The following is a 64,953-nucleotide window of genomic DNA, read 5'->3' as shown; positions in this document are numbered from 1 at the left end:
GATTAGATAACACAAATTTGTGGTGAACTCATTAAACAGTTGTATAACTTCTTTAATCAGAGATGGCAGATGGCAGGAGCACTCCAGTGCTGGAATTTGGAAAGTGATATATAGCAAGAGACAGAAGATAAGGGATTAAAGGGTCCAGACACTGCGCTAGATTCTGGGGATACAGAAATGGAAACAAAGAATTTTCTGCTCTCAAGGAGCTTACATATTAGTGGAGGGAAACAACATACACAGATAAAATGCTTCTAAAAACAAAGGTCTTTTATAGGTGAGCTGAGCCTTGAAGGACGCTATAGGTTCCAAGTTGCAAGTGAGGGTGAGCATCACATGCGTTAATTAGAAAACCTTCCCTGAGACCCACATAGAAGATGAAATCTCATGTACAGGGAGCATCAAGTTGGACAATGTGGGAGGCAGAGACATTTGCTATCTGAAAAGATTGAACCAAACTGTAAGTGGCTTCCCCCTCCCCCCCCCCCGAGGCAATTGAGGTTAAGTGACTTGCCCAGGGTCACACAGCTAGGAAGTGTTATGTGTCTGATATCACATTTGAACTCAGGGCTGTCTTCAGGGCTGGTGCTGTAACCACTGCGCCATCTAGCTGCCCCTGTAAATGGCTTTAAATGAACAAGGAGTTTGCATTTTATCCCAGAAGCAATAGGCACTTCTGGAGCAAGGAGATGATTGGGTGAGACTCATGCTTTAGGAGTATTATCTGGCAGCTTTGTAAACTATGACTTGGAGATCAGGCGTGCTCTTTGTGTGTGCCTCTCTCCCTCCCTCTCTTCTTCTTTCTTCCTCTCCTCTTTGTCCCTTGTCTTTCTTCTTGCTCTATTCTTTGTATCTAATTGTGTCTGTGTGTATCTGATCCTCTCTCCCCACAGCACTTTTCCCTTGAAGTTAGATGATAAAAATAAAGACAATGCTGTGACTGGAGTCAGGAAGCCTTGAATTCAGTGGTCTTAGATACATACTACATGTGTAACCCTGGGCAAGTTATAGCCTCTGCCTTAGTTTCTTGAACTGTAAAATGGGGATAATAATATAGAGGGTTTGGGGAGGATCAAATGAGATATTTATAAAAAGTGCTTAGTATAGTGCCTGGTACATGGTAAGTGCCAATTCTCCTTGTGCCTTGAACTCTCTCCCAAACTGATACTTGATCCACTGGATGAAGTTTCTTTTTTTGAGAGGCAATTGGGGTTAATGACTTGCCCAGGGTCACACAGCTAGTAAGTAGCAAGTATCTGAAGCTACGTTTGAGCTCAGGCCCTCCTGACTCCAGGGCCTGCCCTCTTTCCGTTGCACCACCCATTTGCCTCAACGTGCAAATAGTTTCATCCCACAATTTAGGGCTATGGTTCTCTCCTTCCCCTAATCCCTTCCTGGAGAGAGGGATCTCACACCAAGCTGCTCCTAGCCATAGCAGACGTGCTGATGAGCCCCAAGTCTTTAAGGGCCCTGGGGGCGTGGCCAATTATCATCCAACCAATGGTATTGTCCCTTCCAATTCAGTCAAGGAGAAACTTGCTCTATGGCCACAGCTTTACAGTGAGAGTGACAGCTCCATGATGGGGCTGAATTAATGACTCAGAAACCAACTCCTCCCTGTACCTATAAGGGGAGGATTACGTACTGAGGGAGGCACATACTGGGAAATTGTGATGGAAAAGAAAAAGGGGCATAAGTAAAAGTGAGCAGCTGGGAGGGGGAAAATACGAGGCAGGCCCGAAGGCCCACAGACAAAAGCGGACCCACTTCATTAGCTGAGGGCCAGCCTGCCTAAGGGAGGGATACTCTGCCCCTCCAAAGCTTTTCTGGCAACACCTGTGAGATATTGGCCGCTGCCTTCCACGGCTCTTTGAGGGATGTGTGGGTGAGGGCGGGAGCCAAACGGGTACGCTCCTGAGGGATAGGGCGGGTGGGTATGGGTGTGGGTGTGGAACCTGCAATGCCACTGCCCAGATCCAACGACCAGGGCTGACCCAAACCTGTAGAATGTCCCAGGACTCAAAGTGGCAACAATCTTTCAAAGTGTCCGTGCTCCTAAGGCTCCAGGAGTCCAGCAGCCTTTTCAACCAATCCATTTAGACCCAGCTCTTATGTTTGAGCTCATGTTACTCACATACAACCCTGCCAACTAATGCACTTCCTTCCACTAAGGGCTACTGCTTTTTCCTGGCAGATAGTTTCTCCTCTCCTCTTTCTCATAGGTTTTACTGGACTGGTCCAATCAAAAAAACTTGGGAGTCATAAAATATTAAAGTTAGGAGGGACCTTAGGGATCATCTAAACAAATCTTTTCATTTTACAAAGAAAGAAACTAAGGTCCAAAAAGGGCCCTTTCAGCAAGAACTGAAATTTTTTGAGGATGGGAAGGGGCTCCATGGAGGTGTGAATCAAACTAAGGACACAGGATAAGGGAAGGAGGGTCAGTGGGTAGGGACATGTTATGTTGCCAGAGTAATGGAGGGCAGAGAAGCAAAAGATACAGGGCAGAAAATAGGTGCCTATGGGCAGGATTTGTGGGGAAAGAGGTTTTCAAGAAGGGACTTCAGGATCCTAATAAATGAGCACAAACTTTTGTCAACATGTTATCTCACAGATGGAGGAATTATAACACAATTTCATAAATAGACAAAACAATATATTCTCCATAGCTAATAGAGCCATTTCATGTAGTATAAAGGGCACTGAACTTGAGTCAGAAAGACCTGGGTTCAAATTCCATCTCAAACACTAAATGTGTGACCTTGACCAAATCACTTTATTTACACCTCAGTTTCCTCATTTGATAAGATGTAAAAACAAAGCAGCAGCTTCTAAAGTCTCCTCCAGTTCAAAATCTATAATCCAATGCTTCCCAGGTCCCCCCAATGAGAAGAGCCTTTGACTAATGAGTATTCTATTAAGCCATGCTCACAATAACTTGGATTTCTAGTATTCATGCTTCCTTACACTACACACACACACACACACACACACACTTTGTCTTCCCTGTCTTTCAGTTTCTTACAAGTGATGGATCCACGCTGTAGGAGCAGAAGTTTTCCTCCCTGTCCACAGCTGGTTGGAATGTGGGGAGTGGGAGGGTTGCTGTGTGGTACTGAAGTCTATGGCATGTGGGCAGGAGTGAGACATGAGACAGCTGAGGTGGAAACCAGGGATGCCAAAAGGTTGGAGAAGGGGGAGGCAAATGAGGCAGTCAGCAGGGGCCTGAATGTGGGCTGAGAGTAGGATTTTTCCCCCATGGAGGCAGCATAGGAAGCTCACCCCCTCCTCACTCCCTCATACAGGTGCAAAGGGCACTGAAGTTAAGAGTTGGGTTGGGGCTGGTGTTACTTGGGAAAAGTGTCAGGAAATCAGGGAGTGCTGCTAGGTTTTGATTTGCTATAGGAGAAGCCTATATTCATTTTGAAGGGCAGCCATGCTGCCTTGGGTGAGGGGGCCATGTCAGAATCTTGAGAGAAGTTTAGGTTGCCATATCAGAAGGTCCTACCAAAACAAAAGGAGTCAGGCAGCTTGACAAAGTGGAAAGGACATTGATGGTCATGTTAGAAGACCTGGGTTCAAATCACACTGCCAATTACTCATGTTGGGGAAGTCTTAACTTCCCTAGGACTCATGAGGTTGGAGATGAGCTTCCAGCACTAGAGCTATCATCTTATGAAAGCTATTATTTCTTGTGGCCTTTTCTTTAATGGTAAGAGCCCATATACCCCAAAGAGATACTAAAGAAGGGAAAGGGACCTGTATGTGCCAAAATGTTTGTGGCAGCTCTGTTTGTAGTGGCTAGAAGCTGGAAAATGAATGGATGCCCATCAATTGGAGAATGGTTGAATAAATTGTGGCATATGAACGTTATGGAATATTATTGTTCTGTAAGGAATGACCAGCAGGATGAATACAGAGAGGACTGGTGAGACTTACATGAACTGATGCTAAGTGAAATGAGCAGAACCAGGAGATCATTATATACCTCAACAATGATACTGTTTGAGAATGTATTCTGATGGAAGTGGATCTCTTCGATAAAGAGAGCTAATTCAGTTTCAGTTGATCAAGGATGGACAGAAGCAGCTACACCCAAAGAAAGAACACTGGGAAATGAATATAAACTGCTTGCATTTTTGTTTTTCTTCCTGGATTATTTATACCTTCTGAATCCAATTCTCCCTGTGCAACAAGAAAACTGTTCAGTTCTGCACACATATATTGTATTTAGGATATAGTGTAACCTATTCAACATGTAAAGGACTGCTTGCCATCTGGGGGAGGGGATGGAGGGAGGGAGGGGAAAAATCAGAACAGAAGTGAGTGCAAGGGATAATGCTGTAAAAAATTATCCTGGCATGAGTTCTGTCAATAAAATGTTATTAAAAAATAATAATAATAAATAAATAATGGTAAGAGCCCAAAATCAGAGCCACAGAGAACCAGCCTCAGTTGAAATATAGACAGAATGGCCTAATACTTCCAGAGATCAAAGATGGAGTTGGAGTATAGACAGCCTAACACCATCCTGAACTGCTGTCTCTGCTCAGGTAACCAATGCATCTGGCTCTGGCTTTAGAGTCACATGGGGGGAGAAAGGGGGAGAAACCCAATACTGTCCCAACACCCTCCCTATTCTAATTGCTTGACTTGGTTCCTGGAAGATACTGGGGTTTCCCATTTTGAGCTGAAGGGAGACAGCTCTTTCCAAGAGACGCAAAAGCTGCAGAGAAGCAAGTTCTTGTGCTGGCTGGGGTGAGAAATTTCAAGCAAAAAAAGAGAAGGGGAAAAGAAAGGAGTGGGGCAGGTCCTGTAGTAGGGGAGGGATGTAGGGTGGGTAAAGTTAGTGAAAAGAGAAGTTGAGAGAAGAAGGGGGCAGGAGCCAGAAGGGAGAAGGCTCAAGTCTCTCCAACTGGTCTGGATCTTATCTCATTTTTCCTTATCCCTTTCATGTCAGCTGAAATCTAGCATCATGGAGCTCTGCCTGACTACCCTGCCAATCTATCAATCCTACACATAGGTGTGGGGGTAGGGCAGAAAACGTCCCAAATAAGGGAACAGAAACATAGGGAAGGACAGAGATTTAGGACTCCCCAGACTCCCAGTCACCTAACAAATGGATCTCAGACAAAGATCCCAGAGGGACCCCTTGGATAGAATGTAGAGACCCCACCCTGCCCAGACCAATCCAGATCCTACAAAGCAAAGGCTAGGATTCCTTCTTAGATACCCCTGAGCAGAATCAGTGGGAATATTTTTTAATTTTATTTTTTATTGGGGTGGGGGAATTGCCTTTTTCAGGTCCTACGTAGACCAAGAACTATGTCAATCTGTGGTCATGATCGTGCCAACCATTCCTCTTTCCCTCCTCCTACTGATGATGATGGACATGGGGAGTCCTATGCCCAGTGCCCGGGCACTTCCCCGGGGTTGCTATGTAGCAGAGGAAGCTGGTGAACGTACATTCCGGTGCAGCCAGGCTGGTCTAGTTGCTGTGCCTCTAGGCATCCCAAATGATACCCGCAAACTCTACCTAGATGCCAATCGGCTGGCATCTGTGCCTGCTGGTGCCTTCCAGCATCTTCCTGCCCTGGCTGAGCTAGACCTGTCCCACAATGTCCTTGTCCGTCTCTCAGATGCTGCCTTCCAGGGTCTGGGAAATACCCTGAGATACCTGGATCTCTCTGCCAATCAACTGACATCTGTGCCTGCTGAGGCCTTTAGAGAATTACAGACCCAAGTGAATCTGTCTGCCAATCCATGGCGCTGTGACTGTGCCCTTCAGGAGGTGCTGAGATGGGTGAGGCTGGCGCCAGAAACTGGGGCGGGCATTGTCTGTGGGCCAAGTGCCCGGCCAGAGCTGGTGGGACGGGAGTTTCTGTCACTGATAGAAGAAGCAGAAATGTGTGGGACTGGGAGAGGTGGGGCCCGGCGAGGCACAGATGCAGCCCTGCTTGTCACCATGGGAGGCTGGCTGGCACTAGTGGTGGCTTATCTTGTTCACTACGTGCGAAGGAATCAGGAAGAGGCCTGCCGTCCACCAAAGCTGCCTCCCACTGTGCCGGCCCGCTCGGAGGATTCATCCATTCTCAGCACTGTTATCTGATGCTTCGATCATTCCCTTCCCTTTCACTCCTCCCTCCCACCTTCTGCTTCTCCATCCTTCCTACATTAGACCCCTTGTGTCCCTAATGTTGCTGTTCCATCTACTTCTGTCTACTTCTGTCTTTCCCCTCCTGGCTGACTCTACCTCCCTTAAGTATTTACCCTCTTCCCTCCCTACTTCCTTTCTCCTCTCACAGTCTCTCCTTTCCTTAGTCTCTCCTACTCCAGTCTCCCATCCTCAGGTTTTCCCTTTCCCCAGCCAACTCTAGTTCCAGCCCTATCCCCCATGCAGAACCCACCTTCCTGTCTTAGTTCTTAATCACAGGGCTGCCCTTGTGAAACAAGAGAGCTCATCATGCATTAGACTGGGAGAGGGAAATGGAGGTAGGGAAAGATATGGGTATGTGATCTGATAAGCCTCCCTTCCCCCTACCCCTGGTGTATTAGAAAACATTCAATAAAGGTACAATTTGTGGCTTCTCAAATACCTTTCCCATAGTTCCCTTTTGTGGTAGACAGAGCAAGGAGGATTGGCTTACAGTTCCCCTGGTAACTTACCTCCACCCCTAGGGCCTCCATTCTGTACTTGGTCTCATCTCCTCCTCTCCTCCCACCTTCTACCTCCTGATACCAGAGTCTATTTGAGCAGGGAAACAAGAAACTTGAACTAAGTTGTGAATTAATGATGATATACTGGGGAGTCTTGGGGGATGGGAAATGAGAAGGTATGCCCAGATACTGAGCAATAAAATGAGATTGGCAATTTAACTATGTTTCCTCTGTCTACCCCCTCATATCATCTCAGCAACCTGGATCTATCCAGTCTCTCCAGTCTTGGAGACAAGCGAGAAAGCAACAGGGGAAGGACCAACATTCCTTATCTTCTCCCCAGGGGAACTGAAGAAGGAGCAAGGATTGAACTCTGAACTAATTCTGCTTAGAGTTTAACAGAAGTTCCAGAAGACTCTGGGTAGAACTGGCTTCTAGTGAGATGAAATGACCCTTACAGCTCCTTGGCGGCATCTCAAAATGCCTTTTCTTTCCCCCTGCATCCATAAACTGTCTCTGAAAGAAGGGCTGTTTCTGGAGGCTTCTGGGTGCTAGTGATGGAAACCAGAGATAAGGACCATCTTCTCAGTGTCCCCACCCTATGTAGGATACAGGTTTATGGGTAGAGTCAAGGAGTAGGAGGTCATGAAAGATGAAAATCTGGTTCCTCCCTTATCACTTAATTTCCATCCACTCTCACCCACCTCTGACCCCTTTCTTCTTGACCTCTTTTCTGATATCTATACCCACACTCTTTTTTGTTTTTGGACTGTCCCACCCTCCCTCCTTCCAAAAAAAAAATCATATCCAATCTTTTGAGTGAATGGGCTCTGTATCACTCCTGATTTCTTCTAGACTGACCTAAGAAGGGATTGAAATCTTCTGTCTCCTCCCCTATGAAATAATAGAAATCTAATGGCCCATTCCCCACATGGACTAATTCAACCACTCAAAAATACCAGGGACCTTGTATTCTCTTGGTTCACAAATAGATTGCATTTATGACCAGCCATTTTGTTGGTCTTTCTCAGGGGGAAAGGACATGGTCTTTTCATGGGCACTCTTTGAGTGAGATGCTGTCTTCCTCTGCCCTGCACGCCCCCCACCATGTAAACACTGTCACATTCACCTCCTCCTTCCAGTGCTCTTCCCTTCCCCCTCCATAGGGGCAAGCTGGGACAAGCTGTGCTACTTTCTGGGAAGTGGACTGTGTGGGGACATAAGGGTGGGGACAGGTGGGTGCGGCTATTTCTCCACTAATAGGGACATCAGAAGGCCCATTTGATGTTCCCCTCATACCTGAGAGAAATCCAAAATCAGTCTCTTAGAGGTGAGCCTGGAACCTTCAGAAAAAAGGATCCCCTTCAGCCTGAAGTCTTACTCTGAAGACATCTGGGCATTTCTAATCTCCTAAAGGTGAGCTGAGAAAGACAAGGGATCCAATAAATGAGAGTTCTTTGGGCTTGAGGGTGCCAATCTCTGACTTAGACTTGGAGGGGGGGTCAGTAAAAGAGATAGGCTTTGGGGAAATATATGGGAAAATATATCTTTTTGCTTTTTTCTCCTTAGGTGCCCAGATTAAGACCTGTGGGGTACAGGGACTGGGAAGGAGGGAGTCAGAAACAACCAATTCACTTAAGTCAGAGAAGCCAGACAAAACTCTATGCCATTCAAAGGCAGGAGTAAGTGGGAACTCTCCCATCCCAAAGTGGGGCAGTGAGGATCAAATGTGGGAGAATTTGCTCTTCTCTGAGAAGGAGGGGCCAAGAGTGGGCTGAGGTCGTGGATGGTGTCCAGCAGAAAAGAGAAGCACAAAGTGCTCTTCCATCCACGATGTGCCTGCCCAGTTTTAGGGAAAGTCTCCCACAAAGACTAGGGGAAAGAATACAAGGTTAAGGAGAGTGGGGGTAGCCAGGTAAAGGCAGAGATAACCTGTTCTTGCTCTGTTCCATCCTCCAACATTCCCTGCCAGGACTTAGGAATTATGGCTCCTGTATTTCGAAACACCACCCAGGCTTTGGTACGGCAATTGGATCCAACTGGGGACCTGATTGCCACGAGCAGCATCATTGATGTCTCACATTTCCAGCCCTTCTGCTTGGTGCGGAGGAAGAGGAAGGGTACACTCTTTTGGGGAGCCCAATATGTCAAGACAGATCTCTCTCTCAGAGATATGCTGGAGCCAGGAATTAAGCTGCCAGGTATAGTCATCCATAATAGCAATTCCCCTACACATACACACACACACACACACACATACACACACACACACACACACACACACACACACACACACACACACCTCTTCCATGATCAGAAATATAGCATCTATACAGAAGATGCTGGAGACACATGAACTACATATACTGCCTTTAAGCCATTGCATTCATGTAAAGAGATAGGAGAAGGAGAAAAACCCAACAATTAGTTTATTCAATTGTCCATCTCTTCTTGTCCTTAAATGACAACTTCTGGGGCAAAGTTCTGGTATCAGGCTCACTGCAGCTCCTTTGGGGCTGACACATATCCCTAAAAGAGGCAGATTGGCCAGTAATGCTAAAAGCTATAGGCTTTCATTGTAGGCGTATTTTAAATCACAAATATGCAGTGTTGCTTGGTGGATAGAGTCAAGAAAGGCCTGGGTTCAAATCCCTTCTCTGACACATACTGATTGTATGACTTGGGACAAGGCACAATCTCTGTATGCTCCAGACTATAGTTCTGAGCTACAGAGAAGGTGCTAATCTATCCTGCCTCAAGATGTTTTCTCAAAAGGAACCTTCCTTATGCTGGTGAAATCACAAGTCTGGCTCCAGACATTTTAACTCAGACAAGGAAAATCATAATTCCAAGCCAAGGTCATAGGGCAATCACTAGAGGGACCTCCTCCATCCTCCCGCTCTGTGCCTATGAGACCCTGGCAGGAGGAAGCACACAGCCAAGTCAGGCCAAGTTCTCCTCCCTGCTGCTTTCAATGTGGGGACACGTGGGCTCCATCCTTCACACATCAGGGTAACTCAGCAGCCCAGGGAAGGCCAAAGGTTATTCTTTTTGTTTTGGGTTTGGTGTTTTAGAGGGGAGGGTCTCATTCGGCACATCTGATTGGCTGCCTATTTCTGAAATTATAGGGAGGCCCCAGGGTTGGTCGTAGCTGCCAGTCAGTTACAGGACGGGCTGGGATGTTTCTGGCAAGGCTACACTCCACATATGGGAAGGGAATGGGTAAAGAGGGGTGAGAAGGGCAGGCAGGGAGAGCAGAGAGAGGCTCCGTGGGGCATCCTGGGGCACTCAGGTCTTCTGGACCTCAAAGGTGGGAAGCTCTCAGACGATAACAGTCGCTAAGAAGAGAGTATGGAGAAAAAAGCAATAAGGAGAGGATCCAAGGCACTGACTTGGAATATTATCATAGCTAGGAGTGAGCATGAGTTAAGTACACACTATGTCTAATTAGTAGCAAGCAGCTGCAGAAAAAGGAACAACTGGAGTAGGATGGGATGCAATCACAGGGGGCAGCCTCATTCCCTGACTGCCACCACCCTTAGTTAAAGGGAGAGGTACTTTTTTGTTACATAGAAATTTTTTCTTGATGTCAGGGTCCTTGATCTCTAACTGTCTGCTTCTTGGGGACCACTGGTATAGCTATATCCTTAGGAAAGAAAGGGAAGAAAAAAAGGAAGAAGGAAAGAAAGGAGAGAAAAGGGAAGATAGAAATGAGAGGAAGAAGGGAAAAGGGAGGGAAGGAAAGGAAGAGCAACCAAGATGGAGGTCATCAGGTCCATGTACTCATGCATTCTGTTCTGGCCTTCATTCAAAGCCTATTTTTTCTTCTTTTAAATAATAACCCACAACAAATTAGGAGAGGGCCTGTTATTGGCAGGTTCACTTAGATAAGGTTAGACATTAGATTGGAACTGTGACTTCACTGGTATAAGGAATTCCCCTATGAGTAAAATCTTTCTAACCAATGTTGGTTGGCATTTCTCTTCCACTGATCATCTTAGAGAATTGCTTAGAACTCTAAGAGGCTAAATGACTTGCCCAGAATCACATAGTCATGATATGTGAGAGATAGGACTTGATCCCAGGTAGCAATAAGGAAAAGAGATGGCTGACAGCCTGAGTTAGAAAAGAAAAAGGAAATTCATACATAGGAGGAAAGGAAATTCATACATACATCAGAAAGCTATCTGGGATCATTTAGTATATGTTTATATACCTAACATCACTCAAAATACAGTACTATGTTGGTTAAATTGTATTTAGTATACTATATTTAATAGCGTGGGAAGTGTGGGGCAGATAATTTTAAAGATGGCACAGTGGGTAGAGTGCAGGACCCAGAGTCAGAAAGACTCCTCTTCATGAGTTCAAATTCAGCCTCAGACACTAACTAGCTGTGTGCCCTGGGCAAGTCACTGAAGCCTGTTTGCCTCCATTTCATCATCTATAAAATGAGCTAGAGAAGAAAATGGCAAATCACACCAATATCTTGCCAAGAAAAACTGAAATGGAGTCACTGTCAAACATAACTGAAAACAATTGAACAACAACCCTAAAGAGTGTTTAAGTAAAATATAAATTTCTATTTTTAAAGGTATAAAACATTATCTTTTCAGAAAACACACCTCTCCAAAAAGACCTCTTCTCAGTTCAATAAATACTTATTAAGCATTTTCTATCTGTAAAGATGGAAGGCAAAGTCTAAAAAAAAAAAAAAAAAAAAAAAAAAAAGCCCTTGCCCTCAAGGATCTTACATTTAATAATAATAAATAAATAAACAGTTGCTAAGGGCTGGACGTATAAAAAGAGGCAAAAGATACCTACAACACATTAGCTAGTCACTTCACAGTGTATTAAGGGCTGGGAATACAAAAAGAGGCAAAAGACAGTTCCTGCCCTAAAGGAGCTTACAGTCTGACAAGGTAGTCAACATGTAAACAAATATATACAAAGCAAGCCTTATATAGGATTAATTTGAAATAATTAACAGGAGGAAAATAATGGAATTAAGTGGAGTTAAAGTAGACTTCCTATAAAAGTCTATTTGGGGCTTAAAGGAAACCAAAGAAGTCAGTAGGAGGAGTAGAGGTTGAGTTTTCTGGGGATGGGAAACAACCAGAGAAATGTCCAGAGCCCTGACGAGGGGAAGGCAGGGATGGCATACATGTAAATACATAATATGATATATGGTAGAGTGAGATTGGAACAAATGAAAAGTTTAAAGTTCAATAGGAAAACTTGAAGACAAGAGAACACTTTTTGCTTTCAATTAAGAGAGTGATCCTTAAAAGTTTCATGGAGAAAATAGCACCTAAGCTAAGGCAAGAAGGAGAAAAAAGCCATTTCAACAAGTAGAGATAAGGATGAAGTGTTTTCCAGGAATAGAGTCTAACCTAAGTTAATGCATGCCAGTAGGAGATGGTAGGGTGTTATCAAGGATCAGCTAGAAGTACAGTTTAAAAAATGAGTATTTGAAGGGGAATCTATGGAATGAGGTTAGGACCCACACTGTGAATGGCATTAAAAGTCAACCATAGGATCCTGGACCTAGGATGGGAAAGGATCTTAGTGGTCATTTGATCCAACTATCCAAGTTTACAGATGGGGAAAATGAGGCTCAGTGAAGTGAAATAACTTGTCTAAGGTCACATAACATCTCTGAATTAAGATCCTCTGACTTCAGACCACTGTTCAATCCACTGTACCATGTTATGACAATATATACACATATATACATAATACATAAATATATATGTATATATACATATATGATTGGCTCCCTCTTGCTTATAGGTATATATATATATATATATACACATATATATATACACATACATATGTATACATGCATATATACATACATATATATACACATATCTAGATGCCTCTCTATAAAGAAGAGGGAACCAGTTAAAGTTTTTCTAGATAAATAACATGATCAGAACTGTTCAAGATAAACTGGAGAGGGAAGAAACTAGATGCAGGGATACTAGTAAGGAAGTTGTTATAATAGTCTAAGTGGCTTGAGATGAGGCAATTAGGTAGTACAGTGGATGGAGTTCAGGGTCTGGCAGGAAGATTCATTTCCTGAGTTCAAAACCAGCCTCAGACTCTTACTAGCTGTATGACCCCAGGTAAGTCACTTAATTCTGTATGCCTCAGTTTCTTCATTTGTAAAATGAATTGGAAAAGGAAATGGCAAATCACTGTTATCTTTGTCAAAAAACAAAACAAAACCCTAAATGGAGTCACAAAGAATTGGATACAACTGATAAATGACTTAACCAAACAAAAGGAGACCTCCCAGAGAGGAGTGAGAGAAGGAAGGAAGAAAAGAGAACAAGGAAGAAAAGGGAGGGAAAGAGAAGGGAGAACAAGGAAAGAGAGAGGAAGTAGGAAGGAGAACAAAGAAAGAGAAAGGGAGGAAGGAAAAAAGGAAGAAAACAGGAATAAAAAGAAAAAAGAAAAAGAGGAGGGGATAGATGGAGGGAGAGGAAAAAAGAAATTAGAGGGAAAGTGAAGGGGAACAGAAAGTATATGTAGCCTTTGAGAAACAAATTGACATGAATGATGACAGAGAAGAGTTTTAAGTCTAAATATGGGCAAAAATGGTGATGTCATCAACCCAAAGAGGGAAAAGGGGAGAAAGAATAGGTTTAATAAAAGAAATCATGATCTCCCTAAGGTTTCCAGTTAGCCAGTGTATATTCATTTCTCAGCCAGTGTATATATATTTCTTAGCCAGAGTATATTCATTTCATTGTATAGAATAGGCAAATTATAGCTACAAACTCATGCCACTCAACAGTTGGATATAGGACTAAATCACAAAATGGTAGCTCTCAGATGGTTCCTGTCATTATTCGCCTTTTAGTTCAGAAATTCTTCCTTTAGATCTGGTATTCTTTTTTTTTAGTATTTTATTTTATTTTATAATAACTTTATATTGACAGAATCCATGCCAGGGTAATTTTTTTTTTTACAACATTATCCCTTGCACTCGCTTCTGTTCTGATTTTTCCCCTCCCTCCCTCCACCCCCTCCCCTAGATGGCAAGCAGTCCTATATATGTTAAATATGTTGCAGTATATCCTAGATACAATATATGTGTGCAGAACCGAGCAGTTCTCTTGTTGCACAGGGAGAATTGGATTCAGAAAGTAAAAATAACCTGGGAAGAAAAACAAAAATGCAAATAGTTCACATTCGTTTCCCAGTGTTCTTTCTTTGGGTGTAGCTGCTTCTGTCCATCATTTATCAATTGAAATTGAGTCTTTGTCAAAGAAATCCACTTCCATCAGAATACATCCTCATACAATATCGTTGTCGAAGTGTAAAGTGATCTCCTGGTTCTGCTCATTTCACTTAGCATCAGTTCATGTAAGTCTCTCCAAGCCTCTCTGTATTCATCCTGCTGGTCATTTCTTACAGAACAATAATATTCCATAACATTCATATACCACAATTTACCTAGCCATTCTCCAATTGATGGGCATCCATTCAATTTCTAGTTTCTAGCCACTACAAACAGGGCTGCCACAAACATTTTAGCACATACAGGTCCCTTTCCCTTCTTTAGTATTTCTTTGGGATATAAGCCCAATAGAAACACTGCTGGATCAAAGGGTATGCACAATTTGGTAACTTTTTGGGCATAATTCCAGATTGCTCTCCAGAATGGTTGGATTCGTTCACAGTTCCACCAACAACGCATCAGTGTCCCAGTTTTCCCGCATCCCCTCCAACATTCATTATTTTTTCCTGTCATCTTAGCCAATCTGACAGGTGTGTAGTGGTATCTCAGAGTTGTCTTAATTTGCATTTCTCTGTAGATCTGGTATTCTTAACCAAGGATCTCTGACCTTATTTTTAAAAATTTTTTTCTTAAATATATTCTATTCAATATAACTTGTTTTCCTTTGGAGTACAATGTGTTTTATTTTATGCTTTTAAAAACATTCTACTGAGGACAGATCCATAAACCTTTATCACAATGCCCAAAGTCCACAATACAAAAAAGGTTAGTTAAAAACTCCCACTCTAGATCATGATCCTTTGCGATTTTCATGCTTCTGATTGACTAGCCTGCTTCCATCCTTCAGTGAAAGGCTGAAGTAAACCCATTATAGTTTCTGGAGGTTCAGGAGCCATTCTCACTTAGCTCTCATGTCTAATTCCTATCAATCTAGTAGTTAATTAATATCCTTGCACTGGTCTTAGGAATCCTGCTTTCTTGTCATCCCTTCTGTGCCCTAAAGACAGGCTGTTCAAATTCCCTATCCTCAAGTTTGACCCACCCTAGATTTTTTTCTTCTCTTCTGACCTCTTTGCCCTTGGAGGAAGAAAGGGGCATTTGTTACTGGGAAGAAATCCAGGTACTTTTGGGAGATGAATTTGGAGCAAGGTAATAAAATGAGCTATGGGGTCTCTATCTGGCAGCACCAAGAAAAGACACAAAGATCACAATTCAGGGGAACAGTGAAGGAAATATGCAGGCTGGAGTGAAGACAGAAGCCATTGGAATACCCGTAAATATTACTGTCTCTGCTGGTGGTTCCCATAAAAATTCCTTGGAGGTTCAGAAGCTCAGCATTATGAAAGAGCTGGAATCCTTAAAGAAATGGTAAGACCCAGGTTGGGAAGGGATGGATAAAGGGTAAATTATAAGAGGCTGGCGCAACTCCAATGGGCTTCAGGACTGCCTTCTTTCTACAAATATAACCTTGCAAAGACAAAGAGATACCCTGATACAAACAAAGCCACAAATACATAGGTTTTTCTTAAATTCAAAAAGTCACAAACTTTCATGGACACACAAAGACACCTAAATACAGACACTCAGAGAGACCCCACACACAGGCATCTGTGAATAATTAAGAATTAGCATTTATGTAGTACAATAAAGATTGAAAAGTATTTTGCCTATGTTATCTTGCTTGATCCTCACAGATCCAGGAAGGTAAATTCTAGAATGATCCCTGATTACCATTGAAGAAACCAAGTATGAGAAAGGTTCAGTGACTTGGCCAGGGAGAGTCTGAGGCAAGATTCAAATTCAGGTCTCCCTAACCTCAAGTCCTTCACTCCTCACTGTACTGTCCTGAGGCCATATGATAAATACAGAGACACATACATCTTTCAGGCAAATCATGTGTGTCAAGATAGTCTCAGCTCTTATGGCAATCACTCACTGACTGTCTTGACTTTTCCACTGTAGTCTCTGGAGTCTAGGAGGAATAGGGAAGGGATAGTTCAGAGCAGAACAGCTAGACACTAGAGGAGATACTTGGGAAGAAAAGCTGCTGTCCATCAGCAGTCCCAGAGACCAGTGAACACCATGATTCTCCTCCTTCCAGGAAACTGAAAAAGCCAGAACCATCTTTCCTGAAGAAGCTTCGGGAACGTGGAGAGAATCTGTATATGGTGACGGAGGCAGTGGAGACACTGAAGGATGCCAAGCTGCAGCAGGGGAGGAAAGCTGGAGCAGACATTTCTATACCTCTCCTCACAGCTATGGGGCTCAAGGTGGGAATTCTGACATTTTTGGCTCCTTTTGGAGTTCACCCACATATCCCAAACCACTGGAAAAACCATAACAAAAAACATCCATTACATATATTAGGCCCTTTCCCTCAAAAAATCCAGGCCCTTGGCTTTCTCCTCTTAAAACTGCCAGTCCTATAACCCTTTTCTTCACAGTCTTCTTAATGTTATTCCTAATTTATTAATTACTAATAATTACTTTCTAACATTCCTCCAGCATGTGTACATGACAAGACACTAACCTGGGATTCAGGAAGACTCCAAATGTTCAAATTGTGCCTTAGATACTTACTAGCTATATAACCCACCTTTCATAGGAAGCCTTCCCTAACCCCTCTTAATTCCAGTGCTTTCCTTCTTTCAATTATTTCCTAATTCATAAAACTTACTCTGTGTGTGTGTGTGTGTGTGTGTGTTATCCCTTCCATTATTAGATTGTAAGCACCTTAAGGATGAGCACTATCTTTTGTCTGTTTCTGTAACGCTAGAGTTTAGCACAGTGACTGGCACATAGTAGATTCTTAACAAATGTTTGATCCCTGGGAAGCCATGTAATCTCACTTAGGGGGGCAGCTACATACTACAGTGGATAGAATACAACTGTGAAGTCAGGAGGGCCTATGTTAAATCCAGCCTTAGACACTTATGATCACTTAACAGCAATCACCTTCTCCCCAAATTTAAATAAATAATCTCGTTTGACCTCAGTAAAATAAGCTGTTAGATTTAATAGTCTCCTTGGTCCCTTCTGTTGCAGCTAGGTGATATAGTAAATAAAGTGCCACCAGAGCTGGAGTCAGGAAGACTCATCTTTAGACTTTAGACCCCAGGGTCACATAGCTAGATGATCCTGGGCAAGTCTCTTAACTCTGTTTGTCTTAGTTCCTCATCTGTACAATGATCTAGAGAAGGAAAATGGCAAACGACTTCAGTATCTTTAACAAGAAAATCCCAAATGGAGTTATGGAGAGTTGAACACCAAACAACAAAAATGGTCCCTTCCAGCTAGTGTCTAAGGATGGATTTGAATTTAGGTTTTCTTTGGTCCAGATGCAGTTCTCGGTGCACTAGGGCGCCACCTAGCCACTCCATCTTCCCTGATTAGATTTTTCTGACTGCCCAGTTCTCCGTGCACTATGGCGCCACCTAGCCGCTCCATCTTCCCCGATTAGATTTTTCTGACTACCCAGTTCTTGGTGCACTAGGGTGCCACCTAGCTAGACAAGTCATTCAATCCTGTTGGCCACAATTTTCTCATCTGTAAAATAAATTGGAGGAAATGTCAAACCACTCCAGTATCGTTGCCAAGAATGCCTCACATTGGGACACGACAAATGAACGAGAGGCTCTCTCCATTCCACTCCATCCCCTCACTTCTGTATTTCCCCAACCTGAGTTCATCTCTTCTCAATTCCTCTCCTATTTCCAATGCTTCTTAGCTGTGTGACTTAAGATGAGTCAGGGATGATTTGAACTCAGGTCCTCTGATTCTAAATCTGGCATTCTTTTCACAATAAAAACCTTAAAATAGACCAACTTGGCAGAAAAAAGATAAGTACTCGCTTGAACTCTCCTCCAAACCCCTTTAAATACCTTTAAATAATGTCCTAAAACAAATTTGGGAGTGGTAAACCCACAAAAAGACAATTTGAAATACTTTTCTAGACAAATACAACTTAGATAGGTTGGCAAGAAAACTCTGTTGCACCTAGGTGAGAGTGCAGGCCATACCCTTACTAATAACCAGGATCCAGTGCAGACCAAGCCCCAGCAAACTAGGAGCAAACCCTGGGAGTTACTGACTTATCAGCAACAGTTCTGGAATTCTCAACCCACAGATGGTTAGGGCATCAAATAATTGATCAGAAGAAGATTGCAGGGTCTCTTTGCTGGCACTGGAACAGGACTGTTGCTTTGCCCATATTCAGAACTGGGTCACAGTCGTGGGAAACAGTTCCAGGGTGAGAAGGAGCTACTAGCTCATTGGAGCTTGTAGTAACAGCAGAGCAAGGACCCTCCTCACACTTCCAGGGCAGAAAAGAGTGCTTGTTATCACTCAGAGACCACAGAGTGTGGGCCAAGAGGATAGTAAAAGCACCTCTCTTTAAGTCACACCACCTGGGAATAACTGAAAATTTACAGGCCCTTAGAAGTTTTCTGAAAACAACTGCACAAAATCCCTGAAGCTCGGGATAGTACATCTTCCATTCAGGAAGCAGAGCTATACTTGAACTAAGAGTTAAAAGTCAAGAAATGGCTGGAAAAATGAGCAAACAAAAAAAAATTCTGAGCATAAAAAGTTACTATGGTGACAAAGAAAATCAAAACACTCTCAGAAGAAGACAACAAAGTCAAAACTCCTACATTCAAAACTTCTAAGAAAAATGTGGATTGGTCTCAGGTCATAGAAGAGCTCAAAAAGGATTTTGAAAAATCAAATGAGAGAATATTGGGAAGAGAAATGAGAGTGATGCAAGAAAATCATGAAAAAAGAATCAATAGTTTGTTAAAGGAGGCACAAAAAAATACTGATGAAAATAACACCTTAAAAAAAAAAAAGACTAAAAGAAAGCAACAGACTAGGCCAACATAGACATACAAAAATCCAATAAGGAGAGTGCCTTGAAAAGCAGAATTGGGGGGTGGAGGGGGAAGGCATAAAAATTCACTGAAGAGAAAAACTCCCTAAAAAGTAGAATTGTTCAAATGGAAAAGTATAAAAATTCACTGAAGAAAATAATTCCTTAAAAAAACCACAATAATCTATATGTGTGCTAATGTATTTCTTAATCATAGAGCACTATATAACTATGTTATGATTATGATTCATAACCTTTTCTTTCTCTTCTTTTCTTGCCTTCCTCCAGGGTTCCTTTAGCTTCAATACCATCATCCATGTCTCTCTGGGTTCCATCCTAGCCTTCCGACTTAGGCAGCTTGTCATTGGAGAGAAAAATTGGGGTATGTTGCAGCAAAGTGAGGAGGGGGAAAGAGGGAAGCAAAACTGTCTCCCTATCTGGTCACTGAATTTCAAGATCAGTCCCCAGAAGACCATTTACCTCCCAAATTTCTATTCTTGTCCTTTTTCCCCTAATTCCCCAGAGTCTATAGCCCAAAGTTCCGTTGAGACATTTCTTTACCCATTCCTGGACATGTTGATTTCAGAACTATAGGTCCTCTTCTTCCCTTAATTGTCACTAAGCATTCTTAATCTCCCTATCTTCCTGGTGGATTCCTAAATAAAGCAACCATAACACTTGCTTTCTCCTTCTCTGTCTACTACAGACATCTCCTATCTCAAAGATAAAAAGCTGAAAACTTTCACCTCTTCTGAAGGTGGGTATGGCTGCTCTCCCTTCTCTTTTTCTATAATATGATTGAGCTAAAAGGAGCAGAAAAAATCTTGAGCAGGGAGAGTTTGCATAGCTCCTCAAGTTCTGGAAGTAAGGAAAAATCTGCAATGAAGGTGCTCATTAGCCAACCATAAGGGAGGGAACTCAATTTCACATAAATATATAGAGATGGTGAATGGGATGGAGGTAGGGGGAAGCAGGGTACAGTGAGGAGGAACTAGAATCCTTCTGCAGAAGCTTCTTAGGCCATTCTGCTGCTTCCCCAAGCTACCTAGTGAAGAAAAGAGGTATTGAGGTTAAATTAGCATCTGCATTATTAATCACTGCTGTCTCTTTGTGTTTGTCTTCTCTGGCGTGTCCCTGACATTGCTTCTGCTTTCACTGAAGAACCCAGACGCCAAACAAGTAAGAAGCTGAACTGTCACCTCCCTTTCCCACCAGACTCTATCTAGGGAACCAGGGTTGGACAGTGAGGAAGTTAGAAAGCCAAGAAATAAAGAGTTGCTATCTCCAAAAGCCCCAATTCAAGAGAAGGAAGTGGGGCTCTATCTATCCTACTGCTGTCCAAACTTCCTTTAAAACAAAAGCCTTGAGGGGCAGAGTTGGAAAAAGAGTAAAGAGAAAGAGAGGAAGAAAAAGAGGGTAATGGAGAAGAAGAGACAGAAGGAAGGAGAGGGAAATAGGAAAGAGATGGAAGTTTGAGAGAGACAAAGAGTGAGAAGAGAAAGGGGAAAGGGAGAATGAGAAATCACTGAGGGAGGAAGGAAGAGGGCCACACTGGGGACAGGAGGAAAGCTACAAAGGGGCAGAGGGACTGAAAATGTAGACAAATTGCTTGGCTGCATGGCAGAGGGAAAGTATTGGATGATCAGATGTGTATGGAAAGCTACTGGCTGAATGAATAAATGCTGGGGGAAATTCTGGACTTAGGAACTGGTCCCAATCACTGTGTTTCCAAAGTAGGGTTACAGACGGAGTCACCCTCCAAAGACCTCAGGGGATTCGAGGTACTTCAGGCCGAGGTGGAGGCAGAGATGCCCATTTTGAAGAGCCTGACGCTGGAACAAAGTGCACTTCTATTGAAGGCCCTCCTTGGACTTCTGGGCCAGGCCAAAGCTCTGCAAGAGCTGGAAGACACGGTAAAGTGGGCAGATACAGGAGTGTGGGGTGTAGGTTGGGGGGGTGGAGTCAGCTTCCCCCCATGCTTGAAAACTTATAGATAGGCCCCCAAGAAGGCAGGTCCAAAGAAAGGAAACTAAGCTCCCCATGTGATGGAGATCCTTCCCCCACTTTAAAAAATCCTCTTTTAGAAGAGGAGAGATGATTCTTATTCTAGAATAACTTTTCTGTCTCCCCTGTTGTGGAAAACAGTGAGAACTATCAAAACTCATCCACTTTCTTCAGTAGGCTTTTCCCAGCACACCCCACTGCTAGCACTTCTCGGAGATTACCTCTCATTTATCCTCTGTATTTTGGATGGACATCATTTGTATCCCAATAGAATATGAGTTCCTTGTGGGAAAACCTTTATCTGCCTTTCTCTGTATCTCTGATACTTATCACACTGCCTAGCACACTATTAATCCCTTAAAAAATGTTGAATTGTTGGCTCTCTTTCCCAGATGAACCGAGCACTGGACCTTGAAGAGCCAGTGATCCAAGGATTCCTGGGGGGTCCTGGGGATGCCATTCTAGCCAAGCTGCAAGATACCTCAGGAAAACTCAACCCTAATCTAGCTGGGAGTTTTCTCTACCTGTTAGGAGCACTCCAAGGTAAAAGGAAAGTTGGGAGTCAAAGGCAGTCTCACTGGAATAGCTTTCACGCTACACATTTCTATGATGCCTGTGTTTGACACTGTAACTGTAACTCACATCATTGCTCCTTCCTTCCACTATGAAAAAGGACAAACAGCTGAGCCTTTATCCTCATTGTTCCCCTATTCCACCTGCCCCGAATGTGTTGCCTTTCCTCCTTCCCATGTCTCAATGGATATAGCACAGCCCCAGTTCTTACCAAGGTCACTGACCATCTCTAGTTACTTAGAACTGACTTAGTGGTTCTTTGAGGCACTGACCCCCCACTTCCTTCTCTGATCCTTCCTTCTCCACTTTTTTCCTGCCTCTCGGCTTATCCCCAGAGCTGAGTGAAGAGCAACAACAACTGCTGGCCATGTCAGTGGAGAAGAGAATCCTTTCCCAACAGCTGGAGCTGGTAAGGATTGGGGGGGGGGGGTAGGAATACTGACAACAGGAATTGGGTTTTAGAGCAAGAAGAGGCCCAGGACATCAAAGGCCATATGCAAGTGCCCAAAGAGGTGGCCTGCTTTGGCCAACGTCCAGGATCTCCTTAATGACTGAGATCACATAGCAGCCATTCTATCTCCAGAGAGCCTAGCAAAAGCAAGAACCAGGATCAGAGATCTGAAAGGGTGAAGAAGAATAAAAATAGGGCTGGCTTGGGATTCAGATTACAGATAATCCACAAAATCATGGGGGACACATTCTATTCCTATTCTCTACCCCCCAGATGAAGACCATCCTGGATCAGAATTTCATTCGAACTGAAGTGGGACCATTCCGTCTTCATTGTGAGCTTCTCCAGAGCTTCCAAGGCGAGGAACTGACTGTGACCCAGGCCCTGATAGGTCTCTGTGGCCTCAATCTACAGGGTGATGGTCCCCTTTTTGCCTGGGAGCCTGATGCCCTGCCTCTCCTCTGTGCCCTCTATGCTGCCCTCTCTGTTTTTCAAGTATTATCTAGAAACTCTTGGTTTGGCAGCCCCTTCACCCAAGTTCATAATACCTTGACACACTCAGGAATAGGAAAAGGAGAGTGGAACTCAGGGACTAACCGTGGGGGGATAAGGAAAATGGAATGGGACTTGGGGAACTGGAGGGAAGAGAGAATCTGCCCTCCATTCCCTGAGCTCAGCCTAGATCTTGAAAGGTTCCACCTGGGGTCCACTTTGCAAGGTAAGGGCTTAGGGGATCTGGCTTCCCCAGAGAGTATGAAACTCAGGGCCTTCAAAGAATCAGAGAGTTTTTCTTCAGTTAGCCAAGAAATGGAAGAGAATGTGAGCTCCCACACCAACTTGCTCAGTAAGGGGTTTGGCAAAGCTGGGATGTTTCAGGGGAGAGACAGTCTAGAACTTTTGCCTGCAAGGGAAAACGTAAGGTCCTCAGTGTGTGGTCTAGATGGTGACAAAGGCTTCTTCACCCATTCAAGCCTGCTGATGAAGGGAGGTCAGAGCCCAGAGATGACAGCTATGAAGGCTGAGACAGCAATGGCTGCTGAGTTTGATCTCCATGCTCAGTCTCTACAAGCTGAACACCATCTGCTAAGACAGAGGTTTCAGGGCAGCTTGGCTTCTAAAATGGGTTTTGGGATGGGGGGAAGACCCTCAAAATTCTTCTAGAGACTGAGGTGAGAGTTATAAGAGCTATTGTCCAAGAAACAAATTATAGAAGGAAGTTTGAGGGATAGCTCTGAATCAGAAACCTGAAGGGAGGTGGGGGGTGAGGAAGGCCTCCTCTTTACCTAAAAAATCCAATTTCCTAAAGAAAGCACCAACTTCACATAAATCCTATGGAGATCTTACTCCTTTCTGTGTTATTTCATCAGCCAATTAGCATTTATTAAGCACCTACTGGGTTCCAGGCACTGTGCTAAGGTCTAGGAATGTAACGAAATAAAAGACAGTACCTGATTTCAGAGCTTAAAATCTAATGGGGTAGACAACATGAAAAGAACTAGGTACAAGCAAGCCCAATCCCAATTATAATCATCTCCCTGGATTTTGGTGAGAAAATGGTCTCTCTCTGCCATTTTCCCCAAATGTTTCTCTCACCTCACCTGGCAAATGGTGTTTACCCCCAGAAAGATGAACACATGTATGAGTAAGGTTTCTCAGGGTGCCACTGCTGCCACCTGCTGGGTACCCATTTTTATTTGGGTCAATGCTGAGAACCTTCCCTAACCCCTTGGTTTTTCCTCTTATTTTTTTCCTTTTTATCTTTGCTTATTATGAGGGAGCAGAAACATAATAAACAAATAAATGAGAAATTGCCAAAAATAAAAGGAAAAAATGAGCAATTATGTGACTTTTTTTTTTTTGGTCAGTCTTTGCTTCTCTGGTACAGAAAAGAGTTAGAAGCACTCTCAAGACTTTCTCTTTGAATTAACTCTAATTTATAAGAAATCAAGCCATTCTCCAATTGATAAATGGTCAAAGGATATGAACAGACAATTTTCAGATGATGAAACTGAAACTATTACCACTCATATGAGTGTTCCAAATCACTATTGATCAGAGAAATGCAAATTAAGACAACTCTGAGATACCACTACACACCTGTCAGATTGGCTAAGATGACAGGAAAAAATAATGATGAATGTTGGAGGGGATGCGGGAAAACTGGGACACTGATGCATTGTTGGTGGAGTTGTGAATGAATCCAACCATTCTGGAGAGCATTCTGGAATTATGCCCAAAAAGTTATCAAACTGTGCATACTCTTTGACCCAACAGTGTTACTACTGGGCTTATACCCCAAAGAGATACTAAAGAAAGGAAAGGGACCTGTATGTGCCAAAATGTTTGTGGCAGCCCTGTTTGTAGTGGCTAGAGGCTGGAAAATGAATGGATGCCCATCAATTGGAGAATGGTTGAGTAAAACGTTATGGAATATTATTGTTCTGTAAGAAATGACCAGCAGGATGAATACAGAGAGGCTTGGAGAGACTTACATGAACTGATGCTAAGTGAAATGAGCAGAACCAGGAGATCATTATATACCTCAACAACGATACTGTTTGAGGATGTATTCTGATGGAAGTGGATTTCTTTGACAAAGAGACCTAACTCAGTTTCAATTGATCAATGATGGACAGAAGCAGCTACACCCAAAGAAAGAACACTGGGAAATGAATATAAACTGCTTGCATTTTTGTTTTTCTTCCCGGGTTATTTCTACCTTCTGAATCCAATTCTCCCTGTGCAACAAGAGAACTGTTCGGTTCTGCAAACATATATTGTATCTAGGATATACTGCAACATATTTAACATATATAGGACTGCTTGCCATCTGGGGGAGGGGGTGGAGGGAGGGAGAGGAAAAATCGGAACAGAAGTGAGTGCAAGGAATAATGTTGTAAAAAATTACCCTGGCATGGGTTCTACCAATAAAAAGTTATTATTTAAAAAAAAAAAAAAAAAAAGGCTTTCTCTTTTTACTTCTGGTTGTCCTACTATACCCCACCCATCATTCCCCCAAAGCCTCACCCAAGGCTAGACATCGGTTATTCAGTGCAGTGACTAAACCCTGAACTGCCACCAGAGGGAACTCAAGAGGATGTGCTTCCCAAGAGATTGAGGCTAAAGTATTGACCAGTCCTTCCAGAGGACTAGACTATTTGTCCCCCCACCCCGGAAGAGTAAGAATCCTAAGCATCTGAAGCCTTCATGGAGGGAAAGGTCACCCTCACCTAGCTTCCTGAATTCAATTACTGTAACAGAGCAAAAGAATTTTCTTATAGAGTCTAACTTTAAATTCCAATCTTGGAAATGTAAACAATGGAAGCTGGAAGGAGCTCCAGGGTCCTCAGAGAAATCATATGAATTTCTCTGTAGGGATCCAGCAAGTGCCAGAGATGGGATGAGGAGAGATGGGTAAAGGATTCTGGGAAAAAGAAACAGCTGGCCATAGAGAAAGTTCTGTGGTCTAAGAGATTAAGACAATAAGCAAGGGTCCAGAGCAGCTCCATTTCAAATTTAACAAAAAGCCTTTAAAAGTCTATTATGTGCTAGGTAGTATTCTTTATTTTCAAAACAAAAAATATAGTCTCACCTGAACCCTCATCCCATGCTCATGCTTTGTATATAACCTCAGACCTCTGTCCTTAAGCTGATGCTAAGAGCCATGGGTCATCTCTGAGGCTAGCAGAATGGATGGGAAGGGGAGTGGCTTTACAGAGGGGCCAGAAAGAATGATAATAGAGTAGAAATGATAGGAAATAGATGTGTTCTGAGTCTATAGAGTCCTTACCAGGTAATGAGAACTTAGACATCTATGGTTAAAAATGAAGAAATTTAGACTGTGTTCCAAAGCGAAGAACTTGCTCTCTGAAATTAGTTGATTAGGGTCAAGAGAGGATTTTCTGAGTCTACAGAATGTCTCAGCCCAGAGGAATAGATTAATTGGCCTCTTCTTTTAAAAATCTAAGCAAATAGTTATAGACAGGAGTGAAAGACATGTCCTATTGTATCTTTGATTATTTTATTCAAGTTTGTTTTCAGTCATAACAAAAAGTCATGTGGCTATTAAAGAGGTAAAGAAAAGGAAGCAAAACTTCCCCAAAGGAAGTGTAAAGTAAATAATATGTTAGTAGAATGCTTGGTATGTAATAGGTATCATATATATGTTTATTCTTTTCTCAAAGAAAGGAGCAAACCAGCTCAGATTAGAATCAGAACAGGTCAAAGCTCCCCTACAGATGAGAAGTGGTAAATAGCCTCTGTATTTCCACACTGGATAAAATGAGGAAGCTAAGATCTTAACTTAAAAAAAATTATTTGCCTAAGGCTAACAAATGCCAAATTCTGGACTTGAATCTAGGTCTCCTGCCACCCAAGTCCAATGTTGTTAAGTCATTTTTCAATTATGACCCCATTACCAGTTTTCTTGGCAAAGGTATTGGAGTAGAATGCCAATTCCTACTCCAGCTCAGTTTACAGATGAGAAAACTGAGACAAATTTAAATGACTTATCCAAAGTCATTCAGCTAGTGCATCTCTGAGGCCAGATACGAACTCAGAAAGATGAGTCTTCCTAAGTCTAGGTCAGGTATTCTATCCACTGCTATCACCTAGTTGCCCAACTTGTTCCAACAGTATTCCATAAAAACACAAATCCCTTAGGCTTCCACATACATACATATCAGTATCTATGAAAATACATATATACATCTATCTTATATCAAGGAAGTAAAGAACTAAAGAGGGGCTGATAATGAAGTGTGCTGTTACCTTCCAACAGAGGGGTGATGGTCTCAGGGTACAGCGTAGGATATCTATTTCTAGATGTGGTATTCTTGCTTCTTTATTGTACCAGACAAGATTCTCCTTGACAACTCTGATGTTTTTCTCCAACATCACAGAAAAATGTACAGGAGGACATCTCCTCCAACACACATATATTTTTATATACATATATACATACATATCCTGAGCCACCCTGCAGCTTTAAGTCTCCCCTGCAGGGGACCCATCCTTACCTCCATTGGCCATCAGCCATTGATCCAGGTGCTACTTCCCATTCTAGTGTAACTCCTATCACCCACGCTGGCACCTGCCAGGAAGCTCCCACCTGGCCTCTCAGCCCATAGCAAACTAGGGCCTGGGGCCCAGGGCAGGGCACTCGAAGAACAGGTTGATGCAGTTCTCCCGGAAGTGTGGCCAATGGGGTGGGGTGGGGTCACCAGGGCAGGAGAGATCTCTGTGGCCTCCTTCCTTCCCTCCACAGCGACATAAATCAGGCAGTCACACAGACACCACTGAACACAGATTCTCTCAACCCAAGCATCCCTGTGAAGACCAGATTGGATTAACGTCTGACCCATCCAGCACATGACCTCTACCTCCAACTGACAGCACCCAACCACCACCACCACTCTTCGGTAAAGATTCTGGAAATGGGAGAGGTGGGATGGGGTGTGAGGGAGACCTGGAGGGCAGGGAAGGGGCAGTGAATGGCAATAACTAAGCGGCTTTAGAGAAAAGGACTCTCCTGGAAGACAGAGACATGCAACCTACAAGCAGAATTTAACTCATCTGTTTTAATTTTCACCTGTTAGACATTTAAGTGCACACTGAAAAGGTTGGGCAGAAGAATCTACCCTAGAGGAGAGGCAGTCCCTGGACAAAGTGTCCAGTGTCCTGGCATTATGAGAGTATATTCAGCCAGCCCTGAAGATAGTTCTCTAACCTGTAGAGAATCTGCCAGAAACCACAATATAACTGAGGCAACTGGGTGGCATAGTAGACAGTGATGGGTTTAGAATCCAGCCTCAGACAAGTGTGCTCTTGGACAAGTCACTGGAGAAGGAAATGGCAAACTACTCCAACATCTTTGCCAAGAAAACCCATGGACAGAAGTCCATGAGGTCATAAAGAGTCAGACACTTGAAGGAACTGAATAACCACTTGGCATTAAGTGTGGGGTTCACTCCATTAGATCAGAATGGTCCTCTCAGATTCCCCATCCCATCCAACTACCCAGGTATGGCGGTTCCAGACCTGGGAGCAGACACTCACCCTCGCACAAACGATTTAATTGTGCCTGCTACTTCAGCTAGATCTATAGTTGAGCCAAAAAAAAAAAGTAATCCAAGATATCGGATGAGACTTCGTGTAACAGTGACTTATATTTATATAGTGCTTCAGTGTTTTCAAAATATTTTATTTCATTTGATCCTCATAATAACTCTGCGAAGTATTACAAGTATTTTATTGTTGGTCCTTTTTCAATAGTTTGAGATTCTTCAGGATACCTTTTGGGGTTTTCTAGACAAAGACTTGTTTGCCATTTTCTTCTCTAACTCATTTTATAGAGTTGCCCAAGGTCACACAGCTAGTAAGTATCTTGAGGCCAAATATGGATTCAAGAAGATGAATCTTTTTGACTCCAAGCCCCCCACTCTATTCACTGTCCTGTCTAGTTGCCCTATTACAAGTAGTATTAACTTTATTTGCTGATAAGGAAATTGAGAGTCAAAAAAATCTAAGCTCCTAAAGTAAAAGCTGGTAAGTGGCAGAGTCAGGATTTCAGCCTAGGTCTTGTAACTTTTGAATATACTAAGTTCTATATTATACCATGATGCCTAAAACAGAGATATCCCAGCTTTCTGTCTCTGTCTCTCTCTCTGGCAGCCACCTGATTCTTTGCTCTTTCTCCAGAAGCAATGACCTTATTTGAGAATGTCACCCGGGCCCTGGCCAGACAGCTCAATCCCAGAGGGGACCTGACCCCCTTGGACAGCCTCATTGATTTCAAGCGCTTCCACCCTTTCTGCCTGGTCCTAAGGAAGAGGAAGAGCACATTGTTTTGGGGTGCCCGTTATGTCCGCACTGACTATACCCTCCTAGATCTTCTTCAACCTGGGACCTCACCATCAGGTCAGTTTGTGTCACAGATAGACACAAAATAGAGGCAGACATGGACCTGGTCATCCAGTTTGCAAGGTACTTCCTCTCTCGCTATGGCAGAGACTGATTCAGTGTCATCCCATATAGGAGAAGGAGGATGGGCTTACCAGTTGGTCCATGGCATTTTGATTTGGGGAATGCCTTTGGCTCAGCACCCCATTTCATCCCTTTTCATCCCCTCAGATCCATCAGACTCAGGGAGCTTCTCTTTCAAGAAGATGCTGGATGCCCGCCTGGAGGGTGAAGTAGATGTTCCCAAAACAGTAAAAGTCAAAGGGACTGCAGGGCTCTCCCACAGCAGCACACTAGAAGTTCAGTCTCTCAGCGTTTCCCCTAAAGCTCTGGATGACTTACAGAAAGAGAGGTGAGAGTAAGGGGGACCTTTTGTGAAGGTGAGGGATGGAAGAAGGGGAATCTAGAGGAAAGGCTAGAATATTACCAAACTTTTCTTGGTCTTGGGGTGGGGAGAAGAACCCTCAATCTACTCCCGACATAAACTTCATAAGAATAGCTCTGGGGAGAAAGTCCTTCTGGCTTGTGGCCCTTACTTTGCATATAATGTGACTTTGCATATAAAGTATCCTCCTCATAGAAACTTTTTGTACTTAATTTTTGGGGCAGTTTGAATTTGATCTTAAAACTACGTTAAAGTGCTCTTGAATTCTTATGGCTTTTGTAGCCATACAAAACAAATGACTTCGGAGGCCACTCACTAAGTGACCCAGACTGTTTCTGGGCCACTCAGAAAGGCAGTTCCCAACACAGTTCTGGTCTAATATCCTGCCATCCTCTGTGAGTTTTTAGGGCAAATTTGCACATAGGATGCAACAATATTAGCTTTTAATGGCAGTAAATGGTATTTGGGAGATAAGAGATGAGGTCAGGAGAAGATATAAGGAATGGGCAGCTCAGAAATCTAGGCCACAAGAAACCAGAAAGAAATCCTTGGTACAAACTTGATTCTCAGGGGCTGGGAATTCAGAAGGCAACAGGAGGAAGAGGAAGCGGTAAACCCTTGGACCTTCTCCTTGTATTTTCTCCACCCAGGAAGCTTGTGCCTGAGCACTCATTCCTAAAGGAGATAAAGCAAAGAGGGGAGAACCTGTATGTGGTGATGGAAGTTGTGGAAACTGTGAAAGAAGTCACCCTGGAGAATGCTGGGAAAGCTTCAGGATGCCTCTCCCTCCCCTTCTTTGCCCCTTTAGGCCTACAGGTTTGGTTTCCCCACTACCACCCAGGAGTACATGCAGGCACTTAGTAAAGGTGGAGCCCAGCCCTGCCAGTTCCATTTCCAGTCAACACCCCATATCAGTCTAATATCCTTTCCCTAATATCCCATGGCCAGTCTCTTTTTCTGCTGTTCTTGCACTCGGTCCTCAGGTCGGCCAGTTATGCTAAAAGCCCCTTCTCTGATTATCTGGATACAGCCTTGTGCTGGGTCCTAAGAAGAAACAAAAGTCAGTCAGTCCTGAGCCAGCCAAAGTCTAGAAAACAACTGTAATGGGGACAATCAAGGGAGGATTCCACACACACACACACAGACACATGAATGTGCTAGGCTAGGATACTTCCTATAGCACTGACCTCTTTCAAGTGATATGTTTGGCCTCTATAAAAAGCAAGTGTCACCAGAAGCCTATGGTGGGTCCCTGTGGTACTCTCCCTCTCCCCCCATCCCCGGGAGGTGTGGGAATTGTTCTAAATCATACTGATTTGTAAGGCATCTACAAATGGAGTCAGAAGCTTGAGGACAGCCAGTTCTTGGGAAATGGAAACCTAAGCAGAAGAGCAAAACCCCAGAATAATAATAAGTATACTCAAGTGAATAGTGATTAGTGAGCCCCAACTCCAGTGGGCTGCTTGTACTACTCCCTAGTAATAGAGGAGGTCTTAGGTTCTGGCCTGTTGAGACAAATTGACAGGACAACAATTAAGCTCCTTCCTTCCACAGTCCACCCCTTCATGGGATGTACATGTCTTAGAGGCATGTCTCTTGGGTAGACATGGACAAAGCAAGCTTCGATTTTCTGTGTGTGGCTCTTGGACCATTACGGCCCAGTCTTGGAGCCAGGAGCAAAGGATGGAGGCTTCCTGAAAAACCTGAGAATGGATGGAGATTGAGGAGTGGATGACTAGGACACTAAATCTGAGAGGAAGGGGAGAAAGGCCTGTGAAGGCTGTGAGTCAAGATCAATCTAAAAACAGGTTGGCCCAACTGGGGTAGCAAGTCTGAGTCAGCAAAGGAGATGAAGATTAAATGAATACTTAGTGGAAACTGATGGAAGGGCTTTGAAGTGGATGCCACGGGGTAGAGCCATTTGTGAAAAGCAATTGGAGAGAAAGGTGAAGAGAGCAAATTCAAACTGTCTGTAGTTTTGCTAATCTTTGTTTTCTAATTCTAGGGGTCCTTAGATCACAAAGAGGCTATCACTATCCCCAAAGGCTGTGTCCTAGCCTTCCGAGTGAGACAACTGATAGTCAAAGGAAAGGATGACTGGGGTGAGTTGAGACCCAGGGAATCAGGGTTCTTCCCTTCTCAGTCTTACTGGGCCCTTTTCCCAATCATTAAGGGTCCCTGATCTTTTTCTCTGGTAGCTAATTAAATAGGTTGAGAAAAGAAGGGAAATTATCATGATTTAAATAATGCAATCCAGAGATGTGGTCTGTGTGACAGGAAGAGGAGAAATAGAAAGAGAAACCTGAAGGAATGAAAGAAAAAAACTTTTTTCATATTGGTGTTGTTTGGTTTTTAAACCTTTATATAAGATAAGCTAGTGACAATCTGGAGGGAAATTTGCTTGATTCCAAAGATTTCTAAGTCTTTGGGTAGAAGGTGAAAAGTGCTAAACAGTAGCTAATACCACCTCTTTCTTATCTCTCCTCACCCCCCAGACATTCCCCATGTCTACAATGAGAACCTGAAAACCTTCCCTGACGGTGAGTACAACTGCTTCCAAGTAGAAAGCCTCTAGTCTCCCCATTATTCTTGCCTCTAAGGCCCTATCCCCAGCAATCCCTTCCTGTACCCTCAACAGTCCCTCCTTTCATTCCTCAACACCTTTGGATGTGGTACAAATCCTGTAACCTCTCTGGGCTTCAGGCTTGTCATCTATTAAATGAAAGAGTTGGGCTAGATGACATCTCAGATCCCTTTGAGATCCAAATCAAAGGATCCTACTCTTTTCTGAGTCATGAACCCCTTTAGCATTCTGGTAAAAAACCTGCAGACATCTTATCTCAGAACGTTTTTAAAGGCATAAAATAAAATACTTAGGATTTCAAAGAAAACCAATTATAGTGAAATAAAGATGTGATTTTTTTTTCACCTATCCATGTCACAGAACCTTCCTGAAAACTATCCACAGACTTCTTAGGGGTCCATGGACCCAACACCAAGAGCCCCTGCTCCAAATCTATGATTTTCTTCTATTAATCCTCATTGCCTTACAGTTTTTCCCTACTAAACTATAGGTCCCAATTTTTGGAGGGAGAAGAGGATAAGATAGAATTCTTTCTTTATTCTTAGACAAAAGTTAAGAAATAGAAAGACAAAAAGAAAAACAGAGCCTAAACATTCATAAAAATAAAGATATTTGCTCCCAAATTGAGAATAGGTGCCAAGAGTATGTTTTCATAATGACACTAAGTAAAATGGTAGATTACAAAATGTTCCCAAGGAAAAAGTAGGCATGGATGTTATGCTGATGTATTTTTATTTTATTTATCTAGAAAAGCCTGAAGAGAAAATATTTTCCTGTAAGTGTACTTCTTTTCTTTTCAGATTATTACCCTTTCTTTATTCTGACTTTCAGAAGATCAAGCTTTTCTTAGTCATTTTTCTATGGCAATGTTAGGAGCTCAAGAAACCAAAATCTTTAAACTATTTTTCTTTAAAAAAAAAAAAAAAAGCCATGATTTCTAAATTATTCACAGAAGTGGAAATGTTTTTTGAGGCAATTGGGATTAAGTGACTTACCCAGGGTCATACAACTAGTAAGAGTTAAAGTGAAGCCCAATTTAAATTCAGGTTCTCCTGACTTCAGGGCCAGTGCTTTACCTACTGTGCCTTAAAGTGGGAACTTTTTAGGGAAGATCCTCAACAAGTGTGCTTTTTGAGGCCTACGTCCTCAAGAGTCCACTGACAATGACTATTTATTCACCCATTAACTTCTCAGTATTCTAAGTCCAGACCTGGAACTGCTGGGGCTACAAAGGTCAATGAATTTTGCCACTGATCCTTCTCCTACCCACCAAATTTTCTAACCATTATGACTGTTTCCTTATTTTCCAGAGAAGCTAGGAATGATGAGATTGTGATTCTTAAAAGGACAGAACCTTCTTAGAAAAAGTTAGGACATATTTCCTTACTCTCAGTATTATCCCCACATCTTGCAGTTGAGTGACCCTGGGCAAAGAATCACTTAATTTTTATGAACCTCAGTTTCCTCATTTGTGAAATGGAAATTATAATAGTAACAACCTACGTGGTTGTTGTAAGGATCAAATGAGATTGTATATTTAAACTATTTTGTAAACCACAACATGCTATATAGAAATGAGTTTTATATTGGTAACATGTTTCAGGCTGCCATTCTTATCCATTTGTTTTCCTTTTCCATTCCAGTTATCCAGACATCTGATATTTGTAAGGAGATTTGTGAGTTTTTCCTATAAACATGCAAGAGAGGGGAGAGCTGCTTTATCTCAGTTCCCAGGGGTCTAAGCCATCTCCAGGGTCAAAGATCCTCTATGACACCAACCAGAAACACCCATGGATTGTTAGACCGCAGGACAGAGCCTCTATGCATGATTCAGAATGTCCCCTAATTGTCCCACAACCTCACCCTCTGGAGGAGTCCCACTGGGGGGAGCGGAGGGGGGGGCGGGGGAGAGGTAGAGAAAGAAGTCCTTCCTCTCCAGCTTCACATAAGGACTGGGCTCTCACTATTCCCAAAACTAAGACAAGTGATATTAACAACAAATCAGGTCCAGTGAATAATTTTACAGGTCTCAGAATAAGCAAAGGCTCAATCCAAGATAAAGAACAGAGTATAGGAATCTGAATGGAAGAGTCCTAAGGAGAAAGAAACTCATGGACGACAAGTTACCAGACAAAAGGGGTTGGGAGTAGGTAAGGAAGGAATTGCCTTCTGTTTTTTCTGCACACACAGCTGAAGTTCCAGAAGATTTTGGGTCACTTAAGAAAGAAGTGCAAAGTGAGGCCCAAGAAGTGGCCAAGTTGAGCAAGGAAGGGCAAGTGTCACTACTCAAGTCCCTCAGAAACCTTCTAGGGAAGAAACAAGACCTCCAAGACCTAGAGCTGGCGGTAAGACACGGAGATCCAATGTAATGGATAAGTTTTGGGGGATGGGTAGGGTCTATGAAATGGGCAGGCAAAGGAGGAGGTACTGGGAGAAAGTTACAAGAGTACTCATAATTTAGAGATGGGAGAATAGGACATTTTTCTTTTCTTTTTTTTTTTAAATAACTTTTTATTGATAGAACTCATGCCAGAATTAATTTTTTATAGCATTATCCCTTGCATTCACTTCTGTTCCAATTTTTCCCCTCCCTCCCTCCACTCCCTCCCCTAGATGGCAAGCAATAGGATATCCTTTTCAAAGCTGTCCAGGTGACCTCAAAAGCCACTGCTATCCTTCCTTACTCCTAAAAGAACAAATAATAAAGGTCCTTCTCCAAAGCATATGCCCCTTTGCCCTTTGGGTAAAGTTTACCATAAGGGAAAGAAGGTTGACAGTGAGTGTGAGGGGCTCATCATTACAATGGGATTGGAAGGAGACTAGTTTAGAACCAAAGAACTGTGTTCTGAATCAGAGAGGGTGAACTTGAGGTAGGAGATGGTTTTCTCTTTCACAGTTTGAAGAAGCTCTGAACAAGGGGCATCCTGTGTCCCTGGAAGCCAGCCCAAAAGATATTGAACTCTCCCGTGATGTTGTGGAAGGCATTCTGTATTTCCTTGGAGCCCTGACAGGTAAATGTAAAAGCACCAGAAAGGGAGGCATGTGGAAGTCTCTGAGAAAGCCCTTCCCATGGCATAACAATGCTTCCTGTTTCTAGAGCTAAGTGAAGCCCAACATAAACTACTAACAAAGTCCATGGACATGAAGATTTTGCCCCTGCAGCTGAAACTGGTAAGAGGAAATGGGCCCAACCAGAAGAGCTGGGGGAAAAGACTTCAATGGATAACAATAGAAAACATGATTTTTTAACACAAGAGAGTGTGAAAGTACTCCAAAAGAAGTGACTGGCCCCAGATTACATAGCTAATAAATGACAGCGCCAAGGCCTCAAATCCAAGTGTTCTGACTCCCAGATTTAGCAATCTTGTCACTGTACTATGTGCTTCCTCCTCCTTCTCTCTGGGTACCTCCCTCAATCCAAGAACAGGGTGGCAATAGCATACATGTTACATCTTACAGGCAGAGTTATGCAGTGTGAAGTTGAGCCAACCTCTGGGTTTCATTGCCCAATTCTGAGGGGGCAGAAGAAAATATAGGTCTTTCATGAACTACATGTGTCTTTGGAGCAAATCAGACAACTCCTTTTGTTTACCTTGTTTTCCTTCTAGGTGGAGAGTGTTATGGAGCAAAACTTTCCAAAGACAGAGGAAGGTTTATGTCCCCTGAACCCTGAACTACTATCCTCCCTTGGGGATGAGGAATTGACCTTCACTGAGGCTCTGGTGGGGCTGAGTGGCCTGGAAATGCAGAGATCAGGCCTCAAATATAACTGGGACCCTGACACACTCCCCCAACTCTGTGCTCTGTATGCCAGCCTCTCCTTCCTCCAGCAGCTAAGCAAAGAGTCTTAAACTCTTCTTTCCCCTGCTTCCAACTTTTCTTCTCTTAGACTATTTTCCCTCAAGCTCTTTTCTCATTATTCTTACTGGTATAAGATTCAGAACCACCAAATAACAGTGTTACTGAAGATGAAAGAAACCTCACTCATGGGGATTTAGACTCTGCCCTCCCTGACACTGTCTATCAGTTGAAACAAACTCTCTAAAGAAGTGGTTCCTTTAGAAAAAAATTTAAAAAAATAAAAACCTAAAGATCATTTAAACAAGGAAAAATATTACCTACTACACCTACTTTTAATTGCCCTTCCCCCCCAAATAAATCTCCTTAGACTAGCAAGAATAGGATTTCTTTAATTATCATGTCAATAATTAATTCATGCCAGAAATGTCAGTATGTCAGTATGTCAGAATGGCTATATATTGTATAGACGGTTTGTAAAAGATTCATTTACAAATGAATGGCCTACAGTTACTTTGCAGGATTTTCTCACTTTCTTGACTCATGGTTCCTACCTAACAAACTATCTGTATGATGCCTTTCAATATAATGTGTCTCATGAGGTTTTCAGGATTTCAAAAGAAAATTGTATTAAAAGTTAGGAAAATATTCTTGAATTGGAATCCCAAAGATTTGTCAGTTGTGAGCCACTGTTAAACGTCCGATTTCAGTAGCAAATCTCTCCCCTATCTAGTTCAGTCTTGACTTGCTGCTTCCCATAGGGAACAAAGTGAGGATTAGATTTCTTTTCTCTCTCTTCAACTTCTTGCCATTCCACATTCCCCAAGCCAATTTACTAGTCTGTCAGATGAAGTGAGAACAAGATTCAAGAGATCCTTGGGCCCTAACATCCCCACCCCAAGCAAATCAAACAACTCCAGTTCCAGAATCCTACTCCCCTGTTGTCAGGATTGTTCTCTATAGAGTTTCCCTTTTTTTTTTTTCCTGTCCTATCTCCACTAGTTATTATCCCAAACCATCAGTGCATATAACTTCTAGTGGAAATAACTTTTTCTCCCTAGCTATTCAAAAAGAAAAGGAGTGCAGAAGAAAAAAAGGTCCCAGGACCAGGCACTATTATAAACAATACAAGAGCATTTTACAAACTACTTGGAGGAAACACCAATGTTCCATGAACACCTTGGGAACTATTCCTCAAAAACCAGCAGGAGTTGAAGGAGTATGAAATGTCAGGTCCAAAAACAGGAAACATCTCCAAATAGAATACAATCAGGAACCATTTTAGGAATATGACACTAAAGGAGCAGATATTGAAAATGAAAGATGACAATATAGAGGTAGGACATTATTTTTAGAAGTAGCAGCAGTACAACCTTCCAAAATGACTGACATTAAGAAACCAAAACTGGATGAAGGGGAAAATCCAGATATAAAATTATCTCAGAAAACTTTAGTCACTATATTATTAAGTATTATCATTCAGCCTTGTGACCCCTGTTCAGGCTGATCAGAAAGATGATAGGCTGATATAACAGACATTAAAATCTAACAAAAGGTTTTAGGTTAACAACATCAATACCTTAACTAGGTTTTAACTAAACTCAAAAATAAAAACATAGAAGCCACAACTAATACACAAATCAACATGGCTTTATTAAGCACTTATTATGTGTCAGACGCTATGATAAGTGCCAGGAATACAAAGGAAGATGAAAACCAGTCCTTATGCTTTCAAGATAGTCTAATGAGAGAGACAATATGCAAACTATGTTCAAAGAAGATAAACTAAGATTAAGGTGGTATGAGAATGTTTTATTGAAATGGTTTAATGGTTTACTATATGAAGTCCAGTGTGTTTACCTTTCAGTAAGGAAAGGTATCATTGTTGGGAGGGAGTTGGTTTCTTGGAAATGACTGTGTCAAAATAAAGCCCATTGATTTCAAAAACAAAATTAAGTCATATAACACAGTTAGTTCTTCAAGGGTCATAAGCCAAAGGAATCAAGTCTCCATTCTTTTTTTCCTCTCTTCTAAGATTGGTTTCCTCATTCCCTAAGAATTCATGACCAGTTTCCAAATGCTTTATATCAAACAATCATCCTCCACTCTTGAATATCTTCCAAAACTTTGCTACATTGCTCACAGTGTAACATGTAATTGTCTTTTGAATTGGTTGCTCTTTCCTTTTGATGTAATCATTATAAACAAATGAGCTAAGAGCCTAACAATCTAAAAGGGTGGAGGACTCATAAATTATAATAAAGCTAGTTTATTTTCTTTCTTCCTAACTCTTGCCCACCTACACCAAAATGCCTAATGTGTTTTGACAATATCTTTTGACATACATTATCTGAACTATCTGTAACAAATCACTTAACCACTCTAAACAAAGTTTCTTCATCATTTTAAATATATCATTTATACTTACATTTAAATAAATCATTTATATTTTAAAATATAAGAGTTGGACTAGATCAAAGCTTCTTAAACCGTGGACCACAACTCTATATGAGGTCCTGTAACTAAGAATTATGATTTACCAGTAAATGTTTAATTTGTATATTTTATATATCTGTATACCTGAATATATGTGTAAAAACTCCTCGGATGAAGAGTTTAAAAGTGAAAATTTTTTTAAGTAGTCCTGGCCTAGGTCAGTAAGAATATTTTAATGTTTAAAAACTTTTAATGTTGTAAAAATCCTGTCTTTTGTCCTCCTCCCCCACTTCCTACCAAACTGAGCATACTCACTCCCTAAATGTTTTATTCACTCTTCATTCATTCATCAAATAGTCCTTGAACATCTTATCATCTGCTAGGAGAAATAGTGCTTCTATCTCTAGCCTTGACTATAGCAATAGCCTCCCTACTAGCCTCTCTGCCCTCTACTCATCCCACACACAGCTACCAAATTAATATTCCTAGAGCACAGGTCTAATCATGTCATTACCCAGCTCATAAAGCTCTAAGAGCAAAATAAAATAAAATAAAAAATAAAGCTCCAATGGCTATTAGCTCTAGTTAAAATAACTCCTTTGTTAACCATTTAAAGTCCTTCACAATCTGGCTCTAGCCTACCTTTCCAAGCATATTAAAACACACTCTATAATCCAGCCAAATGAGTCTACTTGTTATTCCTCCTGAACAATTTTCCATTTTTGTGCCCATATCCAAACTATACCTCATATCTGGAAGGCACTCCCTCCTTTCTTTCCCTTCTTAGAATCCATAGCTTCCTTCTACATGTAACTCAAGGGCTACCTCCTTCAAAAGACTTTTCCTGATCTCCATCATTTGTTGCTATTTCTTTTTCTCTTGCCCATTATTTCCTGTTTATATATTTTGTTCCTTTCTATTTATTACTTCCCCACATAGCTGTAACTTTCCTAATTTTGTGTGCTGACTTATAGAAGATCTCAAGTTCAAGGGTTCCTAAATTCAAGAATTCATTCACTGGTCCATCTGAAGATTTTTTTTCCTCCAAAAGCAAGTCTTTTGGAGAAGAAAGAGGATAACTAAAACTAGGTGGAACAGTAGATATATTACTGAACCTGGAGTCAGGAAAGGCTTGAATTCAAATACAGTATGAGATACTTATTAGTGGTATGATTCTGAGCAAGTCACTTTATCTCTTCCTGCTTCAAATTTCCTCTACTATGAAACGGGGATAACAATAGCATCCATCAGTGGATAGAGCCCCAGCCCTGAAGTCAGGAGGACCCGAGTTCAAATCTGGCTCAGACGTAATACTTCCTGGCTGTGTGACCCTGGGCAAGTCACTTAACCCCAACTGCCTCAGGGGGGGAAAAAAAAAAAACAACAACCAATAGCACTCATCTCACAGGATTATGGTGAGGATTAAATGAGATATTTGTAAAGCACAATGATTAGTACAATGTGAAAGCTTAATAAGTGCTTATTAAAAAACAACATTAAGAAACCCCAGAAATTGAAGAACTAACAAATGGGAAGACCAGGAAATCTAGACCTTCCCAACCTGCCAAGATTCGGAGTTGCTCAGACAGGACAGGTTGCTACTTGTTCACTCACCCCTAAAGTGTGCTTATCTCACAGTGTGTTTGGGGCAGACCTAGACTCAAACCAATGCCTAGGTTCGGCCCAGTGTATGTGGGATACTAAAACAAAATGAGACTGAGTCATAAACAATTAGGAAAAAATTTTCTTAGTCATAGTAGCCAAATTATCTACAAGTGTAGGCACTGAAGAAACCTTGAGTTGATTCAGCCTTTTCCCGAGTAGCTCATCCTGTTTCCACCAACTAAACATCAAAGAGAATGCCTGGAGCTCTGTCATTGTGACCAGGAAATATGGTCAATAGCAGAGGGAGTTTAACAGGCTATTTGAGTGCTTTATGTTTCTAGGTCAGTTCCTGGGCTTCAAGTCTTTTTCATCTTACCCATTTTCTGTGGAATGAAACATCTAACCATCCACACTCAGTGTGCTTTTAATACCTCAAGTGCCCATGAAGAAGTCATGTATAGATACATAGATTTGAAGATACTTAAGACTCAAGCTATACTTAAGCTTTGTTTTGGGGATTTCCTCAAGAGTATGAATACAAAACATGAGACTAAGACTCTCAAAACTATATTTGGTTCATATGAGCCTAGTTGCTATGGACGCTGGGCCAAAGGATTATACAGACACATACACACAAAAATACTACAAATCAGAAGATTTCTCTGCTTGGGACTGAAAAAACAGGTTTAGGGGACCTTCTTTTCTGTAAGGGATTCCTGGTGATGGGGAACATAATGTATAATAGACCACTGGATTTGAAGTGAACCAGAAAAATTACGTCACTTTCTCAATCTCCTTTCTTTCCTCTGCAAAATAAGAGTTGGAATAGACCAGGGATTCTTAATCTTTTAACTGTCATATAGGAATTTGGTGAGACCTATAGACTGCTCAGGTCTGTCACCTACATTCATAATTAAAGGAAATGTTAAATTTCAAATTCTAATTATATCTATTTAATCACTTATTATAGTCAATATATTCTAACATATATCAACACATTATACCAAGATATTTTATAATGTAATTAACATCTTACATGTTATTTAGTTCATAATAGATAACAATTTAAAATAAATGTTATAAAATAAAATGTCTAAAAATAAAAATAAATTTTTTCCCATCCAAGTTCATAAACTATCCTCTGAAATCTTTCTAAGGTCTCCATGTTAAAAATCCCTAGACTAAACAATCTCTGTAAAGTCTATTATGGCTAGTTTTAAAATTCAATTAATCTGTTCTCTAGACAGCCGGACCTAGTGAGAAAAGCACTGGAACTGGAGGCCAGTAGAAACATAGAATCCAATCCAAGCCCAAGCACGGACCCTATATGTGCGCCCCATCGCAAATCTCTTCCTTACTCCGAGTCTCAGTTTCTCCCTGTAAAAGGCGAGGTCGACCCTCCTGGGAGCACCTTTGAGTGCCCTTCCAGCTTTGGTCCCTGAGGTCTTGTGAGCTCCCTGCCCCTGGGGCCCTGCCCCGTACTACGCAACCACTCTGGAGTCCCCGAACCCTAAGATGAGCGGCGTCTTCAAATTAACACGGGGGACCTCCCCTCCCCCATTTCATGGTCCCATCCCCAGAATTCTTCCCACCCCTCTCCGTCGCCCCGGTTTGTGCTTCTTTCCCTCCTTCTCGCCTTCTCCCCTCGTTTGTCCGGCGTCTTCAACTCCTCTCCACAGGGATCTTCCCCATTCTCGCGCCGCGCCGCGGGAACCACGGCAGTTGATGGACGGACACGCAGGCGCATCTCGAGGAGTCGGAAGAGCCAGTGAGAAACACGCCTAGCAACTCATGACATATTTGAGATGAGCGCAACTATTGGCTGTACCTAATTTGACAAGAGAGATGAGAGGAGAGTGGGGGAGCCGAGGGGTTTCAGTTTGAGCCTAAGGTGACCTCTGGTGGACAAGCACGGGAGAGTACACTTGAGAGGAAAATAAACAAAATAAACAAACCAACTCCGAGCTGGCGGCAGGATGGGGCGGGGCGGGAAGCCGCAGATTGGCTCCTCCCCGATCCTCCACCCCTCTCTCGTTACGTCAGCCTCAGGCCTGCAGCTCGGTGCTTGATTTCTTCCCCCTGTTCGTACTCGGCTATCGGCCCCTAGGGCCTGGGCACGTCCCAGAAGCCCCAACGCCGGGGAAGGGTTTGCAGCTGCTCCGTCATCGTGCGCCAGGACGCGAGCCCGCGCGCGCACACAGGCCCCGTCCGGCGCCCCCGGTCCCCGGCGCGAGCGCTCACGAGAGGCCCCGGCTCCGGCCCCCCGGACTAGGCCGCGCCCCGGGACTCCGGGCGTCATGAAGCAAGAGGGCTCAGCGCGGCGCCGCGGCGCCGACAAGGCGAAGCAGCCTCCCGGCGGAGGAGAGCAAGAGCCGCCCCCACCACCGCCACCGCCGCCCCCCCCGGCTGCCCCCCTGGATGTAGAAATGAAGGAGGAGGGGGCGACTGGCGGAGCAGCCGGGGAAGGCGAAGGCAAAGCGGCCTTGGCAGAGCGCTCTCAGAGGGAGCTGGACACAGTCACCTTGGAGGGTGAGGGTCCGGGTCCGGGCCGCGCCTGCTGCGGAGGGGTGGGGGTGGCGGCAGAGCCGGGACAGGGTCCCTTCCCTAGCCGCCTGGGGTCCCCGCGCACCTTCTCCAGTATTACCTCGGGATTATTTCCACCACCCCCCAATCCATATCCGCAGTCCCCCGCAGAAAGGGGGTCTTTCTGCTGTCCCCACCCCGAGGCCGGCCCTATGTGGACGTGACATCTGGCGGGGACCCCTACATGCATGCATACTCGGCGGCGGGACGCCACCCTGCTCCTCCTCGCCGGATGGCTTTGGGCAGGCTGGTATAATGAAAGCTGTGCTCCACTTTCCCACTTCCTTGTTTCTTTTGCTCCAAGTCCATCCTGGCATCAGATTTCCTACTGTTACATACACAGACCCCTCAACCCATTTGGGACTTACTTGGTTGGGGAGTGGGGGGTCTTACCCCACCGCCTTTCTTGCTACGCTTTTCTCTTTCTTCCCAAGATCTTCAAGTTCTTGGCTTTTCCGCCCCGTTTGCCTTGTTCTCGTAGAAGAGTTGTTTTATGTAAATGCCTTAATAGCTGGGAGATCTTTGTAACTTTAACATTGTCTTAGATACCCCTTCTTGGGGGTATAATTTCACATGTATTCCATGGGTATGAGGCTATCTATCTTTTGAACCAATATGAACTGACTTCGGTCTTAAAGGCCCCTGGAGAGAAAAGGGGACTGGGAATCTCTAGGGAATACTCTACCAAGCAAAACTTTTCAGGATAATACTTAGATTTTCAATATGGTGAATATCAGTACATTAAAGTCAGAGAAAAGCTTTTTAAGAGGGATCCTTGATAATTTTTAAGAAAATAAGGGACCAAAAAGTTTGAGTTTTGCTCTCCTTTTCCACTGTTGGTCTTCCAGAAACATTGGCATTGATGCATTTGTGCTTACAATTGGTACATTTATGATGGTGGCAGTTCTGAGCTCTTCTAAGCATTACCAAGTCAGAAATTTCTTCCTAAGGATATATTGATTTTAAAATTAGGCCTGTGGTTTCATAGATGTGAGAAACTTAATTTAACAGATTCAAGCCAACTTTTCTATAACTTCTAAAGAGTTGTTTGGAAATCTCATAGGTTAATGACTTGCCCCTGGTCACATATCAAGTGTCATCAGTGGCAGGATTGTACCAGGATGCTTATCTTATGTATGGGTTTATGCTCTCTGAAATTCTATAGCACGATAGTCTCTATAGTATGAGTTCCACTGAGTAGTTATTGTTGACATGGGTTATTAAATTGGCATCATCAAATGAATTATTTGATTTTTCACTCCTCTGCCCCCTTCTTTTCTTTTGTCCTTTTGTTGCCCCATCTTCATTTTTTCCCTTGTCTTTTGGCTGTGCTTTAGAATTGCAAACAAGGTATTGATAAACATTCTACAACCCCACTAGTCACACTCAGGAGTAATAAGGTTGCTAACGCCTACTGTAAAAGAGTCCTAAGAAACGTTCCCAGGAGCCTAAGGTACTGATTAGTGCTTTGGCATAAGACTTGGGGGCAGAAGGATAAGCTGTGAGTTAGAGTGGGGGAGTAAAAGATACCTTTAATTCTCTGGTCCTCCACAGACATCAAGGAGCATGTGAAGCAGCTGGAGAAGGCCGTGTCAGGCAAGGAGCCCCGCTTTGTACTGCGGGCCCTTCGGATGCTACCTTCTACTTCTCGCCGTCTCAATCCCTATGTTCTCTACAAGGCTGTTCTTGGCTTTTTCACCTCCTGTAATGCTACCCGTGATTTCTTACTCGCCTTCTTGGAAGAGGTGAGTGGGTCAGACCATCATAAGGAGTGTATATCAGGCAGACTTTCTTCCCTGCAGATCTCCATGACCAGGTCAACACCTGCATCCTCCTCTCATCCTTGATTTTAACTGGTCCCTTATTGTCCTAAATATCCGGTGTGAAGAGGTGATAGAAAAAGTTCTGCTTGAACAATTAATGTCTCGGTAACACCTTCAGTTAATCAAGAAGATACCCTTTTTTCAGCCTTACAGTCCCCTTTCTTTGACCAGAAGAGGACTTTTTGTATGACTAAGGTTCTTACTGTCCCATGGAACATCCTTATCTCTGTTTACTTTTAGTCTCCCCAACCCCCCAGATCTCTCCCTTATCCACATATTAACCTATCCTTCAAAGTCTAGTCTAAGTCCTAGATTTTTATCCCAATTACTTAGTGGTTTCCTGTTTCTAAAAGCCTTTGATGTTCATAGCACTAGATGTGAAAGCCAAGAAAATGCAATGATGTAATAATGGAAAAACAACTTTTTTTTCCCAGAAGAACTGAAAAGGAAGGGTTACAAAATAATTTTCTCAAGTTTTAATGAATCTTAACATCTCTAAATATGTTGTGGGAATTTTTGAACAAAGTAGTATATCATAAATATTTATGGTCTTGAACCGCCATAGTGACTTAGATCTGTGCAGAGCGTATAAACTAGGCATGGCAGTACATACCAGTATCCCTGAGGTTGGGGAGGCCAAGGCTGATAGATCACTTGAGGTAGCAGTTTTGAGTTGCAGCAGACCAGGACAGTTAAATGTCCACACTAAGATCAACACCAATATGGTAAGTCCACTTGAAGTGGTTTTGTCCAAAGGCAAAGAGGCCCAGGTCAGAAATGGAGCAGGTATAGGGCCTGTTGCATTTCCAACCTGGATGAGCTAGGGAAACTTTTTCCTACCTCTCTCCAAAAAAGGCAATTTACCATTTCCATTTTCCCCCTCAAAACAATTAGCTGCTGCCTTATGACTTCAGAAGGTCTAGATAGTTTATATTTCATGTCTGTCTCATAATTTAGCAATTAATTGTAATCTCTCCCTTGTGTTTTTATACATGGCATTTTTGTTTCTCCTGCTAAATTGTAAGCTTTTGAAATTTAGAAATGTGTCTTATATGTCTAATCTAATAGTGCTGAGCACATTGTAAAGCACTTTTCTGTTGATTGAGTGACTAATTTTGATTGGGGCACTTCCTAACTGGCATTAATTTCCTAGCCCATGGATACAGAAGCAGATTTGCAGTTCCGCCCCAGGACAGGAAAAGCTGCCTCAGCCCCTCTCTTACCTGAAGTGGAGGCATATCTCCAGCTCCTGATGGTCATCTACCTGATGAACAGCAAGCGCTACAAAGAGGTAGTAAGCAGGGTACAGTGATGGTGAATGTAATTCAACAAGCATTGCTATATGAAATGTACTGGCATGAGAGATTTTGGAACAAACCATATAGGATATATAGAATGACTGGAAAAACTGGGTCCAGTTATTGACCATTGGGTCATTAAGAATTGTTTTTCACTTTATAGTTTATTGATACTTCATTGTTGTTATTCCCTTAACTTTCCATTAAGGAAGCATCCATTATTGCCATCCTGAGTAAATGTTAATGTAATTATTGAAGAGCCAGTCGCCGATCATCCCCTACTTTTTGAGAGAGGTAGAGTTGTTTACTGAGGTTGATACCTTGTTGATAGTATTTATTAGAGTCTTCTAGCCACAAGTATACAGTCCTGCCATCATTTTTCTGGAACACAAGGAACAAGAGAGTAGTAGCCAGGTTCTTGGACTGGAGAAGCTGTAGATGCTTAGGACAGACGTCTGTCTGTCCTAGATTATACTACTATGTAATACATATATACATATACACATAGCTCTTTTTATTCTCTTCTTAGGCCCAAAGAGTTTCTGATGACCTCATGCAAAAAATTAGTACCCAGAACCGCCGAGCCCTGGACCTGGTGGCAGCAAAGTGTTATTATTACCATGCCCGTGTCTATGAGTTCTTAGACAAGCTGGATGTGGTGCGCAGGTAAGGGGACCTGTGACCAGGCTGTGAAGTTAATGAACAGTCAGATCACTGGTGTGTGACAAGGCAAAGGGTCTGTGATCTCTATAACTTGGGAACTCCCTAAGGCGAACCATCAGCCTGTGACTTAGGGGCTTAGGAGAGGCAGGAATTGGGATTTGAGTCCATATCTGGCCACTTTCTGGCCTGCTGGGCTGCTTGCCTTTTAGTCTGTTGAAACCACAGATTGTTATTTTTGGATAGAACTGTGTTCTATCAAGAGGAAGGGAGTCTGAGGGGCAAGGCTGTCAGAGACCAAAGGAAATATGACTGCCGCCTTTCGGTTTTACTTGGAAGGCTCCTGGCAACACATAGGAGACATGAGGAGGAGTAAACTATATGTATCTGTACTAAAGGGGAAAAATAATGACTAGTTAAAGGGATTGATGTAATCCGCACTCACAGACCCTCTCCCTACAGCTTCCTGCATGCCCGGTTACGGACGGCCACCCTTAGGCATGATGCAGATGGCCAGGCCACTCTGCTTAACCTCCTTTTGCGAAACTACCTGCATTACAGCCTATACGACCAGGCTGAGAAATTGGTATCCAAGTCTGTGTTCCCTGAGCAAGCCAACAACAATGAGTGGGCAAGGTACCTCTACTACACAGGTGAGCAAGGGGATCCTTAACCCACTCTCCAGAGGAAGCTGTGGGGACACGCCAGACCTCTGTCAGGAGAGGGGCATGTGGGGGCATGGGAGGGGAGGGTTCAGTTAAAGACTTTAGAGGCTTTGGATCAGAGGAGGGGTGGGATGGTTCTTAAGTAATTCATGCTCTCTCTCCTTTTTCCCCCTATATATGCAGGACGAATCAAAGCCATCCAGCTGGAATACTCAGAGGCCCGAAGAACGATGACCAATGCTTTGCGCAAGGCCCCCCAGCACACAGCTGTTGGCTTCAAACAGACAGTAAGAAGACCATCTCTTTCTCTCCCCTTTCTCCTCTATTCTTGATTGTCCCCCATGTCTTCATTTAAAGTTTTAGTAAATATTTTTAATATATAACACTATACTGGGAGAATTATACATATTATAGACACACGCACACACACACACACACACACACACACATTTATTTATTTGAAGAAACTTATGTTTTAAAGGCATTTTAGGATGCCATTCCTGATTCATAATCATTGAGAAATGGGTTTGGAGCCATTTATTCTACTTGCTGTAATTCAGTCATAGGTTCTTACCTGGATCGGGACTGACCAGGCTGATGTTCTTGTGAGATGATTGGCCTAATCCAGAGGTGTACTCAATGGCCAGGGTAATTTTTCTCTGATACTAACCTGACCCAGACTGGGAGTAAATTTGGCTTTGTAAGCTCTTCAGCATAAGCATAAGCATGCTTATTATGTTCATTGCATTTTAGGGGATATTAAAGTGTAAGACATGGTCCTTGCCCTGGGACCTCCGAACTTGGAGTTAGAAGATTTGGGTTCAGTTTTCAACTCTGCTACTAACCAACCTGTACCTTTATGCAAGTTCCTGAATCTTAATTTCTTAATCAGTAAAATGAGGTTTATACAGTCTATTTCTAGAAAATGAGGTTTTATGCATCTTTTAAGTTCATAAGTTATACAACTTATAAGTATATAAATTATGCAGTTTATAGACTGTTTATAGAGTCTACTTCTAGATTGTTGTGAGAATCAAATAAGATCATATAAACTAGTCCAACATGAGTTGCATAGACAGAAGACTACCTCCAGAGAAGGCTTTATGGGAGGTTAGGCCTGGTAGGGTGAATAAAATTTTGACAGGCTGTCAGCCTGTCATAAGGGAGGAGAGGTGCAAAAATACCAGACAGCTTAACATCAAAAACAGAAATATTTAAAGTTTCTTTACAAGCTACAGCCAACTATAGAATTTTCTTTTAACATCATTAAACATAGGGGTAATAGACCATGGGTTGAAACACAAGGAAAATAGTTGAACATGATTAGGGGGAGATGGGAGGAGCAAGGTGTGTGACTCCAAATGAAGCCATGCATCTAATGAGTCATGAAGCCACCCTTTCAGGTACTCCTCCAGATTCTTCAGATAACAAAGGAACAGAGAGTTGTTTCAACTAAATTTTTATGCATATTTTCTATTTCTTAAACAAAAAAAAATCACAACTGATTGGTACATTGAAAAAATCCAAATCAGTGGACCCCTGTCCACTTCTCACATGCACAAGGGAGTAGCTGGGGTCTGCTCCTCCTATAACGATTTTCTGCTTTCCCCTCTCTTGTGGCCCTGCACTGGAAGCAAGAAGGGAAAACTTTTTCTTTCAATTTCCACTGACAGTGATAATTTCAGTTAAGATTCACAGACAAGTAAAAAGCAACTTAAAATCAGACTCATTGAATAGAACAAAAATGTTTAATAACTCATTTTTAAAATGGTAAATATAAAAATTTAGTTAGGAAAAAAAAAGTTACTTAAATTCATTTAAGGGAGATGCAGATAGTCAGCATTGAACTTTTCTAAAGCCTGAGCAGCTGCTTTATGACACCACCCTTACTCCCTACCCATTCCATAGCCCTTTGCCAGATGCCCCAGAACTTCAGCTCCTGTCCTTCAGCCTCCAATTTCATCCCACATTAACATCCAGGGAATTGCATTTATAGCCTTTAATCTACAAAAGTTGTCTTTATTTGTCCCCATTCCCCAGCTGACACCTTTCAGCTCGGCCACCTTTTCCTTATGCCCCCAGATCCAACTCCCCACCTGTAGGGGATTGGATTCCCCAATTTTCTGACACCCTAAGCTACCAGCCCACTTAATCTATGCCTTGCAAATAGCAGGTCTCTAGACCTCCTGAATTTTGATGTCCCTGCCACTGCCATGAATGTCCTCCCATTCCACTGCCAAGTGGTCTTGAGGGCAGCTGTTTCACTCTCTCTGAACAAGACCATATAGGTGGGAGATGGGAACATAGAACTTTCATCTCAAATCAGCATGGACTAGAAAGCTTCCTGTGGCCATCTGAAATTAAGTTAAGAAATAGGCAGGTCCCATGTGCCTGAGGTTCTTCTTCTTTTTTTTTTTTTTTAATAGCTTTTTATTTACAAGTTATATGCATGGGTAATTTTTCAGTATTGACAATTGCAAAACCCTTTGTTCCAATTTTCCCTTTCCTTCCCCCAACCCCTTCCCCAGATGGCAAGTTGACCAATATATGTTAAACATGTTAAAATATAAATTAAATACAGTATAAGTATACATGTCCAGTTATTTTGCTGTACAAAAAAAATCGAACTTTGAAATAGTGTATAGTTAGCCTGTGAAGGAAATAAAAAAATGCAGGCGGACAAAAATAGAGAGATTGGGAATTCTATGTAGTGGTTCATAGTCATCTCCCAGACTTCTTTCGCGGGTGTAGCTGGTTCAATTCATTACTGCTCTATTGGAACTGATTTGTGTGCCTGAGGTTCTTAATGTTTGCCTCCGAAGCAGGATGCTGCTAGCTCCCTGGCACCTTTCTTCCCTCCCTCCCCACCATGGCACTAAGCTGCCGCCCAGCATTTCTCACTTGAAAATTGTAGCTTTCATTTCTCCGTTCCTTCCCCAGGTGCACAAGTTGCTTATTGTGGTAGAGCTGCTGTTAGGGGAGATCCCAGACCGACTACAGTTCCGTCAGCCCTCACTCAAGCGCTCCCTCATGCCCTACTTCCTTCTGACCCAAGGTAGGGCTGGGCCAGCCTGGGCCCCTGGAAGTTTTGTTTTGACCTGAGCCCCTCCTTCCTCATTCCAACTTTTCTTGTCTCCTCTCAGCTGTCAGGACAGGAAATCTAGCCAAGTTCAATCTGGTCCTGGATCAGTTTGGGGAAAAGTTTCAGGCAGATGGGACCTACACCTTGATCATACGACTGCGACACAATGTGATTAAAACCGGTATGGATCCAGGTTTGGGGGTTTGGTAAAGGAGCTTGTGCTGAGACAGGCCGGGGGCTGGGGGTGAGGCCTGTACTCATTCTGCCCCTTCCTCTCCAAGGTGTGCGCATGATCAGCCTCTCCTACTCCCGAATCTCCCTGGCTGACATTGCCCAGAAGCTGCAGCTGGATAGCCCAGAGGATGCAGAATTCATTGTTGCCAAGGTGGGAATGAGTCAGAGACCAAACTATGGCCCTACTCATTATCTTCCTAAAGGTCAGGGGACAGGGAGGAAAGGTGAATAGTCTTCAGCATTCTCACTTTTTCCTGGGGAGGAACTGCAGTAGTTGTTCCAACGTAGTCAAGTGGATATTTTGACTTTTTTCCAGAGACAGAAACAAGATGAGAGAACACTATGGGAACATGAAAGCAGAAGGCTGTAGGGATTTAAAAGATCTTTCTGATGATTCCTTTTTGTTCTTGCTGGGGGGTTTATAGGCCATCCGGGATGGTGTCATAGAGGCTAGCATCAATCACGAAAAGGGATATGTCCAGTCCAAGGAGATGATCGACATTTATTCTACCCGAGAGCCTCAGTTGGCCTTTCACCAGCGTATCTCCTTCTGCCTAGATATCCACAATATGTCTGTCAAGGTGAGCATCCCGAGGTTTGCAATGGATACTAATGCCAGGAAGCCAGCAGTCTCTTTGAAATACTCATTTTCCATGTGCTTTCAGGATAAGTTGGGTAAATACTCCCTAGTCCCAGCTCAGGTACAAAAACTGGGATATTTGAGCTAAAAGAACCCTTCAAGGTCATCTAATCCAACTTTTTTATTTTATAGATAAGCAAGTTATTAAGGCCCATAGACCCTAAATGATTTACATAAAGTAATGCAATATTTGTAACACAGTAAGAATTTAATAAGCTACATGCAAGGCATTGGAAGTAAAAACACAAATGTGAGACTGATTTCTGAAAAGCTTACATTTTATTGACTAGTAGGTATAACAGACAGAATTAGAATTCAAGTGTCCAGATGTACCTCATACTCCATCAGTTTTTTTCCTCTCTTAAGTGACATAATTGAAAAATAACAGATTTATTATAAACTTGGTTTAGCCTCAGGAATCTTAATTAACCTTTGACCATCTCTCCCTTTAGGCCATGAGGTTCCCTCCCAAATCTTACAACAAGGACCTCGAGTCTGCAGAGGTAAGCCCTTATATCTTGGATAGTGAAAAGCCTTGCAGGGAGAAGAGAGTCACAAATATTGGGGGATAATTGGAACTGCTACCCTCAGGGTGCATTCTCATTATTAGCTATTCATTAATAGCTAATAAGCTATTAGTTGGGAGAGGAAGGAGTGATTCCACACAGCCCAAGACCTTGATCCCTTGACTCCTTTTCTCCAGGAGCGGCGTGAGCGAGAGCAGCAGGATCTGGAGTTTGCTAAAGAGATGGCTGAAGATGACGATGACAGCTTCCCTTGAAAGGGGCAGCTGGGGAGGGATGGGGTGAGTGGGGGCTGGCTCTGTCTTCCCCCTCTATGGCCCCCCTTTTCCAGAGAGCCTCCTCCCCCACAGTGTCTCACAGACTGTGCATGTGCAGGGATGGGGGATGGGGACTGACCCCCACCAGACCACAGAGCCTCTCTCCAGCCGATGGCTCGGCAGATGGAGGGCAGGCAGGCAGGCAGGCTCCCCAGGGCAGGGTCCTGGCCAGCAGGATTGGAGGGGGCAACCCCATGTTCTCCTCTGGGGAGAGGGGTATGGGGGTGGGACACGTTGGGTTGTATGTTTTTTGAAGCTTCAATTATGACTTTTAAACAATAAAAAGTTCTCCAAAGCTCTATGTCAATTAATTACCATGTGTTTATCCAGGGATTCATGCCCCTTTAAGAGATCTGGGAGTCCAAAGCCTCTTGAGGGAAAAGAAAGAAAATGAATCCGAGTGAAATAAGGCTGACAAGGTAGGCAGAAGAGGGAAGTGAGAGATTCTGTTAGGAGGCAGGTAAAGAAAGGGAGAAAATTTTCTGAGATTAGTGTCATTGGAATCTGTCAGCAATGGTGGATCAGTGTTTTCAAGGCGGCTTTTTTTGGAATCCCAGGGCTCAAAATGACTTGGAGATTAAGGTAAAATATAGCTATATTCTGGTCCTCTCAGGACCGTCTGAGAGTCCAAGTGCCCCACTGGATCAGACGTACCCAGCATTCACACAGAGAAGGTGCCACATGTGTGGTAGAAGAAACCTCTGGCCAGTCCAACTGACAGTGCTTTTTCTGCTGGATTTCCCACTTGTGTCTTCTACCCACTTGAATTCTCAGGCAACTTTGAAAGACTTTTCATCTGTCTCTTGAAGTCTTCTTTGACCATCTCAGTCTCCCAAGATTCCTTCTTCATCCAAACTCCAATGACCTTTATGTCTGTCCCCCCTTATTTGGTACAAACTTAGATCCTATTTTATAGTACAGTTTTTTTGATGGGGTGAAAGTTTTCTCTCAACCCCTGGGCAAATTCTTGGAAGTTGCGGATGGCTCTGGCTATGAGTCAGTTCTTTCGACTGGCGAGTTAGCTGTGATGACCGTTCTCCTTTCACCCACACTGCTCCCTTCCAACTGCACTGGCTATTCCAGGCCTAGAATAGTGCCCTCCCTCTCTTCCATCACTCGACATGAAGTTCTTGATACTGGTCTCTCCCTTTAGAATGTCACTTCTCTGAGTAGAGCTCACTTCATTTATCATCTCTCTCCTCCAGCTCTTTGTCTAGCTCCTAGTAAGCACTTGAATACTTCTAAACTGAACTGTTTCTACCTTTATGATACACCTCCACTGTACCACACATAGATACCCCGCAGGGCCATGAGACCTGGCTCTCAAGGAGCTTACAATCAAAATGCCTTCTTCAGATCTCCTGTAATGAGTAAATACTCATAGACCTAGAGGTGGAGGGAACTTGGACACCCGCCCACCTAATCTAACTCCTTGTTTTTACACTTGAGGAATTGGGAACAGCGAAATAAACTGACTGGGCCAAGGTCACATTGACAGCAAGCATCAGAGCCATCTGAATGCAGAGCCAAGGGCACTTGGTAGATGACAACTGTCATCCTTGACTCTTCCAGCAAGTTAGAAAGCCCCAAACTGTCATTTCCTTCAGCCTGATAGGATCTAATCATCCCATGTTTTGTTTTCAATTTCTATCATTTCTTGATTCCATTCCCTTAGGAAATTGTAATAACTTCTTTAATAACTTCAAACTTCTAAAACAAAGATCTATTTTTTTTTAATATGCCAATATTCTTTGGGTACTAATGTACAGCTGCCAGCCTTAAAAAGCTAATCTTCTGTTTAAAATTAATTTCCTCTAAGAGATGATGGAAAGATGAGTGTGAGCAAGTTATAAAATGTTATAAACAACTCAAGAATTATCGAAGGACTATATGAGGGGAAGAAAATCTCTATAGAAAGTCCATGTGCTCTACTGATATAATTGGAATGTCAAGAGAAAATGAAGAAGACTAGCAAATTGGGTGGATCTTCTAAATCAAACACAGGAAGATGTACAAGAAGCCCTATGGGAAGGCACTGAATTTTGTATCGTTGCAATTATCCTCAAAATCACAGAACAAATTTGGGTATTACCTCTTATGAATATGAATTTTGTGCTTTTTTTCTAAAAAATTTCATTAGTCCTAAATTTACCCCTCTTCAGCTCATGGAATACTTCCTTCTAAAATTGCTTAATAGAAACCCTGAGTTTTTCTTGTACCATTTGTGATTATTTCAATGCTTCAACTTTTGTCTTTCTAATATAGAATTCTGAAACTTAAAAATCTGTCTATGAGTCTCTTGATCCCTTTGTCATCTTTAATGAAATTCTATTTCTCTCTGATGCAGTATGATCAGAGCTGCAGGTAATGTTTCAGAAAGAGCTGCAGTTTTATCTTAGGGCAAGATGACATTTTCTCTTGCTTCCAATTCTTCTGCCTACAGTAAACACTTAACAAATGTGAAGGTAAATTGAATGCCCAAGAATTTATTGGGCTTGATGACAGAAAGTGAAAGGAATATGCACATCCTGGAAAAAGTCTTGAAACTGCTGACCTGTGCTTGAAAATTATGACCATAATGTAATACTACTCACCCATCCATTCCAGCTCTCCCAAGGTAATTCATGAGGCTTGGTAACAAAATAAATCCATGAGAATTGAAACTTTGTCATTTAGCTGTGTGGACCAGCTTCTGGAATCTGATTCAGAACTCTGGATAACGTACTTCGATCTCCTTTTCCACCTCTCCACCTCAACATCCCTCTAAATTGGGACCCTGTAGGATAACTCAGCTCATTCCCAGCAAAAAGTAGTTCCAGAAGATGAAATCATCACCCATAACCCAAAGAACTTTGGGCCCCATTTGTTTGGAGGGAAATTGTTGGAGTGACTGGACCCCAGCAAAATATTAGCCAGTGTCTGAATGGGCTCCCAAGAAGGTACAAACTGATCTGTGCTAATCTTTGCTATTGGTAACCAACTGTACCCCTGAGAGGTCACCAGACTGACCAGCTCATCTCTGTCATAACTTCAACCCCACAGCCAATTCTATTTCACTCCCGGTTTCTGGACACTACTTACCAAGGGTTCTAGGATTGAACCCCTAAAATTTCAGTTTTGGTGTGCTAGACCCCCTTCTGTTTGGGGACCCCAACATATTTTTTTTTCCCAACCCACTTTTCAAAAGATTTCTTTAACAAATTAAAAGAGTGGGGAAATGATTGAGGTCCTGAATGGTAAATGTGATTTGCAGAGAGAAACTGGACCACTGATGAAATTCTTCCCTGGAGCAGGCAGGAATAAGGTGGTCCCACCCTCTGTGGAGGAAATCCAGTTAGAAACCCAAGTTATGTCAAGTCCCAGAGGCAAAATTTCCTCTATAAATCTGCTTATGGCCGTGGCTTTATTGAGCCTCCTTGGGTCAGTCCACCCTGACACTCTTATCTTCTGGATTCTTTGCCCTTACCCCACCCCCAAGCCATGTGGTGTCTCTCCTAACCCCATTACACTTTGTGATGTCTCCTTTCTCAGACCCCACTTCTTTTTTAGGGCCCTCAATCCCATTTAGGAGTTAGCCTGCAGTTCCAGTGGTCTTGTGATGGAGAGACCTTCTGCACCCAGAGAGAAGGCTGTGGGGACTGAGTGTCTTTCTACCTTTTTTATTGTTTTTGCTTGCACTTTGTTTTTTTTTCTCATTTTTTCCCTTTTTAATCTAATTTTTCTTGTGCACCATGATAATTGTGGAAATATGTATAGAAGAATTGCACATGTTTAACATATATTGGATTATCTATTGTCTAGGGGAGGGGATGAGAGGAAAGGAGGGAAAAATTTGGAATCCAAGGTTTTGCAAGGGTGAATGTTGAAAATTATCAATGCATATGTTTTAAAAATAAAAAGCTATAATTTACAAAAATTAAAAATAAATAAATGAAAATTTTTTTTCTTTTTTTTTTATTTGAAAAAAATTTCTTTACAACATTATCCCTTGCATTCACTTCTGTTCTGCCTTTTTCCCTCCCTCCCTCCACCCCCTCCCCCAGATGGCAAGCAGTCCTATATATGTTAAATAGGTCGCAGTATATCCTAGATATGTGTGCAGAACTGTACAGTTCTCTTGTTGCACAGGAAGAATTGGATTCAGAAGGTAACAATAACCCGGGAAGAAAAACAAAAATGCAAAAAGTTTACATTCATTTCCCAGTGTTCTTTCTTTGGGTGCAGCTGCTTCTGTCCATCATTGATCAATTGAAACTGAGTTAGATCTTCTCTTTGTCGAAGAAATCCACTTCTGTCAGAATACATCCTCATACAGTATCGTTGTTGAGGTATATAATGATCTCCTGGTCCTGCTCATTTCACTTAATATCAGTTCATTTAAGTCTCTCCAAGCTTCTCTGTATTCATCCTGCTGGTCATTTCTTACAGAATAATAATATTCTATAACATTCATATACCACAATTTACCCAACCATTCTCCAATTGATGGGCATCCATTCATTTTCCAGTTTCTAGCCACTACAAACAGGGCTGCCACAAACATTTTGGCACATACAGGTCCCTTTCCTTTCTTTAGTATCTCTTTGGGGTATAAGCCCAGTAGTAGCACTGCTGGATCAAAGGGTATGCACCGTTTGATAACTTTTGGGGCATAATTCCAGATCGTTCTCCAGGTTGGTTGGATTCATTCACAACTCCACCAACAATGCATCAGTGTCCCAGTTTTCCCGCATTCCCTCCAACATTCATCATTATTTTTTTCTGTCATCTTAGACAATCTGACAGATGTATAGTGGTATCTCAGAGTTGTTTTAGTTTGCATTTCTCTGATCAATAGTGATTTGGAACACTCTTTCATATGAGTGGAAATTTCATCATCTGAAAATTGTCTATTTATATCCTTTGACCATTTATCAATTGGAGAATGGCTTGATTTCTTAGAGTCAGTTCTCTATATATTTTGGAAATGAGGCCTTTATCAGAACCTTTAACTGTGAAAATGTTTTCCCAGTTTGTTGCTTCCCTTCTAATCTTGTTTGCATTAGTTTTGTTTGTACAAAGGCTGAAAAATTTTTTTTAAAGATTTAGCCTGCCAGCTTAGGGCATGCTACAACCTCATGGGGTTTTACCTTTCTCTTGAGTAATTATGAGTTCCACTAAGGAACTTATTTTTTCTATCATTAATTTTTAGATCCCTTTTCTATGCTCTCTCAATTGTTTTATATTTCATATTCCTGTTGTCTATTGTATTTCTTCTTTTTGTCTGTAACCTTTTCTCCTAAATAAACCTACTTTTGCCAGAAAAGAGGAAAAAAAGAAGCTTTTTTTCATTAAAGTGTATACTTTAGCAAACTGTCAATAACCACTTGAAAAATGGCCAGACTAATCAGATAAAATGCAAATGTAAACGATTTTGAGATACTGCCTTTATAACCATCAAATTGATGAATAGGGGGCAATTAGTTGGCATAGTAGATAGAGCACCAGCCCTGAAGTCAGGAGGATCTGAGTTCAAATGTGGCCTCAGACACTTAAAGCTTCCTGGCTGTGTGACTTTGGGCAAATCACTTAATGTCAATTGCTTCAGCCAAAAAAAAAAAAAAGATTGACAAATAGTACAAAGTGATAAAATTCAGTCTTGGGGATGGAATTGTGAAGAAATATTTGCTTATGTTTGTGCAATTGTGAGTTGAAGCAATCTTTTTTGCAAAGCAACACGATAAAATACAGTATTATAAAACTGCTAAGTTTATGAAAAAAAAGTAAATAAACTTTTGGTTTATTTGATTAGAAAAGAAAAGAAAAAAAAAAAAAAAAACAAATTACCAGCATCAAAACTGAAAAAGGTGAACTTACTACCAATGAAGAAATTAAAGCAATAATTAGGTTCTATTTTGCCCCCAACTGTATGCCAACAAATCTGACAATCTAATTGAAATGGATGAATATTTCATAACTCCATTTTAGATAAAGAAATTGGACAAGCCATTAATGAACTCCCTAAGAAAAAATCTCCAGGGCTAGATGGATTTACAAGTGAATTCTACCAAATATTTAAAGAACAATTCCATCGCTATGTAAATTATTTGGAAAAATAGGCAAAAAATAGGTCCTACCAAATTCCTTCTATGACACAAATATGGTGTTATTACCTAAACCAGGAAGAGCAAAACAAAGAAAGAAAATTACAGATTAATCTTCCTAATGAATGTTGTTACAAAAAATTTTAAATAAAGTATTACTAAAGAGATTGCAACAATTTATCAGTAAGATAATACACTATGACCAAGTAGGATTTATACCAGGAATGCAGGGCTGGTTCAATATAAGGAAAATTATTGCCATAATTGATCATATCAATAACAAAACTAACAAATATATGATAATCTCAATAGATGCAGAAAATGTTTTTTGACAAAAGGTAGCACCTATTCCTATTAAAAATATTAGAGAGCAGAGAAATAGAGTTTTCCTTAAAATTATAAATAGCATCTATCTATTTGTAATGGGGAAAAGCTATATGCATTCCCAATAAGATTGGGGGTGAAATAAGAATGCCCATTATCACCACTATTATTCAATATTGTACTAGAAATTTTGACTTTATCAATAAGAGAAGAAAAAAAAAGTTAAAGGAATTAGAGTCGGCAGTGAGGAGATAACTTTGCAAATGATATGATAGCATACTTAGGAAATCCTAGAGAATCATCCAAAAATCTACTTGAAACAAAGTTGCAGGATATAAAATAAACCCACATAAATGATCAACATTTCAATCTTACAAAAGAAACCCAGCAGCAAGAGTTACAATAACAGTAGATAAAATAAAACATTTGTGTGTCTACCTGCCAAGACAAATTCAGGAACTATGTGAACATAATTACAAAACACTTCACAAAAATAAAGTCAGGTCTAAACAATTGGAAAAATATCAATTGCTCATGGGTAGACTGAGCTAATATAGTAAAAATGACAATTCTACCTAAGCCCAGTGCCATATCAATCAAACAGCCAAAGAAGTATTTTGTAGAGCAAGAAAAAATGATAGTAACAAAATTCATTTGGAAGAACAAAAAGTTTAAAATATCAAGGGGATATAATGAGGAAAAAGGTTGGTGGCCTAGCAGAACCAGACCTAAAATGCTATTATAAAGCAGCAGTCCTCAAAACTGTATGATACTGGCTAAGCAATAGTGGTGGATCAGTGGAATAGGTTAGATATACATGACATAATAATCAATACTATAGTAATCTACTCTTTGGTAAACCCCCAAACTTCAACTTCTGGGATAAGAACTCACTATTCCTGGGAAAATTAGGGGGGGAAAATGACAGAAACTCAGCCGTCTTATACCTAATACCAATATAAAGTCAAAATGAGTATATGATTTAGGTATGATAATATAAGCAAATTAGAAGTACAAGATATAGTTTAACAGCTCTGTGAAAAAAGGAATTTATGGCCAAAGAAGTAGAGAATATTATGAAATTCAAAATGGACAACTTTGATTATATCAAATTTAAAACTTCTTGCACAAACAAAACCAATGCAGCCAAAATTAGAAGGGAAATAGAAAACTAAGGAAAAAAATTTTATAGCCAATATTTCCAATAAAGGTCTCATTTCTAAAATATATTTAAAAAGAGTCAAATTTATAACAATACAAATCATTTTCCAGTTGATAAATGGTCAAAGGATATGGACAATTTTCAGATGAAGAAAATAAAGCCATCCATAGTCATATGAAAAAAAGCTCTAAATCACTATTGATTAGAGAAATGCAAACCACCTCACATCTCTCAGATTAGCTAAAATAACAAGAAAAGATAATGATAAGTGATGAAGGGATATGGGAAAACCTGGTCACTAATGCATTATTGGTGCAGTTGTGAAAAGACCATTTCTGGACTATTCTGGAGAGCAATTTGAAACTATGCCCAAAGGGCTATAAAACTGTGCATACCCTTTGGTCCATCAGTGCTGCTAGTGGGTCTGTATCCTAAATCTTAAAGGAGGGAAAGGGACCAACATGTGCACAAATGTTTGTAGCAGTTCTTTTTTTGTGGTGGCAAAGAACATGAGTCTACCCTATCAATTGAGGAATGGCTGAATACAAGTTACGGTATATGGAAGTAATGGAATATTATTTTTCTATAAAAAAAATTGATGAACAGTCTGATTTTGGAAAGATCTGGAAAAGTTTACATGAATTGATCCTGAGTGAAACAAATAGAACCAGAAAAAAACATTGTACCCAGCAACCACAAGATTGTGTGATGATTACCAATGACAAAGTTCAAAGCAGTTCAATGATTCAAGGCAATTCCAATAAGTTTTGGATGGAAAATGCCATCCACATTCAAGGAAAGAACTATGGATACTGAATGAAAATCAATATTTGTTATGTTCACGTTTTTCTTTGTCTTCCATTTTTTTCTCGTGTTTTTCCCTTTTGTTCATGATTTATAAGGAAATATATTTTTAGAAAATGAATGTACATATATAACCAAAAAATGATATTTTTACATGTAACAGGAAAACAATTTTAGAAAAAAAAATTTCTCATAGACCTCTGACTCAGATATCTTCTGTACTAGAACTATCCCCCAAGGATGTTAAATAAAATAGGAAAAAATAATTCATCTGTACAAAAATATTCAGAACAGCTTTGTCTGTGATAGCCAAGAAAAAGAAAAAAAAAAAACAACTCAGCCCTATCCAATCACTGAAAGATAGTTGAACAAATTGTGTGATATAAAAATAAAAACTGTTGTAGCATCTTAAAAAATTATAAGTATGAAGAATTTTGTAAATGTTGGGAAGTTATGATTAGATGCAGTGGAGGCAGAATCACAGCAATAATGGGACACTGACTATACCTGTCTATAAAAGTAGATAATAAATGAGTAGCAACAAATATATTTCTAAAATACAGAAAGCCATCAGAAGAGGACATGGCAACTAAAATGAATGGTTTTTGTTATTTTAGTAACATGCATTCTTTTGGTACATGAATAATTTGGAGTTCACCACCCTAACCATACACTAAGATAATCAAATTTTTTTTTAAGGAAGTGACTCTCAGATCCCTTTCCCAATTATAATACATCAGATATGGAAAACAAATGTGAAAAGATGAGATGAATAGTCTGGTTTGCAATTGTCTAAATCTTCTGAATCATTCAATGACTACTTTGCTGACTTATATTCACAGAATGAATAAATAAAACTATCAGTCACAATTTTTCTTCATTCAACAATTTATATCATTTTCTTTTAAAGGTGTGTGGCATTTTAAGTAGTTAATTATGGTCTTATGATTTTTTATAAAAATATTTTAAATGTAAAGAAGGAGCTCAATCTTTAAAGGAATCCTGTTGTCAGAACAGAAACTAGCACAGAGAAGTCAGGGTTCTGCCCCAATACTGGTATTTTCCCCTCTGCTTCCCTGTTCCTTACCCCTTTCAGAACACTGTCCAACTATCTAGCCTGATTGCTTGTTTTGCTCTCTGGTTACCAGTCTCCATGGCCACAACCTCCTTCAAGAGAACTAAGTCATAAAAAAAAAATTTTTTTTTAAAAGACTTGTAGGTTATGCAATGGAGAGAGTGCTACCCCTGAAGTTAGGAAAATCTGAGTTCAAATTTAACCTCAGACATTTACTAGTTATTATGCTAACCCTCTCCAGCCTCAGTTTCCTAATCTATAAAACGATTCTAATAATAGCATTTACCCTCCCAGAGTAATTCTGAGGATCAAAGGAAACATTGGTAAAAATAGTTATTAAACTTAAAGCACCATATAAAAAATAGCTATTATGACACTCCTCTTCCAGCAGATCCGTATAAGTGTCAGCTGGCTTAGAGAGCTACAAAACCCTTGCACACCCTGCTCTAAAGTAAATTCAGTCTTAGCCCTCCCCAAACCTTATGGGTCTCTGTCTTCCTTCCCTGGGAAACCCTTGGTTCCACTATTACCAAAATGCCCTTCATCCTAGATCTCTTAGTTCAGTGTCTGCCATACAATAAGCACTTAATAAATGCTTCCTTCTGACAGACACTCAGATTTGGATATAAGCTTAAAGTTGGAAGTCTCTTAGATTGGTCTCATCCCATCATTTTGTAGAAAAGAAAAGTGAGTCTCAGAGAATTAAAGTGACTTGGACAGGATATAGGTTTTACATTAGGGAGTCAAGATTCCAACCCAGGTCCTTTGATCCCAGAGCCAGAGTACAGCTCAAGATCATGTGTTTTCTCACATTTCTCTATTTCCTGCTAGTCACTAAAACCTAATTTTCTCCTGAAGATAACATATCTTCCCTAAGGTGACTAATATTATTATTTTTTTTCTTTACTGCCACTTTCATTTCCTTCCTTTGCCACCATCCATTAAAATTCACTTCATCCTTTCCAAATTCTCATTATTCTCCTCTCTGACTCTCCAGGTCACTCTCCTGTCTAGCTCCCCAGTCCTGTTGTTAATTAGTCTTTTTCAGTCGTGTCCAATTTTTGTGACCCATTTTGGGGTTTTCTTGACAAAGACACTGAAGTGATTTGCTATTTCCTATCCAACTCATTTTACAGATGAGGAAACTGAGGCAAACAGGGTTAAGTGACTTGGACAAGGTCATACAGCTAGGAAATTTATGGCCAGACTTGAATTCAGCCCTTCAGGCTCACTGTGCCACCTTGATGCCCTCCCTGACCCACCCTGAAATAAATTCAGTTCTTGTCTTGCCATCCTCCACTCTGCCCTCCCAATTATTCAACTTCCTCAATTCTTATAACATGTCTCCAGATGTCTATTTCTGCTATACATCCCTTCTGCCAAATACAACAGAATTTGCTCCAGGTCCCAAAATTACTAATTGTAGCTCTGCCTATTATGAGTGTCTTAGTAAATATTCTACTAGACCACAAATTTGCATAAAAATATGAGATGTCTTATTTATATCCCCCTATAAATATTAGAATTATAGATTGTCAGAGTGGAAGAAACCATCTAATCCAGAACATTTCAATCTGTGATTGATGGCTAGATTTCAAGGTCTGTGAATTTGGATGGGAGGAAAACTTCATCTTTCTCTCAATGATTGGTTTCCTTTGTAATCCTATATATTTATTTTGTACATTTAAAAATGTTTTACAAAGGGGTCTTTGGGCTTCACTAGATCAGTACTTCTTAAACTTTTTCCACTTACAACCTCTTTTCACCAGGGAAAATTTTACATGACCCCAGGAATAAAAAATAAGCATTCAAATCAATCATTTATAGATAAAAAATCATAATTTCACTTCTCCCTCATTCAGCTATAAAACCCCATATGGGCTCACAAACCACTGTTTAAGAAGCCAGGCACTCTGACTGTTGCAGTGATTCATGGCACCAAAAAGTTAGGAGCTCTAGATCAGTCTCTCTCTGTCTCTGTATTTTTGGCTGAGGCAATTGGGATTATGACTTGCCCAGGATCACATAACTAGGAAGTGTTAAATGTTTGAGGTCATATTTGAACTCAGGTCCTCCTGACTTCAGGGCTGGTGTTCTATCCCCTGCACCACCTAGCTGCCTCTCTTTCTTTTTAAAGAAGAGAAATCTGAGTCCCAGAGAAAAGATGGAAATAATTACAAAAGAAGAGTTGTTGTCACCAGAAAAAGAAAATTCCAGGAAAAACAATGGTATAATAGAAGGGGAGGGAAGAGCTCAGTAGGAATAAGGCTGAAGTGGATGGGAATGAGAAGATGGCAAATTGTATCCAGCAAACAAGTTTGGATTTTTTTGTTTCTGTTTTGGGGTTTTTTGTTTTTTTGTTTTGCCTAGTTGGTCTTTGCCTCTGTACCATAGAAGTTCAGGTGAGGTAAAGGAGAGAATTTCCTAACCAAAGGACAACAGATTATCGTCCCCACCCTTCTCAATAACAATAATTTTACCTCCAGTCCATCTTGGTTGCTGATTTTATTTTTCCCTTCAGGTTTTCAAATTCTCAAACCATTTCTCCTTGCAATTCTCACAAAGCATTCTATAAATATTTGTTGAATGAATGAGTAAATGAATGAGCACAGCCATCAGTCATAGGAGTTCATGTTGAAAGAGACCATAGTAGTCATCTAATCCAGCTCTACCATTTTACAGCTGTCTGATTATCCCCGAGAGACTTAAAAGATTTTTCTAAGAACAGAAAATCAACTTCAGAGCAAAACGTTGAGGAACAGCTGCCATTGGGGAGGATGAGAAAACCGACCAAGACAAACGCTAGGGCTTTCATTACCATAGACTCAGGGTCTCAGCTTGCATCCTCAATACCCTCCTCCATTTCCTGGGTGTTGTTCCTTCTTCATTTTTTGAAGAATACCAATGACTTCACAAGTGTCTTGATTGGCCGTGTGTTGGATTTAAGTGAGCAGAGTTTGCACCAAGTCATCAACCTCATTCTTCCAGAGTTATCAAGGTCCAGTGGCAAGACAGAAGTCAAGATGACTGGCAATGGTCTGGGATGCAGTGGGTGACCTCGGCTTCTCTGATGCCCTAAGAACTCCATAGCATCTGCTTCAGCCGCCTTCATGGCCACTGGAACAAATTGTTCTCATCTGCCCATTTCACATGCTTGGGATAAACACCCCCCAACTCACTGACAGGTTTGGGACATTTTGGTTATCCTCAACTGGGTTTTGTTTTACCAGGTTGTGGCTGGTGACTCATGCTACAGAGTCTGGGAGCCACAGGTGAGAGGAGCTATCAGATCAACATCTAAGTGGGCCCTTGGGGCAGAAGTTTTATCGATTCCTCAAGAGGATCTACCATCCTTTAGCAAGTAAACTCTCTCCTCTTCTTCCTTTTGTGGATCCCCTGCCCTCTCCCGCCCATCAATTGTTTTTTGCCCTGCCCTCCCTCCTCTTCTTCCTTTTCTGAATCTCTATCATTTGGGATCAAAGACTACTCATTTGAAACTCCCATCCCTGTTCTCACGTCCATCAATCGTTTTTGTCCTGCCCTCCCTTTCTATTATCAATGTTTGTTTTGAAATTTCCTGAAACACTGTAGCTTCCCAATCTATCTGCTTCTCAGCTCCCATGATCTATACCTTCCTGCAACTTGTCACTTACAGGAATGTTCAACTCCATGATCTCACCATTACCCATAACTATTCATCATCTGAAATTCTGCTCAGACCATCCCTCTCTTATTTTATCTCTTCCTTCTGTTTTATTCTTCCTAAATTCATACTTCTTTCAGTCATACCAACCTTTTTTGCTTTCCCAGCTCATCAGGACCCTGGTCTCATCTTTCCTCTGTTCTTAAAAATGATCTTATAATTAATTAGGTCAACTTTATACTGTTCTCTACTCCAAAATCCCTCATTTCTTCATTCTTCTGCTACTCATAACTTTCCAAACACAAACTCTGGGATAACCCCACCACCTTCTACTCACATTCTACTGAATGCCACTGAAAGAAATCATGCAGATTAGGTCGACTATAAAATTATGTTTTTCTAAGCCCAGCTGGGCCCCTGGCTGGTAAAGACTAATTCTTTTCATTGTCCCTGAGTGCTTC

General features: G+C 41.7%; 5 protein-coding genes across 7 annotated transcripts; all 5 read left to right on the top strand.

The window, feature by feature from the left end:
- The first annotated feature begins 4,767 nt into the window (after window positions 1-4,767).
- On the top strand, window positions 4,768-6,950 carry LRRC3C (leucine rich repeat containing 3C). Its single transcript, XM_051992138.1, has one exon. The coding sequence runs from the start codon at window positions 5,342-5,344 to the stop codon at window positions 6,107-6,109; it is 768 nt and encodes a 255-aa protein (XP_051848098.1). The 5' UTR covers window positions 4,768-5,341; the 3' UTR covers window positions 6,110-6,950.
- A 957-nt stretch (window positions 6,951-7,907) lies between these two features.
- On the top strand, window positions 7,908-20,005 carry LOC127561354 (gasdermin-A-like). The gene is made up of 7 exons (XM_051996627.1): window positions 7,908-8,073; window positions 8,630-8,858; window positions 15,097-15,280; window positions 16,014-16,182; window positions 19,068-19,161; window positions 19,486-19,536; window positions 19,995-20,005. The coding sequence occupies exons 2-7, from the start codon at window positions 8,642-8,644 to the stop codon at window positions 20,003-20,005; spliced, it is 726 nt and encodes a 241-aa protein (XP_051852587.1). The 5' UTR covers window positions 7,908-8,073; window positions 8,630-8,641.
- Window positions 19,780-23,645, top strand: LOC127560205 (uncharacterized). Of its 2 annotated transcripts, XM_051994590.1 has the most exons (5): window positions 19,780-19,958; window positions 20,514-20,692; window positions 21,176-21,326; window positions 21,692-21,765; window positions 22,081-23,645. In XM_051994590.1, the coding sequence occupies exons 2-5, from the start codon at window positions 20,588-20,590 to the stop codon at window positions 22,966-22,968; spliced, it is 1,218 nt and encodes a 405-aa protein (XP_051850550.1). In that variant the 5' UTR covers window positions 19,780-19,958; window positions 20,514-20,587; the 3' UTR covers window positions 22,969-23,645. The 2 variants fall into 2 exon arrangements, with proteins under 2 accessions (XP_051850550.1, XP_051850549.1); XM_051994589.1 differs by lacking the exon at window positions 19,780-19,958 and having other exon boundaries at window positions 19,987-20,692.
- A 3,483-nt stretch (window positions 23,646-27,128) lies between these two features.
- On the top strand, window positions 27,129-38,824 carry GSDMA (gasdermin A). 2 transcript variants are annotated; one of them, XM_051994587.1, is made up of 12 exons: window positions 27,129-27,227; window positions 28,510-28,725; window positions 28,939-29,119; window positions 29,803-29,968; window positions 31,158-31,254; window positions 31,648-31,692; window positions 32,485-32,511; window positions 33,380-33,400; window positions 33,927-34,081; window positions 34,633-34,747; window positions 34,834-34,907; window positions 35,345-38,824. In XM_051994587.1, exons 2-12 carry the CDS (start codon window positions 28,512-28,514, stop codon window positions 35,585-35,587), a joined length of 1,338 nt encoding a protein of 445 aa, XP_051850547.1. In that variant the 5' UTR covers window positions 27,129-27,227; window positions 28,510-28,511; the 3' UTR covers window positions 35,588-38,824. The 2 variants fall into 2 exon arrangements, with proteins under 2 accessions (XP_051850547.1, XP_051850546.1); XM_051994586.1 differs by having other exon boundaries at window positions 28,507-28,725.
- A 2,879-nt stretch (window positions 38,825-41,703) lies between these two features.
- Window positions 41,704-51,702, top strand: PSMD3 (proteasome 26S subunit, non-ATPase 3). The gene is made up of 12 exons (XM_051994585.1): window positions 41,704-42,104; window positions 43,713-43,903; window positions 45,135-45,272; window positions 45,809-45,945; window positions 46,402-46,592; window positions 46,788-46,891; window positions 49,545-49,659; window positions 49,748-49,867; window positions 49,968-50,071; window positions 50,346-50,501; window positions 51,013-51,063; window positions 51,264-51,702. The coding sequence occupies exons 1-12, from the start codon at window positions 41,873-41,875 to the stop codon at window positions 51,339-51,341; spliced, it is 1,617 nt and encodes a 538-aa protein (XP_051850545.1). The 5' UTR covers window positions 41,704-41,872; the 3' UTR covers window positions 51,342-51,702.
- Window positions 51,703-64,953: the final 13,251 nt, after the last annotated feature.

Source organism: Antechinus flavipes, chromosome 4 (assembly GCF_016432865.1).
Source record: "Antechinus flavipes isolate AdamAnt ecotype Samford, QLD, Australia chromosome 4, AdamAnt_v2, whole genome shotgun sequence".
NCBI lineage: Eukaryota > Metazoa > Chordata > Mammalia > Dasyuromorphia > Dasyuridae > Antechinus > Antechinus flavipes.
Note: the sequence above shows the minus strand (reverse complement) of the source record. Positions and strands in the feature narration are given on the sequence as shown.

What these genes read in the sequence shown, in the direction of transcription:
- LRRC3C (XM_051992138.1), top strand. Translation starts at nt 5,342, where the DNA reads ATGATCGTGCCAACCATTCCTCTTTCCCTCCTCCTACTGATGATGATG.
- LOC127561354 (XM_051996627.1), top strand. Translation starts at nt 8,642, where the DNA reads ATGGCTCCTGTATTTCGAAACACCACCCAGGCTTTGGTACGGCAATTG. An exon ending in GCCAGGAATTAAGCTGCCAG is followed by an intron (nt 8,859 to 15,096) that starts GTATAGTCATCC and finishes TCTATCTGGCAG; the next exon opens with CACCAAGAAAAGACACAAAG. An exon ending in CATTGGAGAGAAAAATTGGG is followed by an intron (nt 19,162 to 19,485) that starts GTATGTTGCAGC and finishes TGTCTACTACAG; the next exon opens with ACATCTCCTATCTCAAAGAT.
- LOC127560205 (XM_051994589.1), top strand. Translation starts at nt 20,459, where the DNA reads ATGCTGGGGGAAATTCTGGACTTAGGAACTGGTCCCAATCACTGTGTT. An exon ending in TGCAAGAGCTGGAAGACACG is followed by an intron (nt 20,693 to 21,175) that starts GTAAAGTGGGCA and finishes TCTCTTTCCCAG; the next exon opens with ATGAACCGAGCACTGGACCT. An exon ending in CCTGTTAGGAGCACTCCAAG is followed by an intron (nt 21,327 to 21,691) that starts GTAAAAGGAAAG and finishes GCTTATCCCCAG; the next exon opens with AGCTGAGTGAAGAGCAACAA.
- GSDMA (XM_051994587.1), top strand. Translation starts at nt 28,512, where the DNA reads ATGACCTTATTTGAGAATGTCACCCGGGCCCTGGCCAGACAGCTCAAT. An exon ending in CCTGAAAACCTTCCCTGACG is followed by an intron (nt 31,693 to 32,484) that starts GTGAGTACAACT and finishes TTATTTATCTAG; the next exon opens with AAAAGCCTGAAGAGAAAATA. An exon ending in TGAAGAGAAAATATTTTCCT is followed by an intron (nt 32,512 to 33,379) that starts GTAAGTGTACTT and finishes TTTCCATTCCAG; the next exon opens with TTATCCAGACATCTGATATT.
- PSMD3 (XM_051994585.1), top strand. Translation starts at nt 41,873, where the DNA reads ATGAAGCAAGAGGGCTCAGCGCGGCGCCGCGGCGCCGACAAGGCGAAG. An exon ending in GGACACAGTCACCTTGGAGG is followed by an intron (nt 42,105 to 43,712) that starts GTGAGGGTCCGG and finishes GGTCCTCCACAG; the next exon opens with ACATCAAGGAGCATGTGAAG. An exon ending in ACACAATGTGATTAAAACCG is followed by an intron (nt 49,868 to 49,967) that starts GTATGGATCCAG and finishes TTCCTCTCCAAG; the next exon opens with GTGTGCGCATGATCAGCCTC.